Source organism: Quercus suber, unplaced genomic scaffold, assembly GCF_002906115.3.
Source record: "Quercus suber isolate HL8 unplaced genomic scaffold, Cork oak 2.0 scaffold_296, whole genome shotgun sequence".
Taxonomy (NCBI): Eukaryota; Viridiplantae; Streptophyta; class Magnoliopsida; order Fagales; family Fagaceae; genus Quercus; species Quercus suber.
The window spans coordinates 96,179-168,267 of NW_027069752.1; the positions used below are offsets into that span (position 1 = coordinate 96,179).

The 72,089-nt window shown below is 34.3% G+C and overlaps 5 protein-coding genes and 1 long non-coding RNA gene across 7 annotated transcripts in view; 3 read left to right on the forward strand and 3 right to left on the reverse strand.

Annotated features, from left to right (window-relative positions):
• Positions 1–727, reverse strand: part of LOC112007479 (cytochrome P450 98A2) — a 2,014-nt gene extending 1,287 nt beyond the window's left edge. The window contains exons 1-2 of the mRNA XM_065782295.1: positions 198–727; positions 1–119 (exon numbers count right to left, since the gene is read on the reverse strand). The exon at positions 1–119 is cut by the window's left edge and continues 279 nt beyond it. Coding sequence (XP_065638367.1) covers positions 1–119; positions 198–693 — 615 coding nt within the window. The 5' untranslated portion in view covers positions 694–727. The remainder of the gene's footprint in view (positions 120–197) is intronic.
• A 14,439-nt stretch (positions 728–15,166) lies between these two features.
• Positions 15,167–15,670, forward strand: LOC136071234 (uncharacterized). The gene has a single exon (XM_065782287.1). The coding sequence runs from the start codon at positions 15,167–15,169 to the stop codon at positions 15,668–15,670; it is 504 nt and encodes a 167-aa protein (XP_065638359.1).
• A 1,867-nt stretch (positions 15,671–17,537) lies between these two features.
• On the forward strand, positions 17,538–18,493 carry LOC112007453 (uncharacterized). Its single transcript, XM_024039797.2, has 2 exons — positions 17,538–17,894; positions 17,975–18,493. Exons 1-2 carry the CDS (start codon positions 17,538–17,540, stop codon positions 18,491–18,493), a joined length of 876 nt encoding a protein of 291 aa, XP_023895565.2.
• Positions 18,494–21,319: 2,826 nt separating this feature from the next.
• LOC136071243 (uncharacterized) lies at positions 21,320–26,823 on the forward strand. Of its 2 annotated transcripts, none has more exons than XR_010632529.1 (2): positions 21,320–21,656; positions 22,710–26,823. It is a non-coding gene; the product is annotated as an uncharacterized LOC136071243 (long non-coding RNA). The 2 variants fall into 2 exon arrangements; XR_010632530.1 differs by having other exon boundaries at positions 22,766–26,823.
• A 439-nt stretch (positions 26,824–27,262) lies between these two features.
• On the reverse strand, positions 27,263–31,622 carry LOC112007503 (cytochrome P450 98A2). Its single transcript, XM_024039862.2, has 3 exons — positions 31,071–31,622; positions 28,245–28,642; positions 27,263–28,048 (listed from the first exon to the last, which is right to left on the reverse strand). The coding sequence occupies exons 1-3, from the start codon at positions 31,555–31,557 to the stop codon at positions 27,404–27,406; spliced, it is 1,530 nt and encodes a 509-aa protein (XP_023895630.1). The 5' UTR covers positions 31,558–31,622; the 3' UTR covers positions 27,263–27,403.
• Positions 31,623–39,733: 8,111 nt separating this feature from the next.
• On the reverse strand, positions 39,734–46,654 carry LOC112007506 (70 kDa peptidyl-prolyl isomerase). Its single transcript, XM_065782299.1, is given in 13 exon segments — positions 39,734–40,000; positions 40,179–40,306; positions 40,853–41,001; positions 41,186–41,306; positions 42,375–42,532; positions 42,624–42,710; positions 42,821–43,012; positions 43,135–43,215; positions 43,399–43,476; positions 44,454–44,603; positions 44,606–44,713; positions 46,165–46,251; positions 46,460–46,654. Coding segments are annotated over 13 exon segments (1,596 nt in total). The 5' UTR covers positions 46,617–46,654; the 3' UTR covers positions 39,734–39,900.
• Between the last annotated feature and the right edge of the window lie 25,435 nt (positions 46,655–72,089).

The window sequence follows — 72,089 nt, forward strand, 5'->3', positions numbered from 1 at the left end:
TTGCTCATCCATTACACCCTCTTCATTTACAAACCGCTTTCCAAATGCCAGTCTTGTGATGTTGTTGAATGCCACAGAACCCAAATACTTCTTTACCAACAAGCCTTTACCATTATTCTCTGCATGTAAAATAAAAACAATTTTCAGGATCGAATTATAAGTTAGAAATCAAGTACAAAATAAATAAAAAAGCGTACCAAGATTGTTGCAGTCCTTGTAGATGGATTCAACCATGGCAGTAACCTCATCTTCTCTAATGGGTCTAAGACCCTCGAGCCTTTTTGGTGTGAAAAGCTCAAGGGTGCAAACTTTCCTAACCTTGACATAGTGAGGACCATAATCAGCCCATATAAGGTCCTTGCCATCTCTGCTAAACTGAGCAGCTGACCTACTTCTATGTCTATCAGCAAAATCAGCAAGTTGTTGGTCATGTTCTTTAAGAACTTGCTTAGCCAGCTCTGTGTTGGACACGACCACGTTCAAAGTTGAGCCGAACCAGACTGATATGATGGGACCATAGGCTTGTGCCCACTCTGCAAAGCATCGGAACCTCACTGGTTTTATGTCATAGAGGTTTCCAACTATTGGCCAAGGACGAGGGCCTGGTGGGAGCTTGAATCTTAGGTGTTGGTAGAGCTTGTATGCAAGGAGGATGATGATGAGAAGGGAGATGGATATTAGAGGGAGAGCCATTTGGAGTACAAGAGAGAAGAATAGGCCTTTGTTTGGTAGGCGAAATGGTTGATATATATATATATATATAGGAGAAACTTACTGCATGTCCCCTTATTTGATTAAATTCTATAATTATAAAAATAAAATAAAATAAACTTAACACCACCTCGCACCACCACCAACCTTCGACGGCGCCAGCCACCGACGTCATCAATAGCCCTGGTCACGGACAAAAACAGTTGTCTGAATTATGTTTATGCTCTTTTATTTTCATTTTAATACCGTGATCGAAACCCATTTTGGGTCACTACTTTTTCTTTCTTTCTCTTTTTTTATTTTATTTATTATTATTATTATTATTATTGTCTTTTGTTAATTCGATGAATTGGTTCCTCATCGTTGTTTGGATTTTATGATTTTTGCTTGGGTTTGAAAGATGGGCTTCAGCGTGGGTCCGGTGAGTCATTTTTTTATTATCAAGGCTAAAAGCTAGTTTTGCCAAGAAAGACACTGGCTCCCTTGTTCGTTCTTTGCAGTAGCTCCAATGGAGTGGTTGAGGTTAAGGCATGAAAATGAAAATGGTCTGGGTAGAAGCTTTATAGCACTATTTCCTGAAGTCTTATTTGCTGGCATAACTTAGATACCTCTAAGTCCTTATTCTAGATTCTAGATATGGTGGATTTGGCGTTTAAGCGGGCCGCAAGATGTGGGTTTATAATAGTAAAAACCAAACACTGATAAACTAGAAATCAGATCTAAGAATGTTAAGGAATCAATCTCTCAATTAAGAAAAATAAAATAAAAGGAGTGGCGAAAATAATAATAAAATAAAAGGAGTGGCGAATAATAAAATAAAATAATAATAATAATAATAATAATATTATTATTATTATTATTATTACGTTTTTAGAAGAAATATAACTAGTACTCTAGTAGTATGTTTAATAATTTTCTTAAACTTATTGATACCACAGGTCCACAATACTTCATTGCCTCGAAAAGGACATGCGAAGATGTTGTGTGATCAATGAAATTGCAACACATTATTCATTCTTAATGATTTGTATTGGAGCTGTCTTTAGGAGCAAATACCATACGTTGAAATTCTCTAAAAAAAACTATATGTATTGGAAAAATGTTAGGACCATAACTTCTTCTATAATTTTTGTCATAACTCGCCATGTAACAAGTTATGAGTGGTAAAGAAAAAATCGTGAGTCAATGTGCCGTCATACGATTAGGCGGGTCAATTTCTTGCACAATTTTTGTGAAAGCTTATCACATAACAAATTGTGAATAGTAAAGAAAAAGTAGTGGGTGGATGGTTATAGAGGAATCCAATTTTGTTGAGGGACAATAGTTATAGACCTTTTTCAAACTTTTTTAGGCCACATATTGGGATTTTTTTTTATTTTTCAATAAATACAGGGAAAAAAGTTAGGAGGAGGGAGAGGAGCATGTAAGAATTGTGACAGGAGAAATTATAGAGTCTTTTGGTGGACAAGTGATGTGGTCTACCATTCTATTAAAAAACTTCTACTTATTTAAAATTGTTGAGTCAGTAATTATTTTCTATTTAAAAAATTATTTTAACTAACAATTTTAAATAGGTAGAGGTTTTTTAGTGGAATGATGGAATGCATCACTTGTCCACCACGTAGATCTTATAATTTCTTGACTGACAGACCCCAAAAAGTAAAGTAATCATAGATGGAAGAGCATGTAAGAATTCCCAAACATTTATTATCTTTCCTAAATTGAAATTAAAAAAAAAAAAAAAGCATTTATTTATCTTTCCTAAATTACTATTATGCGAGGAAAAAGTGTCTAGTATTACGTATGTGCCATCATATTTACAATATACGATATGTGGATCTCCTTGTAGATGGATGTATTCACATATGATGAGTGTGATGTTGTAAGTTTTGCCCATATTGATCTAAAATGACAGGCGCTCTCTCCCTCTCTCGGGAAGAACAGGAGGAACTGGCACGCAGCAATAAGAAAGTTAAGAATGTTTGTCATGCAGACTTTAAAGAAGGATCGGAGTCAGGCCCATCGCTACCTAGCAATAGTCATGGACAGTGGAGTGGAATGTCTTCCTTTAAAGACAAACTTGTTGGTGAAATACCAGGTGCCTATAGACAGGCATTTAGTTTTGGAGATATCATGGAGGATGAAGAAGGCTCGGATGAGGAAGTTGAGACACTGCGGAAAGGGCTAGTTGCATGCAGGTTTTCCAGAGAATTTAAACAGCATATCCGAACTCCGTGGACAAAAGCTGTCATTGTGAAGGTTTTTGGTAGGTCGGTTGGTTTCACCTTTCTTCATAACAGGCTTCTTTCATTGTGGAAGCCTGCGGGTAGACTGGATTGTGTTGATCTGGGGCATGGTTTCTTTTTGATTCGGCTGTCCTTGAAGGAAGACTATGAAGCTGTCCTAAGAAAGGGGCCTTGGTTTATTGGGGAACATTTCCTTTCCATTCGACCATGGGAACCAGATTTTCGGCCAGCGGAAGCTAATGTTAACTCCATTGCAGTGTGGGTAAGGCTTAATGAACTTCCGATTGAGTACTATAATGCGGAAGCTCTCCTCCATATTGGAAAGACCATTGGAAATGTGCTTAGAGTGGACACGCATACTGCCTCCGAAGCTAGAGGGAGGTTTGCTAGGATTTGTGTTCAAATTGATGTCGATAAACCGTTGGTCACAGCGGTGTTAATTGGCAGGTTTGAACAACCGGTCTGTTACGAGGGCATTCAGAAATTATGTTTTGAGTGTGGAAGAATGGGCCACCGCAAGGAGAATTGCCCGTACACTATCCGTCAAGACATGCAGCTGAGAGAGGAGAGTACGGTGGACGCTAGTGAGAAGGAAGACAGCTCATGCAAGAAGGGAGGTAGCTCATGCGAGGAGCGTGGGACGAATTCAGATAGGACAAGTGAGGGGTCCAGTGGGATTGTGCATGAGAGTGGGCAAGAATGTGTGCAGGAAGGTACATACGGACCTTGGGNTAGTTTTGGAGATATCATGGAGGATGAAGAAGGCTCGGATGAGGAAGTTGAGACACTGCGGAAAGGGCTAGTTGCATGCAGGTTTTCCAGAGAATTTAAACAGCATATCCGAACTCCGTGGACAAAAGCTGTCATTGTGAAGGTTTTTGGTAGGTCGGTTGGTTTCACCTTTCTTCATAACAGGCTTCTTTCATTGTGGAAGCCTGCGGGTAGACTGGATTGTGTTGATCTGGGGCATGGTTTCTTTTTGATTCGGCTGTCCTTGAAGGAAGACTATGAAGCTGTCCTAAGAAAGGGGCCTTGGTTTATTGGGGAACATTTCCTTTCCATTCGACCATGGGAACCAGATTTTCGGCCAGCGGAAGCTAATGTTAACTCCATTGCAGTGTGGGTAAGGCTTAATGAACTTCCGATTGAGTACTATAATGCGGAAGCTCTCCTCCATATTGGAAAGACCATTGGAAATGTGCTTAGAGTGGACACGCATACTGCCTCCGAAGCTAGAGGGAGGTTTGCTAGGATTTGTGTTCAAATTGATGTCGATAAACCGTTGGTCACAGCGGTGTTAATTGGCAGGTTTGAACAACCGGTCTGTTACGAGGGCATTCAGAAATTATGTTTTGAGTGTGGAAGAATGGGCCACCGCAAGGAGAATTGCCCGTACACTATCCGTCAAGACATGCAGCTGAGGGAGGAGAGTACGGTGGACGCTAGTGAGAAGGAAGACAGCTCATGCAAGAAGGGAGGTAGCTCATGCGAGGAGCGTGGGACGAATTCAGATAGGACAAGTGAGGGGTCCAGTGGGATTGTGCATGAGAGTGGGCAAGAATGTGTGCAGGAAGGTACATACGGACCTTGGGTAGTGGTTGGACGTAAGAAGAGTGGGACAAAATTTCAGAGGCATGATGGGTCCACCTCTGTGCTGGAAAAGGGGCAAAAGAATGATGCGCGTAACGAACCTGGCAATGGGATAAGACCAAATAAGGGCGTAGGGAGGTTAGATTTCAGCCATGGGCCTTCAAGGGAAGCGAAAAGGAAGTTACCTCAGATAAGGCCGGTTGAAGGAGCCCAAGTGGCAAATATTATTCAGAGTATAAGGCAGGTTAAGAGCCATCAGACCCAACCTGCCGTTGACCCAAGCCCAAGGGCTTTAGATGTAGCGAGCGTTAGTTTTCGGGCCGGGCATGATCTGGTAATCAATAAGCCCAATCAGAAGGGGTCAATCAAGGAAAAAAAGGCCCTTGCCCGTGCTAAGGCATCCCAAGATGCTTGTGTAAGCGCCGTTGAAGGAGAGCTCTGTAATTCTCCTTGTGCGAATCAGGTGGACAATCGGTCTTCTCCGATGATTGAAGAACGAGTGCACCGTGGTGGAGACCGGAAGTTGAAAAAAGGTGAAGGATGGGTCCCGAGGTCTTCTTTTGAGCTTCAGATCACCAACACGCCTAAGCCTGAGCTGGGTTTCAAGTTCAGAGGAAGGGGAATGGGGATGCGAGTGGGGGTGCTAGCCGAGACTCGGGTCATGCTGTTCCGGGTCATGGGTTGGACAAGCAACGAGCTTCTAAGAAGATGGAAGTTGATTCCCTTGTTGATAATGGTGAGAGTGAGGGAGATCGGGTTGCTGGTCATGGGTGTAATGTGAACGGGGGTGACAACTCTTTGGTGGCTTTTGCTAGTGGCTGTACCGATGGTGGAAGTAATTCAGCAAATGGTGTTCAAATGTCTGCCGAAGGGTCAGATGAAGGTAATGCTGAAGCAGAGCAGATGGAAATGGAGGGAGGAGGCGTTGGTGCTACCAACCTTGGTTGAGTGTTTCACCTCTCAGTTTCTTTATCCTTATGAATATAATTGTTTGGAACTGTAGGGGCGCTCGGAAGCCCTCTTTTCAGAGTATGTCCGAGAGTTGGTTAGGATTCACAATCCGGCAATTTTAGTGGTGATGGAAACAAAAATTGGGGGTGACAGGGCAAGGGAGATTTCTGGTAGACTCCCTTTTGATGGTGCCATTCATACAGAAACCATTGGTTATGCAGGCGGCCTGTGGATGCTTTGGAATTCAAACCGAGTGGAAGTTACCTTTCTAGCTAGCACTGAGCAAGAAATCCATACTACTATTAAGGTAAAGAATTCTGATCATTGCTGGTTTTTTACTGCAATTTACGCTAGTCCTAGGAGTGCTGAGAGGCACATTTTATGGAATAATTTAAATAAAGTTGCAGATATGCATAATATGCCCTGGGTTTTAGCTGGGGATTTCAATGAACCTCTTCAAGAGGATGATAAGTTTGGAGGTAGGGCAGTTAGTGTTAAAGGTCTCTATTGTTCAAGGAATGCCTTGACAAGTGCAACATGATTGACATTGGGTTTTCTGGGCCTCGCTTCACATGGACTCACAGAAGAGAAGTTCAAGCGCTAATTCAAGAGAGAATAGACAGAGTTTTTGTTAACCCCAGCTGGTGCCTTTTATATCCGGAAGAAAGGGTGGTGCATCTAACAAGGTGTTATTCTGACCATTCTCCTGTGATGCTAGAAGTGCTCCCAAGAACTATCACAGGAAGGAATCGGCCTTTTAAATTTCAAACTTGCTGGCTGACGGATCCCACCTTTCCAAGGATTGTCACTCATGCTTGGGGACAGGCTCAATCCCTTGCGGATGCCATAGAGAATTTCACAAAGGATGCAGACACGTGGAACAAGCTTCACTTCGGTAATATCTTTGCTAGGAAAAAGAATATCATGGCAAGGTTGAACGGCATCCAGCGTGCAGTTTCTTTTCGGCCCTCTTCCTTTCTCCTCAACCTTGAGAATGAGCTTCTGAAAGAGCTCAACTTGGTTCTGACTCAGGAGGAAGATCTGTGGGCTCTAAAATCTCGTGTAAACTGGATGAATCAAGGGGATCGGAACACGTCCTTTTACCATGTTTCTACGCTGGTTAGAAGAAAGAGGAACCAGATAATGGCGATTAAAAATGCTGTGGGAGATTGGATCTTTGAGGAGCACGAAGTTAAAGAATTCATTCGGAATGGGTTTGAAGATATTTACACTAGCTCCCATACAAGTGCTAATCGGGCTGATCCCTTATGTTCTCAATGGCAATCTAGGTTATCTGAGGAGGAGAAAAATAGCATCAGTGGAGGTGCTACGGAAGATGAGATAAAGGCAGCTTTGTGGTCTCTCAAAGCCTTTAAAGCTCCGGGGCCGGACGGTCTTTATGCAGGTTTTTTCCAGAGGTTTTGGCTGAGTGTGGGGCAGTCAGTGATTAAAGAAGTGAAAAAGGCTTTTGATGATAAAAAAATTCCGGAATACTTGAATAGAACCCATATTGTTCTTATTCCAAAAATCCAAAGCCCTGAGTCGTTAGGGAACTACAGACCTATAAGTTTGTGCAATACGGGGTATAAAGTGGTAACGAAGATCATAGTTGCTAGATTGAGGCCGTATTTGGATAAGCTCATTTCTCCGATGCAAGCAGCTTTTGTCCCAGGCAGGAAAGGTATTGACAATGCAATCATAGCCCAAGAAGTGATTCATACTCTTAGCAAGAAGAAAGGTAGGGTGGGGTATATGGCCTTGAAGATAGACTTGGAGAAGGCATACGATAAGCTTGAATGGAGTTTCATTAGGGAGTCCCTCATAAGAGCAAATCTTCCTACGGATCTCATTGAGTTAATCATGAGCTGTATATCCACGGTTTCAACCTCTCTCTTGTTTAATGGGGAAGCCCTTGATCCTATATACCCTTCGAGGGAATCCCCCATGGAAGATGGTCTACCCTTTTGCTCTTTGGAACTTATGGAAATGTAGGAACAATATTATTTTCAATGGGAAGAGTCAAAACCCAAGGCTGGCTGCAGAGATAATTCATCAAACCTTGGAGTTTAAGTATTGCGTGTCTTTCCCTAGAGGTCCTACTCGAAGCGTAATTAAGAGAGTGCGGTGGGAGAGACCTCCAGAAGGTTGGTGCAAGCTAAATACTGATGGTGCTGCCTCGGGCAATCCGGGTTTAGCAGGGTGTGGGGGTATCGTGAGGGATGAGCATGGTGGCTGGCTTGCAGGTTTTTCGAGGCGGATTGGGATAACGACAAGCTTTGTGGCGGAGTTGTGGGGTCTTAGGGACGGGCTGTTGATGTGCAGCAATTTAAATATTTTGGCTCTTGTGGTTGAGGTAGATGCAAAGGCTATAGTGGATGCCTTCCAGAATGTCCACTACGAAAATAACATAGTTTCCCCTGTTTTGGATGACTGCAAGCAGCTAATTTCCAGGTTCAGCCGGATCAAATTCAATCACTGCTATCGTTAATCAAACTGCTGTGCTGATGTGCTAGCAAAAGTGGCTGCTGATCAAAACTCTAATTTTATTTACTTTGAATGTCCGCCTGTGGACATAAGGAAAGTGTTTGAGGATGACCTCAATGGTTTGTTCCGGAACAGGATGTGTACTGATGCAGTTGTTGTTCCTTAGTTTTGGTTTAATATTTCGTCTTTTAACCAAAAAAAAAAAAAGTGTGATGTTGTATATTCGGAATATTATATATATATTTTTCATATTTTTGGTCTTGGGTACATATGACGAGAGAATGATTCTATGCATGGAAAGTAAAATATGGTACACGGTTAGTAGAAAGTGTAAAAGTTAATTTTTATTTTTATTATTTATTTTTTAAACTACTGAACTAGAATTACTGTATTTTAGGCTCTTTTTCCTTTAATTATTTTAATAATTTGATAGGTATAACATGGGTGCCACTATATGAACCGTAAATGTCCACTAATAATAATGATAATTGAAAGTTCAAAATGTGTATAAAACACCTTTTAACGTTTAGACCCCAAATTATAAAAATATTAATTCAAACTTTATATCAAACAATTAATGTGCGAAATATGATAACAAGCTTATAACAGAATTGATAAACAATCTAAGCCAAATATAAATACATCCACAACAGTAAATATAAAATAAAGATAAAAAGAAGGAAGATGCAAACACACGGACAACACACGATGTGTTATCGAAGAGGAAACCGAAGTTCTCGGCGTAAAACCTCTCTGCCGCCCTCCAAGCGGTAAATAATCCACTAAAGAATGTAATTGGGATACATGAACAGTAGAAGACCCTCCAAGCCTAATATACCTAAGTACGTAAGCCCTCCAAGCTTCTTACTCCAATGAGGTTACGCTGAACCTTTTTCTTCTTTAGCTTCCCGGATTCCGCTACTATAACATAGTATCAACCAATGTATATTGGTTCCTTCCAAACTGCTTCCCTTAGCACCAAATGAACCTTCTCACAAACGTGAGTGTGGTGAGATAAGGATTTGGCTAAAGGCCTCTCAAGAATGTAACAATGGAGAGGAAGAGAGAAGAGGAATTTGTAGAGTCTCTAAGGTAAAGATTAGGGATGAGGCAATCTTGTTTTTCTCTAGAGTTTCTCTCATAAAATTCTCTCTGTAAGCTCTCTCAATTTAGTGGGTATAAGGGTCTATATATAGTGGTGTGTATTTGGAATACGAAGAGTTAGTTTTGCCAAACAGGACTGATTGGCGACTTGGCCTCGCGACTGGTCTGAGTCGCGAGTTCAAGCCGCGAGATAACGGCCTGGCCAGCCTGGGACTTTTGTCCTATAGTGCGACAGCTGGCGCGACCCTTCAGCTCCCCATGTGTGCATCTCACGTGCCTGCAGTTGGCGGCTTGCCAGTCACGAGTTAGCCGCGAATCTCTACTTTCTTGCACATACTTGAGCTTTTCTTCACATTTTCTCACACACTACCCTTAAAATAATCTCACCTAAATACATGGTTACTAAGTGCTTAAATTACAAGCAAATTGGCACGGAATAAAGTCAACAAGATGGTTGATAAATTTCAATCTTACAATAATAATAATAGATTCAAAATATATACTTTTCATCATGTCTAGTTCACTTTGGAAACAATTGAAACAAAAACATAAAAAAAGGTTAAAGAAAATTTAATGACTAGCATAGTTAAAACTTAAAATTATATATATATATATAGAGAGAGAGAGAGAGAGAGAGAGAGTAATCCAATGGTGAATTTATCAAAATTCATATTTAATTAAAAAATATTAGGTAGTGTAACATTACTTAAAGTTATATCAGGTATAACTTGAATCTAACTCAAATACATGTGCGCGCGCTCGTGTGCGCGTGTGTGTGTTTGAATTAGTCAAAATAATTAAATATTTGTGAATTCCCTAGTATAAAGAAAATATAAATAAATCAAAGGAAGAAGAAAAGTTGTGAATAACAAAGAAAAGAAAAGTTGTGATCTCTCTCCATAATTTGCTCTCCGATTTGTTATACCAATGGCATATATTCAAGCAAAGACAATGTCTCAAGGGACCAATAAGATCCATGACACCCAGTGGGTAGAGATTGTCTAAGGCCTCATTAATTACAAATTGTGCAAGCGCTTCTTTAATGATAACTTTTGTTGAGAACCCCACGACAAATATCCAGGGCTTAAAACCTGATAATTTTGTGGGGGCTTCTTGATGGGAAGGATTGGATTTTGCATTGGCATAGGTTAGGCAAATAGACTCTTTATCTATGGAGGAAGAGAAATTGCAGATATATGTAGAAAAAATTATAAGTAGGTGTTTTATTTCCAATAGGCAACAATTGAATGTTTTGAAAAACCTCTTGATCAGGAATATGAAGAATCACAAAATAATCAAAAGACACAGATTTGAAAGAAGGGCTGAAATAATGCTCAATTAACTTTAATGGAAAGGTAAAAGTAAGGAAATGTTTTGTTGGAGTAAATGAGAAACATTATTTGAGACAAAAGAGACAGAATTGGAAAAGTTTGAAGTAAATGAGAAGTTTTTTTTTTTTTTAATTGAAATGGGAAGTTGAAAGAACTCAAAGAAGAGAAAAAGTGCAAAACGTTAATAACAAAAGGAAGGGATAAAAAAAGGGGGAAAATGGAAAGAAATGTGTGGATTTGAAATAGATGTTGATGTGGCTTAACTGGAATGTATTAACAATAAATATTACGCTTCAGCATTTAGATATATATAGATTAATACTTTCTCTTTCTCTATTGTGGTTAATGGGGAACCAAAAGGACATATTGTACGTTCGAGGAGTTTGAGACAAGGGGATCCTTTATCTCCCTATCTTTTCCTGCTATGTTCTGAAGGTTTGAATGGGTTGATTCAAAATGCTATAAATGAAGGGAAGATTCAAGGCTTTTCTTTAAGTAGTTGGGGTGGCCGAAAAATATCACATTTGTTTTTTTTGCAGATGATAGCCTGCTATTTTGCCGAGCTCAATTGGGAGATGTCCAAACCATACAAGGCATTTTGGCGGACTATGAGAAAGCTTCTGGACAACAGAGAAATACTGACAAGACCACTCTATTCTTTGGAAGATCAGTTAATGAGTTGGTAAAAAATTTCATCAAAGATCTGATATTGAGATGTTGATTCAAAAATTTTGGTGGGGACAATGTGGAGAAAGAAGTAAGATACACTCAAGGCCAGCCCAACCTAATTTGGGGCCTAAGGCAAAAGATTTATGTGGGTCCTTTTATATATAAATATTAATTAAATAAAATTATTTAATATTAATCAAATTGAGGTAAATTTGATGTATTAAATACATAATTTAATGAATAATACTAACTAAAACTAAGGTTAATTTCATATAAAGAATTGAGTATCATAGTCAAAAAATAAATTTAACAAAAAGAAACAAAAATATTATTTAATAAAAAGAAAATTAATTTATCTTGGATATATGACGATACATAGTTAATTACATTTATAATCTATGATATTAATTGATGTGTGGCTTTGTAGTAGATTAGTTTACACATATTAAAGTTTCAAACTATTAGGGGAGATTAATTATCATTGATAGGGCTGTCCACGGGTCGGTCCGGGTCGGGTTTGTGCCCAACCCGGAACTGACCCACCGGAATCGGGTGGCAAAAAAATGAACCCACTGCCGACCGCCGGACTAATCGGATCAGGCGGGTTGGACCATCAACGAGCAGCGGTCGGGTTGGTCGGGGTTGAAAATCTAGAAAACGGCGAAACCGGTGTGAAAACGGCGAAAATAAACGCATGAAAATGGCGAAAATCCGGCCAAAGTCTTTGAAGTTTCTCCAGATCTAGCCTAATCTAGGCCATTTTCAGCAATATCTTGGCCAGATCTGGCGAAATCTCACCGAGATCTTGACGAAAATGGTCTAGATCTCATCAGATCTACCAAATATCGCCGAAAATGTCGTGGGTTGGTCAGATCGATTTGATTGGATTTTGGAGAAGGAAAACCGACCTCCAACCCGCCAAACTTGGGTTTTGAAGGAACAAACCCGTCGCTGACCGCCGGAGAGATTGGATCGGTCGGCGGCGGCGGGTGGGTCGGGTTGGCCAGGTCTCTGGACAGCCCTAATCATTGATGATTGATGATCGAACACATTTGCAATTTTTTTTTAAAGCCTTGTTAGAAATAAAAAAGGAAAATGCTAAAAGTACTACAAAATGTTCACAATATAATGTGACAATAACAATGATTGATAAACTTCAATAATATAATTAATGAATATTTAAAATACTTTTTTGTGATTGGTAACATGTCAGTTTGTAAATCTATAGAAAAATTTGTGATGTCCTAACATCACTAATAATAAAAAGTGCACAACCATTTGAAAAAATTCATATTTTTTTTTATAAAATTTTGGGCATTTTACAATGGGATGGGGGCCTTTTTTGTAAAGGGTAAATATTTTTTTTGTAGTGGGGCCTTAGGCCTAGGCCTTGGGTTGGCCCTGGATACACTAGAAAAGAAGGGAAACTCTATGTAAACGAAAGCGAGGTGGACTTGATTTTAAGGAGCATAACAAATTTAGTGATGCTATGTTGGCAAAGCAGGTATGAAGACTTATTCATGATACAAATTCTTTATTTTATCACGTGTTTAAGTCAAAATATTTCCCAAGTGGTACAATATTTGATGCAAAAAAATCATTGGGCTCCTATGCTTGGAAGAGCACATTAAAGGCGAGAAAGGTAATTTCAATGGAGGCGAAATGGAAAGTTGGGGATGGAAGGGACATTCGGGTTTTTAAAGATTGCTAGCTCCCTGGAAATTCTGGTGGGCGAGTTACATCTCCACCCCGAGTCTTGGACGTGGATACCTATGTAGCAAATCTGATTGATGACAGCGTGGGACAGGGGTGGAGTTAGGAATTTTTGTTTGGGGGGACCAAGTTGCAATGCTAATATATTTATCAAGACAACTTCCACACGCACACACAAATATATATACACATATGTGCGCTTTTTTATTATATATGCACACATATATATACACACTTTTTTATTTGATAAGTTATATATATACACACACCTAACAAAAAATAAAAGAGTTTAGTTTTTTCAATCAAAATTATTTTTGACGGCGATCTTTCAGAAAATAAAATTCATTTTTTTTTCCATTTTCGTAGTCAAATTCTTAAAAAGTTTCATTTTAAATACAAATTATCAAATTTTATGCTAAAGTAAGTAAAAAATCTTTCAATTAAACTAATGAAATTTTCAAAAACATGAATGATCCAAAACTTGGAAGAATAAGTTAGACTCCAAACATATTTAAAGCTACCTTGCTTTAACCCATTATATGACAATTAAAGACACATTTCATGTGTAGTTTTAGTGACAATTTTTTTTTTTAATGAGTCAATGACTTGTTAATCGTCACATATTGAGTTGAAAAAGATAGATTTAAACATGTTTGATACCAAACTTTATCAAATATTTAACAAAATATAAGAGCACATTTTACAATAAAAAATAGAATTGCCAAAAATAAAGTTATATCTCTATAACTATTAAACCAAATATTTTTTTAAGAGCATTATTGGACTAATTAAAATATTTGAGGGGGCCAACTCTTATTTTTGTAGACTAAATTTTGAAAACATTAAAATAATTATATATATTTTCAAAATTTTGGGGGGGCCATGGGCCCCCACCCTTATATGTACCTCCGCCCCTGGCATGGGATGGTGGAACACAAGGATTATATATAAGCATTTTTCTCCCTTTGAAGCCCAAAGCATAAAATCTATTCCTCTGTGTATATCCCCTCAAACAGATTATTTACATTGGCCTTTGGAAAGGAATGGAAATTACTCTGTGAAATTGGGTTATAAATTGTTATGTGAGGAATCATCAAGGGATGAGGCATCGAGTTCAAATCCAGTAGCTACCACAAGCTTTTGGTCTGGTATTTGGAAGCTAAAAGTGCTGAGTAAGGCTAAACCAACCCAAACGGAGAAGCAAAAAAACGAAGGAAAAAAAAGAACAAAAAAGAAAAGAAAGGAAAGTGAACTTGAGAGCCCATCAGATTCTGGCCAGCCCATGACCCATGTAAAAAAAAAAAAAAAAACAAACAAACAAAACAAACTCAGTAGTCCAAAACCAACCCAAACGAAGAAGCAAAAAAACGAAGGAAAAAAAAGAACAAAAAAGAAAAGAAAGGAAAGTGAACTTGAGAGCTGAGACTGAAAGCTAGAGGCGACATAGAGAGTTCAGAAATAGAGAGGCAAGACAGAGAGACCCACCCCGATCTCGTGACGCCGTCGCCACCACTGACGCCCACGCCGTGTTGCTGTGAGTCTGTGACGATTGCGAGAGCGAGACGCCGAGACCCATCTTGATCTGTTGATCTTGCTACCAGTCACGCCGGCGAGACCCACTTGCTGCCGCCCACTTCAAACCCACTTGCCGCCGTCGTCGGTTGCTCAAGACTCACTTGCCGCCGCCGCTCACAGATATTTACTCTTAGAGTTGCCTTCAAAACTTAATAAATATGAAATGTTTGTGATATGATTTGTGAATCTGAGATTCACAGAAACTGTGCTTGTTTGTGTTTTTACTGATGAACTAAACTGATGTAATGTTGGTGATTAACTGATTATGAATTCAATCTGTGCTGCGGCTGCTACCTATGGTGTTTTTTTTTTTTTTGGCTTTTTGGCTGTGACTCTGTGTAACTGTGTTTGTGACTCTCTATATAGATAAGAGAGATAGAGAGAGAGAGAGAGAGTAGAGTTTGTAGTTGTAGGGATTAATTTTTTCTTTGTTGACTGGTAGTTGGGCATAATAGGGACAACCAGACAAGTGGAGTTTGGGGTTGGGCAACGGACAAAACAAAAAGTAAAGTTAAAGACAACTTTACCTTTTTTTTTTTTCTTTTTTTTTTTGTAAGGTCAATTAGTGTCGGCAGTGGCCAGTGGGATTCATTGGGTTAGTGTTAGAAAGAGGGAGACAATCAAACAACACAAATACATAAATAAAGGCAGACAAGCACAAAGACATAAATAAAGGCAGACCAAAGACAAAAAGAAAAAAACAAATCATATATTATAGAAAATTGTCACACAAATTTAAGAAAATAATGGTGATTCTTATTTTATTTGTAGATCATGAAAAAATCAATAACAATGCTTGATTTTTTCAAAAGAAAAGGTTCAACTTCAAATTCTTCTGAAGTCAACGTGGAATTGCCAACAACTAATGTTGCTATTCCAATTCCGGAAAATGTGGATGTTCCAATTCTGAAAAATGTCGATGTTTCAATCTCTCAAACACAATTTCAAAGAATTGACCTTGATTCTTTGGATTATGATCCCGAAACACACAAACAAATATGGGAATATCATGTTAATCAACATGATGAAATTCGACGGGCTTACATTAAAAAAGGTCCGCACCAACTTCCTCTAGGGACATTCAAAAAAAGTGGAAAGCGCAATCGTAGCTTTCAAGCTTCTTGGTTTAAAAATAATTCAAAATGGCTTGAATATTCTCCTACAACAGATGCAGCTTATTGTCTACCTTGCTTTGTCTTTCATAATCCAAATGGGGTTGTGGGACAACAAAATGCATTCATTGTTGGTGGATTTAGATCTTGGAAAAAGGTTGGGGGCAAAGATTGTTATTTTTAAGGTCATATAGGAAAAGATCCTAACTCAGCTCATAGAGTTGCCGAACAAATGTGTAACGATTTGATGAACCAATCGCAGCATTTGGAAAGGGTAGTTGATCATTTCACTACTGAACAAATTGCAAATAATCGGTTGCAATTGAAGGCCTCAATTTTTATTGTTCAGTATCTTGCCTTTCAAGCTATAGCTTTTAGAGGTAATGATGAAAGCTTTAGTTCATTAAACCGTGGGAACTTTTTTGAATCATTGGGTATTGTGACTTTTTTTAATGAGAAGATTGCTGAAATAATAGAAAAAGCTCCCAAAAATGCAACCTACACATCACCTAGGATTCAAAAGGAAATTTTACATGTTTTCTCAGCCAAAGTGAAGAAGGCCATTCGGGAAGAAATTAGTGACGCAAAGTTTTGCATAATGGTTGATGAAGCTCACGATGAGTCCATGAAAGAGCAAATGGCTGTGGTCTTTAGATATGTTGATGTAGAAGGCTTTGTGAAAGAACGTTTTTTTGGGCTTATTCATGTTGTTGACACTGCGGCTTTGACTCTAAAGAAGGGGATATATTCATTGTTATCTTAACATTGTTTCGATATACAAAATATTCGAGGGCAAGGATATGATGGAGCAAGCAACATGTGAGGTATGTGGAGTGGATTACAAGCTTTGATTTTGAATGATTGCTCATATGCTTACTACATCCATTGTTTTGCACATCGTTTACAATTGGCATTAGTAAAAGCATCAAAACAAGTTGTTCCCATTAGTCATTTTTTTCTTACATTGCTTTTTCTGATCAGAATTGTTAATGCTTCATGCAAGCGCAATGAGCAATTGAAAGTTGCCAATACTAATGAAATAGCACGTTTGATTGATCTTGAAGAGCTTGAGACTGGAAGTGGACTTAATCAAATTGGCACTTTACAATGACCTGTAGAAACACGTTGAAGTTCACATTTTAGATCAGTTTCTAGCTTATTAAGGATGTTTACTTCAACTGTTGAAGTTTTGCAAAATATAATTGATGATGCAATTGATAGAAATCATCGGGTAGAAGCAGAGTCAGCTTATAATGGTTTAACTTCATTTGAATTTGTCTTCATCTTGCATCTTGAGAAGGAAACTATGGAGATCACTGATAAACTTTGTCAAGCTTTGTAAAGCCAATCTCAAGACATTTTAAATGCCATGCATTTAGTTTCATCTACTAAAGCACTTATCCAAAAATTTAGAGATGATGGATGAGATGGCTTACTCACCGCTGTGATATCATTTTGTGAGAAGCATTGCATTGATGTCCTAGATATGAATGCTCGTTATATTGCGAGGCAAGGTCGAGCTCGTAATCAACAAGATAACGTTACAAATGAGCATCATTATTGAGTAAATATTTTTTATGCTAAAATAGATTCTCAACTACAGGAACTAAATTATCGGTTTAATGAAGATGCAATGGAGTTACTTAGGCTTAGCTTAGCTTTAGAACCTCAAGAGGCATTAAAATCTTTTAGAAGTAGTGATATTTGTTTGTTGGTAAAGAATTTCTATCCACAAGATTTCACAGATTATGACAAACAAGTGTTGAAGAATGAGCTTTATCATTTTAAGCATAATGTAGTCCAGGATCCGGAGTTCAAAAATTGAAAAGTTTATCTGAGTTGTCTCAATGGTTAGTGAGAACTAGAAATTCAGAATATTACAAACTTGTTTATAGAATGGTGAGACTTGTGCTTACTCTTCCAGTTTCTACTGCTACTACAGAGTGAGTATTTTCAGCTATGGAAGTGGACTTAATCAAATTGGCACTTTACAACAACCTGTAGAAACACGTTAGAGTTCACATTTTAGATCAGTTTCTAGCTTATTAAGGATGTTTACTTCAACTGTTGAAGTTTTGCAAAATATAATTGATGATGTAATTGATGGAGAACATCGGGTAGAAGCAGAGTCAGCTTATGATGGTTTAACTTCATTTGAATTTGTCTTCATCTTGTATCTTGAGAAGGAAACTATGGAGATCACTGATGAACTTTGTCAAGCTTTACAAAGCCAATCTCAAGACATTTTAAATGCCATACATTTAGTTTCATCTACTAAAGCACTTTTCCAAAAATTTAGAGATGATGGATGGGATGGCTTACTCACCACTGTGATATCATTTGTGAGAAGCATTGCATTGATGTCCTGGATATGGATGCTCGTTATATTGGGAGGCGAGGTCGAGCTTGTAATGAACAAGATAACGTTACAAATGAGCATCATTATCGAGTAAATATTTTTTATGCTACAATAGATTCTCAACTACAGGAACTAAATTATTGGTTTAATGAAGATGCAATGGAGTTACTTAGGCTTAGCTCAGCTTTAGAACCTCGAGAGGCATTAAAATCTTTTAGAAGTAGTGATATTTGTTTGTTGGTAAAGAATTTCTATCCACAAGATTTCACAAATTTTGACAAACAAGTGTTGGAGAAGGAGCTTTATCATTTTGAGCATAATGTAGTCCAGGATTCGGAGTTCAAAAAATTGAAAAGTTTATCTGAGTTGTCTCAATGGTTAGTGAGAATTGGAAATTCAGAATATTACAAACTTGTTCATAGAATGGTGACACTTGTGCTTACTCTTCCAGTTTCTACTGCTACTATAGAGCAAGCATTTTCAGCTATAAAAGTTGTCAAAACTAACCTTCGAAACAAAATGGAAAATGATTTTTTGACGGACTCTTTGATGTTATACATTGAAAAGGATATAGCTTTGACATTTAGTTTGGATTCAATCGTAGATGATTTTGAAGATTTGAAAGAGCATCGAGTTCCCTTTTCATAGATGATTGTATAAAGAAACAATAGTGTTTCGTGTATTTTGTTTTTGTTAGTAGATGATTGTATCTTAATATATTAAGAAACAATGATTTTGGGTATTTGTCTTGGTTGTTAGTTTATTAATACTATATAGACGTGTATTTGAAATTTTTTTTTCCGCTTATCTCTGACCCCCCCAAACTTAAAATCCTGCGTCCGTCCCTGGAGTAAGGTGAAGTACTTTCTATGGAGAGCCCTTACAAACAGCCTGCCAACCAAAGCCAATCTAAAGAAGTGAAAAATCGTAGCTGATTCTACTTGTCACTGCTGCGGGAGACAAACCGAAGACATCATGCTTGCATTATGGGGGTGTGAAGCCGTGAAACATGTCTGGAGCAATGATTTTAGGTGGATAAATGATTTCGAAGCTTCGCAAGGGACATTCTTTGATCTGGTGGGCCGAATTCTGCAGAAACCACGGGTCCTTGAAATCTTTGCTACTACTGCTTGGTTCATCTGGACTCACAGAAACAAGACAAGGCTGAATGAGCAGACTTTGCCAAGCTGTAAAATCAGTGAAGCTGCAAAAAAATTTCTCTTGGACTTCATCTCTAGTCGAGTTATCCAACAGGTTCAAAAAACTGCAAAGAAGCGTACTTGGGTGACTCCAAAACCAGATGAATTCAAGACAAATTTTGCTGGCGCTATGTTCATTGAGAGATGAAGCTGGGATAGGGATTGTGGTTCGAAACTCCTTTGGTCAGGTTATGGCAACTATGGCTCAAAAAGTTCAGAAACCACGTTCTGTTGAGGTTCTGGAATTGATCGCAGCTAGACGTGCTGTCAATTTTGTCTGTGAAATTGGACATCAGTCCCATTTTGAAGGGGACTCAGAGATTGGTATCAAGGCCCTATGCAAGGGCAACATGTTACTATCATCCTTTGGTCATCTAGTTCGGGATACTCTACTTTTTGCTAGCTCCTTAAGGAATTTCTCTCTCTCTCTCACACCGTAAGGCAAGACAATGCTGTAGCATATGCATTAGCCTAGAGAGCGAAGATTTATTTTCCTCTTTTAGTTTGAATGGAATCTGTTCCATCAGATGTTAAATCTTTTATTGCTGCTGATTTCCCAGTTTCTTAATAAAATTGCCAAGTATGGTATTTTTTCTCAAAAAAAAAAAAAAAAAAAAAAGGTATTAGCACAAATAACTAGTTTTATAACCACTTTTATTTTAATTTTATAATTATTTTCTTGAACCATTCAAAGTACTTGAAAAATCCCCGATACAACCAATACAGAAGAATATTTCGTCTTCTAAGTTGCAGGGGAGTATTTGTACTGGTTTAGTGGTCGGCCTGGTATATACTGTCCAGTATGGTATATTGACAATTTTGATTTGGATTATAGTGTATTTCTGTGTTCACAGACTAATAATATTCAGGGGTTTTCTTAATGTCAAACTGGATGGGGTAAAATTTTATGTTATCTTTTTCCTAGTATTTTACATGTGCTATTTAGCATGTCAAAAAGATATCGAAAAAAGTTGTTTTGGCATGATGTGCGCTTTACCGCAGCTTCTTAACTTCGTATCCCATGCTTATTTTCCTTCCCCTGGTGGCCTAAGAAATCCCCACTCTCATCTATTGAAAACATAACCTAATGTGGTGCTTTACCTCTAAACCTTTTTGTGTCCAAGATCTTGTAGGTGGCATTGGTTTTGCCTCGAACATTTAAGCATGTGGAGTTCCATCTTTCTTTTTTATGTTTGTAAGCTAGTATTCTGAGTAGTGTTTAACTGGTACCTATACATAAATCAATCATATGGCCATGAACCAGGATAGAAAGCAGCGGCAACTAATGAACCTGAGATTCAAGATGCAGCAAATCATGATGTTAAGTCCATCCAGAAGAGATCAAACTCCTTGTCCCCCTATGAACTTCTAGAGGTCCTTCTAGCTAGGGTCAAGGTCGGCATTTTGTACTACTATCTCTCTTATCTTGATTTCTTGCTATATATACAGACGGAGCCAAGTTCTTCCCAACCCCTTCTTTTCATTCCTCACTCCATGTGGGTTCCTATTTTCAAATTATAGAAGTCTCGTTTTTAGCAGAAGGATTTTGCTTTTTTTTTTTGGTTAAAGGAATTTGCTTTTGTTAAATGCATGTCTTTTAAAATCAATGGTTCTTATTATTATTACTAAAATAATTTTCTTTTTGGTTAATTGCAGGTCATTGAAGATTATGCCAGATTTGAATTGCTTGTGAAGCTGAGGAGGGGAATAAAGGAAGAGAAGTTCAGGGTTGAAGTAAATAAGAATATTGAAGGAAAGTTCTTTTTGAATGAGTTTGAACAAGATCACTCCTGAATTTAGTAATTATTGTGTATTAAAATAATTTGTGGAGTTATGCCGCTATCTTAGACAATGCGATGACTAATGACAGTAAAATGCTTTGGCGCATAGCCTATTATGTGTAAATAGATACTGCTTACCGACCTTTTAATCTGGATAGATATGGTTTTATAGGTTGGTTTGTTTTGTATGTGTAAATATGCGTGTTGAATACACCAACTGAGATCTATTTGATTCATGTGGATAAATTTGCTTCCCTTACTGAGATTGCGCTTTGTAATTCCAAATACAGGAAATTGGTTGATTGGTGCGGAGGATACTACAAAATACTTCACTTGTTTCGTCCCTCTATTCTCGAGGGTCTACTAAAAAAGGGTCCAAACAAACGCTGAAAATAGACACAAGGGAATGAGTATGTCTAGCTTTATTTCAAGGGTCATTAAAACCCTTGAAATAAGTCAATAAAACCGTTTAAAAAAAATGTTGACCAGTTTTAGCAAGCATTCCCGCGAGAGTTTTTGGCTCCAAAATATTATATTTTTCAGCACCACTTTCACGCGACTCTCAAAATAAAAATATTCCAAAATTTTCAATCAACGAAATAAATCCCATAATTTGAAAAATAAAAGTAGAAAACCATTTCATTCAGTCAGATCTAAAACTCATGGAGTCGCTCTCCAACTCTCTCTTAGAATACTCAAAGACGCGGTGGTCGACGACTTAGCTCCGGCGACTATCTGAAGCACGGTTGTCGGCGATATCATCTCCGATGACGAGCTGAGGGCACGGTGGTCCGGAAATATCATCTCCTCCACTTCTTCGTTCGATTACAGGTCTCTCTCTTTCTAACTCTCTGTTTGTTTCCCGAGAATAAAAAATTTGAAGTTGTCCCAATCTCTCTTGTTTTCTCTCTGTCATTCTCTTCACTGTTAGAGAGGCTACAAAGTATTAGTCCAATTTTGGGTAGTCCAAGTATTTTAGGGGCTTAGAGAGAAAGCAATAGTATAAATTGGGGGCTAGGGTTTGGATACTTTGGAATTGGAATCACGCCAAACTGGCTTTGATTCAAAATAGATCCCTGGCTTAAAAGAGCAGAAGGTGTGGATTACATTGTTCTCATTTTCTTCATTTTTGCCATGCATTTCCCGGTTCATTTTTGTTTTAGGTCTAATCTGAAGCTTTAGCCTGATTCAATTTTGTATATAAAATCTTTTTTTGATTGTAAGTTTGAATTTTTTTAGTAAAATTGATGCATTCGAATTGAATGAGAATGAAATAGTTTTCATTTGGCAATGGTGGCAATTAAAAATCTATTATATTAATTTTTACTTGGGGCATAGAATGTGGAGAGGACTTAAATGGAATCTGTTAAGCTCAATTATCTTAAAGGTTTGGCCGGTTTTAGAGTTTGCTTCGCTGCACAATTTCTTGAACAGAGAGAACTATAGGAATGTTATACAGGTGTTATAGAGAGGACCTTATTTGTTCGATATGGTTAAATTTACATGGAAAGAAGTGCGCCACTTTAGAAAGGGTGTGATCTAAATCATGAATTGCTATGATTTCAGTTTGATTTGGTGAAATATATTATTGCTGGGCATGCTTTTTTTTTTTTTTTTTTCAATTGGTGTCACGAATTTGTTAAGACCTATGTTGATATCAATTTTAGATGGTTTGAGTGATGAAATGGCAAAACCATAGCTCAGTGCTTTGTTGGTAATGTGTTATGGTACTAAGGTTTCAAATTTCACTATAAATTTAAATAAATAAAAAAATATACAATATCCATTTTCTATCTATTGTATTATATAATGCCCAAGTCAGGTTTTTCACTCTATCGAATTTCACTAGCGATAGCAACTAGTATATATGTGGCTGATTTTCAGAATTTATACTGACTGGATCAATACTCATGGTTGGTGGCAATAATGCTCAACTTAAGTTGCTGGCTCAACTTAAGTTGCTGCATAACTGATGCTGGTGCTGCTTAAGTCGCTGCATAATTGCTGGGCTGTTGTTGGAGGTGTGATGGATGCTTTGATTGATTTATTGTGTCATTACCAAACACAAATATACATTATTCAAGTTTACTTTATCCTAGTTTTATTTATTTTTCCACAACATTGCCTGATGAGACTATTTTGGTAAGAGTTAGTCTATTGCTCTGCCTTTTGTTACTACTATCAAATGTTGTATGTTTGATTGCTTGAATATTAACTAATACTATGCAATAAGTAACAATCTAGTGGAAGCTGTCCTTACCATATACTTAACCTTTGTTACTCAAAGCACTAAATAATGGTATCTGCTAATATAATTGGTTCATTGACACTTTTTTTTGTTAACCATGTTTTGGACAGAAAATTTGCTATTAACCAGCTATTCATGGCAGTCTCCTTGGGTTTGCTATACAATATATATGTTTTTTGTCTTCTTATTTAATATGTTTGACATTGTAAGCTTCTTCTTAACTTTATGTTCCACCATCCATTTATGTGCTGCTAGACAGTATTTCTATAATATATTGTTTTCATGATTTCCTCTCATCCAGGGTATTAATCTTCTTTGGCAATCACTACTTAGTTACATGACACAAAATTATAAAGCAAGATGATCCATTTTTATTAATCTTCTTAACTATTGCTGCTGTTATTTTGTTTAAGCTTCTGTCATTTTTTCTTTGATTGGATTGATAGAAACATTAACATCCCCAATTCCAGATAATTGTGTCTAAATTTATAAGCTTCTTGTTTGGTAATTGTAAGCATGCTTATGGTTGGTCTGGGTTATAAGTCAGCTAAGGCTTATAGGATCACATCCTGTGTAATATCATAAGCCTAATTAAATCTCATTACATGCTAGTGCAGCCAGTTGCTTAGAATGGAACCTCATAGAAAATTGCCCTGACTTTGCATCAAATGGGTTGTATTGTATCTCATGTCCCCAACTTGAAGTTGGTAAAACTTCTATTATATGAAACAGATTATAAACTTTTAGATTGAAAGTTGGGGGATTTCATTCATTTTATTTGACATTTCGGTTAACATGTAGATATGTATTGTATGCCTAATTTTTCGAAACAAGAAAGAAAAAGGAAAGGAATGTGACATCTGTGCCATGATGCTTTCTCTTTCAGTTTCAAATGATTCATTGTTTATTGCTTTCTCTTATGTTTATTTTTGTGCTGGATCATTGTGAGTGATCATTGATCTTTCTGAAGTTCATGTAGTTGTTTAGCTTTAAATAATAGGTTGCCTCTCCATAGCAAAGCTGCTGGTGAGGGAAGTCAAAAGCCTGCCTTAGGACGATCTAGCCATTTAGGGTTGCAAAGTCTCCTGTTGGCTACCTACCTGCAAAAGCAGAATCTCCAGGAGACTGATTCTTAAACATTTCATGTTCAAAGAAAGAACAATGATTGTAAATCTACTTTCATAAGCAATTCTTCAAATCTGGGAGTTTTGAATTGGTAAAGGAATCACCATCAAATTTCCACTTGAATATAGTCAATGGAGGCTTAGCTGAATCATTTATTATTTCAGCATGACAATGGACAATTAATTTGTTTGATGTGCCAAAATAGGAAAGCTTAGAGGCTCTTTGGAAACCCACAAAACTGAGTGATATCACTCAGTTTTCATAACTCATGGTCCAAAAGTTCAAACTCAGTTTTCAATGGCATGTTGGTAAATAGAGTGGCTTCGTGGGACCCATTGACAGTGTATTGTCCCATCAAATTGAAGCCTGTTGATATTGCTGTTGCTCTTCACTTCAGCTCTTCCCCAAATATTTTCACAGAGCAAAGTTTCCCTCTTTCCCACTTCCCTCTTTCCCTCTTCAGCTCTTCCTCAAAATTTTCACATCACATATCCTCTTCTCCATTTACAACGGTGTATGTACAGAAAGTCTGAAGTATTGAATGAGGATGAGATGAACATTCCGTGATCAAAGACAAAATACTAAGGACTATCAGACTCTTCACCGGCGACTGCGAGCTCTATCACTGCCGGAATCTTCACCGTCAGCTGTCCTTATTTTTGTGATCTTCTCCCAAGTGCAAACTCTACTCTCTCTTCCTCTCGATATTCCATGTCCATTCTCAGATTTATTCATTTTAATTCCTGTTTTATGGATTTTTAATGGTATTTTACTTTGGGTGTTAAAATGGGTGTTTCCCTGTGGATTTTTTTTTGTGATGCTTTAAGTTTTTGCTAGTAATCACTTGCTCCATGTTAAAATTGAAGGAAAATAAACTCAAATCTCAAAACTTCTAGTGATCATACATTGCAAACTGCAGAGCTAGTTGAGATGAAATTGATATGCTCTCTTTCTCTCTCTATTTTATTACTGCTTAACATTATCTTATAAAAGAAGTAAAAAAATTTTTGAGATTAGGAGCTATATTTGTTTGTGAGGTAATGGGTTAAGTGATCTTAGAGACAGAGAGAAACATATATATATATATATATATATAAGTGGATATAATATTAAAGGGTCGGTTTGGTTGCTTGTTTCTGTTTAGCTTTTTGTGTTTTGAAATATGTGTGGCTTTTTGTGAAGTGGGTTTGCTCTGATTCTCTCAAAGGATCTATAATTTGGGGTGTTACTCTGTGTTTTTGCTTTTTGAAAACTTTGGCTACTGTTTTTGAGTTAAGGACAAGTTTTGATGGCTGAGAGTAATGCAGTTAACCTCAATGAGTCCATGGTAATTAGCTGAATTCATGTTTTGATTATCACTTTGATTGTTTTGATTGCATCTATGTTATTATAGTCTCTGTTTTGATGATCATGTATCTAAAAATGGGAAGCCTTTCTGTTGGGTCTGTTTCAATATCGGATTTTGGGACTTTGATTTTTGGTCTCGGGAAGTTGAATGTTGTTTTTGCTAAGTTGAGGTTGGCTTTAGAGCTGTTTTGTGTGGGTCTTTGACATAAGAAATGGTATTTGTTCTTGAAAGTTAGATTGTTCTGGATTGGGCATGCTGCACTGGGAGAAAATGTCTTGCGAGAGGTAAGAGAAATGCCCATGCGGGTACTAACCATAAGCAGAAAGTGTGGTTTCAGTGGGTGGGCTCCACCATTGTGGCAAAAAGTAGGCTTAAATTTTGAGTTATGCGACTTGGTTATGTTGCCAAACAAGAATTTTGGAGTTTTTGAGAGAGAGTGGAAACTGAGTTATGAGTTATGGGTTCTGAATTTGAGTTATGAGTTATGAGTACTAAGTCATGGCCAAACCAAACGAGCCCTTAGTTTGTTGGAATTTTGGATTATTGAGAGAATTAGCTTGTATTATGACTGCCACAAGCAAGGCTTTGTTGAAAGATATCTTTAAGGTGTGTTGGAACTTCTTGCTTTCCAAATGCACTGGAGAATGAAGGGGAAAAAAAAATCTAGTAGGAGGCGGTGGTATATGAGGCCATGGGTGCTGTGTGCTATGGTTTTTAGGTAGCTTATATGTGAAGTTTTAGATGCAGGTATGGTGTTGTCTACCATAAGCGTTTGGATGAAGTTTGTAATATCTTTTTATCTGTCCATGAAGGTGCTAACAAGATCTTTGTCCTATTTTCAGAAGGAGGGTGATGATGGGAGAGCTTTCTAAACATTAGTCTTGTATGCTCTTCTCTGATTTTCAAGTTTCATCCTTGATGCAAGACTTTGAACCTTTCTTGTCTCTGGTGAGCTAAGAATTTTGAACATGAAGTATGTGCTAGATCAGAGTTTGGTCGGCCAACAGTTGCAGATGTTTTTTTTTCCCTAGAATCTCTCGTGTTGAATCTCACTCCCTTTAAATTACTCTAATAGTACTCACAAATACACCGTCACACTTTACCTATAGTTTTGGTTTTCTAAATAATTCCAAACAGCCTTTGTGATGCCCTAGATTGATTGGATATTAGATTGAACGAGATGTATGTTGTGTAGGCATATGCTGAGTCTTTTTCAGACAGATCTTAGGTTGATGATTTAGGTTTTATAAATTACCATAAGAGTCTCAATTGCAATTTTTTTTTTTTTTCATTTTTTTTTTCTTTTGAGAAACTCTCAATTGCAATTATGGCAGTCTTTTTGGGGTATAATGTGGATGTGATTAGTAGATGTCAAAATAGTAGGCTGTAGCCTTTGGCACATTGGACACTTCTGAACAAAAGTTTGGGAAACATACTTGAGTCCTAGGTTGGCCACACCCTTTTGGTGGGGGCATAAATATCAAGTAATATCCCACACCTAATGGATCCCACCTTATCGTTTTAATCGAATAAAATGACATAGGCATTCCCCCAAGTCTTTATCCTTTTTGGTGAGACTGAGACATCGCTGTCCAATTTAATCTTTCATACAGGACCCCTCTTGCTCACCCAATATCAATATCATACAACGCATGTGTCAATTGTGACCAATACCATCCTAATCTTTCATACAAACATCTATTTTCACACTTGTAATTTTGTAAACCACAATATTTCTTTATTTGATTTGTTCTTGTTACTTTTCCCAAATAAATTTCACAATCTCATCAGAATTACAATTTCATCACAAGCTCATAATCAAAATCCTATGGAGGATAATAACAAACAAACTAAAAATTACATGTCCGCTGCCACACGTTTGTACAAGTGTGATGGCAACCTTGGAGAGGCTATGGCTTGTAATGGGGTTCGCATGTAAGTGACCAATCCAGGATTTTCGTTCAAGTCAATCTCCTCTGCCTTAATCCCTTCAGGTGGTGTCCAAACAAAATGGTGCAACAAGTGACCAAGCATAGACGTGACCAAATTGATACCAAGTTGTGCCCCAGGGCACACTCGTCGCCCTGCGCCAAATGGAAGTAGCCGGAAATCATGACCTTTCATGTCAACATCCTCTTCGAGGAACCTCTCAGGACGAAACTCAGTTGGATTCTTCCACATTGCTGGGTCGCGTGCTACGGCCCAAACATTAACGTGAACATTTGATCCCTTAGGGATGTCATAGCCACCAACTTTAACATTAGCATTGGCTCGGTGAGGAAGCATCAGTGGGGTAGGAGGGTGCAACCTTAGTGCCTCTTTGGCTACACACTGTAAGTAAGGTAGGTTAGAAAAATCGGCTTCAGTCATGACACGTTCAAAACCAATCACACGGTCTAGCTCCTCTTGGGCCTTTTGTTGCACCCTTGGGTTCTTTATTAGCTCAGCCATTCCCCATTCTACCGAGATTGCAGTAGTGTCCATGCCTGCAGTGATCATGTCCTGCACATATCACATGACACAATGTTCGTTAGCCCATAAGTTACCTCACTACTCCTAGTTCTAGCAATTAAAAAAGCAAACATAATTGTTTTAAGCATTTTCCCCTTTTCACTAAACTACCACTTATCCGTTCCAAATCTTTAAGTTGCCACAAATGTAATAGGTTCTTCAAGTGAATATGTTAGGTTTCACATACCCAAAGAAGTCCAATAATGGTGTCTTCACTAAGGTCATATTTCGCTTGCAATGTAAGCAATGCATCAACAAAATGCTGCTTGGCACCGCCACTCTTGTTGCGAGCTTGAGTGTGCTCTTCCATGATAGCTCTAGTGAGTCTGTCCCTTCTTGCCCCATGCTTAGCGAATGCCTCTTCCTCTAGTGGAAACATCCAACGAAGCCATGGAATGTGCTCTGCCATTGCAAGTGATGCACCAAGCTTCAATCCATTGGCCACAATTGCCTTGAATTCCAATCCTTGCTCATCCACTACACCCTCTGCATTTACAAATCGCTTTCCAAATGCCAGTCTTGTAATGTTGTTGAATGCCACAGTACCCAAATACTTCTTTACCAACAAACCTTTACTATTATTCTCTGCATGTAAAATGAAAACAATTTTCAGTTAAATATTTGTATTCAAACCATTGTGAGAACAAAAACTAATGAAAGAAAACAACTAATACTAAAATCGCATTTAATTAAATTGGATTAGATAAGCATAAGGCCATGCCAAACCAAAGCTTGCTTGTGCCATTATTAGTTCGCATTTTCACGAAGTCAAGTGTGTGTTGCCTAGTTCATAAATTTTATTTTGTTTACAATTTATTTGTTGGGTATAGATTGGCATAGTAATAATATTATTAGATTAACATCCTCTAGAGTTATTTAGTAGTAGAGATCTTGAAATCAAATCATTTATGAATAAATGTGAGTTATTTGAATTATTGATTAGGTGATTAAACCTAAACTATAAACATTGCCAAACGCCGACCTAGTCATGTAACGTGTCATTGTCAAAAAAATATATAATTCATGTACCATGTCTCCCAGTCTGGCCAGAAACTTCAAACTTGTACAAATTGAAAGAAAACAAACAAACAAAAAAAACGTGGGAACTCAAAAAGAAAAACACGTTACTGCTATCAGTTGAGACTTGGGAACCGAAAATGTTGGTACATAGTTAAGATCACCGTTGTAATGCTCATGACTCGTAAGAGTCCCTTGTCTAGGCCGATGGGGCATTAAATTTAAAGCAAAGTTCTGTTTAAACTTTAAAGAGTGGCATAGCTATGCTACAGGCCTAAAACTATAACTTTTTTTTTTTTTTGATGTACTGTTCCAACTACTACCTATACCAAGTACTATCAAAATAATGTGACCCCAATATTCATGTAGTGGCTTTTCGGCTATTAAGTCAAATCAACACTTACCCTGCTGTCCCAATCACATTTTGGTGAAACAATAATATGAAAATACTAATAAATTAGTTAATACTTCAACCAAAAGCTTGAATTTATGCACTCATATTATAATAATGTCTAATTGTGTGGGACAAAATCTACACACACTTAACTCTATTAAATTGAATTAAATTGAGAAACTGTATTATTGCTCAAGGGTGTGTTTGATTGAACATGATGCACAAATCACTCTCAATCAAAGCACCTGAACATGCTGAAGCTTGAAGAGAGGTTCATCCTCCATTGGGCATGTTCTGATTTTTTTTCTTTTTCATTTTTGGGTAAAAGTTTTATTAACTTGCAAAGTAATAAATACATTGTAGGCTTTGTACTCTTCTTTGAAAAGTTTCGTTAATATCATTTTCACTTTCAACCAATGCTAATAATTTTCAGGAAAAAAAAAAAAAAAAAAAAGTTAGAGCTATCTAAGAAATTCAAATGAGGAACAAGACCAAGTCATAATTATCTCAAAGAAATTTCGTTTTAAGAAATTATGATGGACAACTATTTAACTGAGTAAAAGACTAAAAGTATTGAAACATTTAAATTATTAAATGTTTTAGTGGCACTGGTTCATCTTCTTTGAAACAATTAAATTATTAAAAAAAATTCACAGGGCCGCCCCAACCAATTAAAGTTGTCAAAAAGAATCTGTACAGTGAAAAACTCTGAACAGTCTTATGAATAAGAAGTACGAAGCTTCCTTGCAGATTAAAAAACAGAACACCAAAGCCAGGAATTTGGAAAGCATTTCCGACCTACCGACCTACCATTTTCTTCTATTTTAATCACAAGAAAATTTTACCCTTTTTCTTAAATAAGTCGCCCTGTCTATTTTTTGTTGGCCATACTGTGTCAACGATTAAGTTTTCCTAACCCATATTATGTAATAAAAAAATTGATAAAACAAAATAATTATATACAAAATTTGTAATATTTCATTTAAATTATACAATAAAATCATTTTGAGATGGAGATAATCCTAATACACTCTTAAACCCATTTGAAAATATAAATAATTAGTGTAGTGTGTAAGTTGTGTCATCAATATCATCTATAATGACCCGGGCCGCCCGCCTAACAATGCTGAAGAAAGTAGAAACAAATTAAGTTGTAAGGGTGTCACACCACTTCTTTGAAAAAAATAATAATAATACAAAAGAGGCACTCACCACCATTGCTTGGAACCCATTGGTTGACTTTTTCTATTATACATATAAAATTGAAAAATAAGAAAAGGGTTACCTTAAATTACCCAATAAACAGAAGAACTAGATTTGTTGAAGTTCAAAAAATAAGAAAAGATAATATTAGTTTTAGAAATATACATGTTGTTGGGATCAACTATAAACGATGGATTAAAAATGACGGGTACGTATATATAAATGATGGAGTACACAATAATTTTTCCTTATATAAATTGATTACTATTCAAAGTTCACTACTTATTGTGAAATTGAGTGTATTTCTAGGTTTATTGTTTAATCAACGAATCAATAAAAGTTAAAATATGATCAAATTATAAGTTAGAAATCAAGAACAAGAAAAATAAAAGAGCATACCAGGATTGTTGCAGTCCTTATAAATGGATTCAACCATGGCAGTAACCTCATCTTCTCTAATGGGTCTGAGACTCTCGAGCCTTTTTGGTGTGAAAAGCTCAAGGGTGCAAACTTTCCTAACCTTGACATAGTGAGGACCATAATCAGCCCATATAAGGTCCTGGCCATCTCTGCTAAACTTAGCAGCTGACCTGCTTCTATGTCTATCAGCAAGTTGTTGGTCATTTTCTTTAAGAACTTCCTTAGCCAACTCTGTGTTGGACACGATCACGTTCAAAGTTGAGCCGAACCAGACTGATATGATGGGACCATAGGCTTGTGCCCACTCTGCAAAGCATCGGAACCTCACTGGTTTTATGTCATATAGGTTTCCAACGATTGGCCATGGACGAGGGCCTGGTGGGAGCTTGAATCTTAGGTGTTGGTAGAGCTTGTATGCAAGGAAGATGACGATGAGAAGGGAGATGGGTATTAGAGGGAGAGCCATTTGGAGGAGAAGAGAGAAATATTGGCCTCTTTTTGATAGGCTTAAGCCAAGGTAATGGTTGGAATGAGGTTGATATATACGAGGGAGGGAGTTGGTGAATGGATATTCATATTTCTATTTGCACCCAAAAAAAAAAAAAATACTTGCATCATTTTCTTGTTTTGTTTTGTTTTGTGGGCCATGCCACTTAAAAAAAATCTTAATAATCATTAAAAAAAAGTAGAATTATTGTAAGTTAGAAATATGAATTAAAGGGTTAAATTGACAATATCTTAATAATTTAAGCTTTTGAAATCAGCGGTAATTTAACAAAAACTTACAAAGTGTTAGCGATATTATAAATTTTATTATATACCAACTTTTAAACATAAAAAATATAAAAATATAAAATTTTGTTATACTAATATCATATAATTACCTTTATTATAATGTCAATTTATAAATATTTTTAATAATAATAATAAGTTTTTAAAAGAAATATAACTAGTACTCGCATAGTATGTTTAATAATTTTCTTAAACTTATTGATACCACAGGTCCACAATACTTCACTGCTTCGAAAAAGATATGGGAATATGTTGTTTGACCAATGAAATTACAACACATTATCCATTCTTAATGATATATGTCAGAAAAATGTTTGGATCACAAATTTCTATAAAAAATTTTTCTTTAACTCTCCATGTAATGAGTTATGAGTAATAAACAAAAAGTGGTAAATTTATGTACTGCCAGCCTGTCATACAATATGATAGGTCAATTTCTTGCACAATTTTTACCACATCTAGTCATACAATTGGTTTGATTATTTTTGCATTCAGTAGATAATAAAGGAGTTTGTGGACGACCAAAAAGGGTGGCGCGTGTTCTGTAAGGCGTGTGAGGAGACGCGTGGGGGAGGTGAGGATTAGTTCAGGGGTGGGTGGCAAGGAGACTGAATGAATGAGAGACTTTCAACGAGCAAAGCCCAAGCGTTGTGTAGAGGAATCAAAGGTTGGTGAGAGACAATAGTTTCTCATTTTTTGTAGCACACAGATTGGGATTTTTCAATAAAGACCGACCCCAAAAACTAAAGTAATCATAAGTGGAGGCTGGCTTTCCTCCCACACTTTTATTTGTCTTTCCTAAATAAGAAAAAAAGAAAATAAAATAAAAACACATTTATTTATCTTTCGTAAATGACAATTATGCAGAGGAAAAAGTATATAGTGTTACGGATGTGATATCATATTTACAATGAACGATATGCAATTCTTCTTGTAGATGGATAAATTCACATACGATGAGTGTGATGTTGCATATATTCAGAATATTATATAAGTTTCTCATAGTTTTGGTCTTTGGTACATATGATGAGAGAATGATTCTATGCATGGTTAGTAAAATATGGTACATGAAAATTTGTTATCGAATTGTAGGAGCCTGCTGAGTTTTCTTTCGCGGGTCAGATCAAACAGTGTCTCAGGAAAGCCAACAAATGTGCTGATTTATTAGCAAGGAAAGGAATCGAAATGCAAGAGGATTTTGTTGTCTATGCCAATCCGCCTATGGACATTGGCTTAGCTTTATTCTATGATGCTTTGGGCATGTATTATGATTGGCCTCGGCCTAGCCTGTATCTGTTACTTCTCTTTAGTTTTCCGTTTTAATCTATTTCAATTTACTCAAAAAAAGAGAGTAAAATATGGTACATGTACAATACGGTAAGACAGATACAATTGAGTTATGTATCTTTTGGTAAAAAATGCAAGTCAGCAGAATAACTAGGAAACATTTGTCGCTTTTTTAGAGTGAAAATGTTTTCCAAAATGTTACATGCTCAATAAACCACCAAAAGGTAAACTGTAGATCCAAAAAAAAAAAAAACAAAAAAACTCTCACATTGTCAACTTCTCTTGCTTCTCGCCCCCTTTCTCTCCAAAGACCAACCATTGATTGTCGTTGATTGACTATTGAATTTTTTTTCCCCGAAATAACCTTTTATGCTCAAACTCAATTGCCTTTTCACTTAAATGTATGTGCAAAGTCTAAATTTAGAGTTTTTTTTTTTTTTTAAAGCTCCCAAATGACACCGAAAAATTATAAACTCTTTTCTTATTTGTGGTTTGTTCTTGGGAATGAAAGTTTTTGTTCATATAATTATTTTGAATTATTAACTTTTTGTTAACTAATTATAAGAAATATTAATGAATTTTCATATGAGTCAAATAATAGAAAAGGTGTCGTTGACTCATATCAAAGTTAAAAGTTGAAACCAAATGCAGGAAAGTGAGTTTGTTAAATGAAAAATGTTTTCTGCTTTTTTGGGCTAGTGCTATAAAACATTTTCACGCAAAGCATCAACAAACACTTTTGATAAAAGCAAATGGAGTGTTAAATTAGATTTAGATCATCTAGTAGTAACTATAATTTTTTTTTTGAACTTGAAAGGAAAAATATCTTAAATTTTATGAATATTTTTAATTTAAAATGAAATTTGTAATTTGACATTTATGACCCTATTTCTAAATGAAGCTACCTATCATTAATTATGGTATTTTTGAACCACATAAAAATCCAGTTGAAATAGAAGAATCCTCTTATATATAGTATAGATAATAAAGAGATTAAAACCATTTATAACCTATATTTGAATTCCAATTTGGAAGTGTGCCATTAAAAAAAATAAAATTAATTTCAAAAATTTCAATTAAATGACCATTTAATTAATAATTAAAATAAATAAAATTTTAATTATTTAGAATTGTGAAAAGCAACGGTTATGGTAATGTTTAAACGTAATCTTCCTAGTCAAGAAGAAATCAATACAAGTTCTTCATTATAAAAGCCAAAATAAAACATGTACCAATGCCCAATTTTTTTTTTTGGTGATAAACAAGAGTATCTAGATCTTTTCGAGTATCTGATTATTCCTTTAAACATATATAGTCCTCTTGTTCCACACACATAGGGTTATTACAGGTAGGAATCCCATTAGAGTGTCCCTAAGATATTGATAAAATGTTTTGAATCTAGGATCTCAAAAATACCATGAGAACTTAAAAACCATTAAGCCAACTATTTGAAATTACCAATGCCCAAATTTAAGCTGCCAGATGCAGGTATTAGGGAAAACCTGCCTCGTTGTCCAAATTCCCTATTTAGTTGGGCAAAACCCATGCTTATTGGGTCTGGTAGGGCTAAGTACCCATTGCCCAACGGTTGTTGTATACAGGGAACATTGTCTTCTTCTTTTTTTTTTTTTTTTTGGAGAAAAAGAACATTGTCTATTTTAGTGGATCATACATGCATACATATACAAAGAGTTAGGGGTGATTATGACAGCCAATAGTAATGCTAAGTCTGCTTAAAAAAAATATAGCAATAAATATGAAGCAATCTCAATGCATATGCTACGTAAATGGATAAATGACTTCGTAACGAACCTAAACTTAAAATGTGACAAATTCTTATAAAAAAGTGATTTTTTAAGATATTAATTTTGACGTGTTGTAGTTCAATTTTCCCTACCCTTTATTTATATAATAAATAAAAAAAAAATCTAAGTCTTTAACTTTCTTGTTAATTTTTTTTAATATTTTCATATGAATATTTAAACAAAATGCACAATTTTCGGTCTCCATATTATAATATTTATTTATTTTTTATATTTCTATGTTCATATTCTAATACTATTTGCATGTTAGGACCTTTAGGTAAAGTATTTTCCTTTATTATATTAATAAGTAAGAGTCCAGTTAACGGGTGTCCTTAAAACATTTGTTAATGGATCACTTTAAAAAAGTTTTAATACTACTTTTATGAGAAATATAAAAAACTATAAAAAAAAATAGTTATTTTTTTTTTCATAGGAAATGAATAGAATTTTTTATGACAATATTATTATTAGATCACATTTTAAAGTAACATAGAGAAATGAATAATTTTTTTTTTATAACAATATTACTATTAGATCCCTATTTTAAAATAAAAGGTTGAATATATATGGGTATTTTGAGAATTTTAGTAAAAAATTCATTTAATATAATTCTATTCTCTTCAATTCCTCATAATTTTTAAGTGAATGAAAATTTGAGAGAAGAGTGATTCTTTGGTACTCGTGGAGCACGGAGAATTGTGCTCTCCCCTCTCATGTTTATGGTGGGTCCACTCATTAAATTCTTGATAGACTCCATTATGAATGTTAAGGGGGAAGATCACTATTTTTTCATGTTCCAAGAGTACTTAAGAATTTTTTTAGAAAGAATAGAGAAGATAAAAATTCTTTATTATCTATTCTATTCCCTTCCATTTAAACTTTTAAGTGGAGGCATTAAAATTCCCAAACAAAAGAATTGAAAAATATTCAAAAATTATTCTTTCAATTAATTGCAACTTAAGATTTATTGTAAATTTTTAAAAAAACTATTGTAAATATAACATTACTCATTTGAAAATTGCGGCCAAATGAGAGGACCAGGGTTGATTTAAATGAACGTTTTGAGTAAGTAACATCTATGCACAGGCACAGGTGCATTCTTTGCCCTTGCCTCATGAATATTTTGATGGCTTACATTTTAAGCAATATATAACATCCCCTTTCTTCAAACGGTGGCTTTAAAAATTCCAACGGAAAGGGTCAAGTTAGATTTTTCTCTAAGCTGTTGAAAAAGTAAAAAACCCCCCAAGCCCACCAATTTCTCATCCAGGAATTAATTATTTTCTAGGTTGGTGAAATTGGATTTGAGTGCAGGAGTTGGCGGTGATGAGTGATGATCATGGTGAGTCAAAAGTTTGAGCAACAAGGGGTGTGGGGCCCAGAGGGAGTTGGTGGATTGGTTGGTGTGATGGAGAAAGTTACGGTTCTGGGACGTGGGCAAATTATCAACTTCGGCTTCACAAAGCAAAAGGTTCACAAAAGGATAAGAAGGAAGAACCACTTTGCTTTCACCTAACGTTACAATGACGAAAGCCTGACCAAACAATGTTTAAACAATGAAACACTGCTCGCACTTTGTCAAATCTAGCTCCACCCATTTTTAATGGTAATACACTCGCCAAAACGATGGGCATGGACTAGTGAAGGAAAGTTGGACGATTTTGACTTGGAAAAAGCTTTATTCTGAACATGTTTAAAGTTTTTATTTTTTATTTTAATTTATTTTTTATTTTTTATTTTTATTGAGCAATAAACATTTGTCCTTAAAATTGCTTTATATCGAATATCATAAAAAACTTAAGTGTGTTCGTTTAATATAGATTATTTTTACTAACTTATTTTATAATTTAGCTTATTTTTGTTATTATTTATGAGTCTTACTATACTTATTAGTACTATTTATGAATATTTCTGTATTATTTCAACTAATTTTTACTTTTATTTATAGTACTTTCAGTAAAAAGTTTTCAATTTTAGTAAAATAAGCAAATTCCAAATTGACCATAATTGGTTTTAGGGTTAAGTGACATAGCTCGCGATCCGCTGAATGATATTAGAGCCAATTGCACGTTGAAAATAATTGGAATGGTTATTATCAAAATGTAAGAACTAAATTGTCTATGACTCTAAAATTTAAAGACCAAAATAATATATATATATATATATATTCCTTTATTTATTACTTATTTTCTCAAGAGTTTCAAAATAGTGAAAATATTGAGAAATGTTAATTTAATTGAGAGATGGAGCAATATGAGTTAGTTGATAATCATTTTTTTTATAGATATATTAGGGACTAATTTGTACTGGGCCCAACAATAAAACTTAACACACACTCTCCAAAATCTTGATTCGCCTCCACTGAACAACCCAAATAACCTTACGAATCAGCCCAAGCACCACATATTGGGTCATATTTTATCCCAAAATTGACAAAAGGTTAAAGAAAAAGAAGTTTATATTAAATAAATGCTTATTTGAATTTTCATAAATTTTTAGTTTATATTTCCGCTGCTTAACTCAAAGTCTTGGCTTTATCTGGGTTGGGTTCTAAGACTTTTGACATCTGAGAGTGAATTTTGAACATATATAATACATTATATTGATGTGACTTTTGAATTAAAGCAGTAGTTTTTTTGTAGACTGCTTCTAATTAATGGTTTGTTTGGATTGAGAGGGAGGGAGGGGGAGTATAGAGTAGAGTAGAGTAAATTTAGCACAAAATTAGTTGATTTTTAGCTAACTCTACTTTACTCCCCCCTATTCCCTCCTTCCCCCTCCATCTAAAGATACTAAACAGGCCGTAAATGAATCAAAGCCGCAGGGAGTGTTAATGAATTAAAATGCAGGGAAAGTTGAAATGAATTGAGTTCCTTTACTTTTCGATGAACTTGAAGCTGTTGGGCCTGGCCTTCAGGATTGAAGCTTTAATGGGCAAGTAAACTTGATCATGTCCTGGGATGGGTCCACATGGACCAGCTTTATGCTTGCAAGACAACAAAATATTTGTGTTCTGATGTCCAATCCATGCCTTAAAAGATTACTCTCAAGCCCAGCCCATGTATAGCCGGCCCCTTAAAATCTTTAAGCACCTACTCCGACTCTTGTCCTAAAGAATAAATGAGGCTGATAGGAGGACCACCCAGAACAAAGTTTTAGTCTCAGCCTGGTTTTCTTTTGTCCATTGGGCTGAAATTAGAGGTTGGATCTTGGGACATGGCAAGTGTTTTCCATCAAAAGTGATAGGTTGTAGGATGTTTAAGTTTGGAAATTAACATTTCTAAAAAACAATTAGGTGTAAGGATGTCTACCATATCTTGACCCTTCGGGTGGTGTCCAAACAAAATGGTGCAATAAGTAAAGTTAGATATCATTCGGCTGCCAATAACTGTCTTCGGTTTTGGTAATTAGGGTTTGTTTGAGATCTATTTATTGTGTTGAAATTGAAAACTTTTTGTTGAAAGTACTGTAGATAAAGGTAAAAGTTAGCTGAAATAGTACAGTAAGACTCATGAATAGTACTAAAAAGTGTAGTAAAGCTCATGAATAGTAGTAAAAGTAAGCTGAATAGTAAAATAAGCTGGTTTTTTAATTGGCAGCCAAACACACACTTAACTCACATTTTTATTTTGACTTACCTATTTGCGTTTTTTTTTTTACTTTTTGCATGAAAGGAAATTTCACTCTTATCAATGAAATAAATTTGCATTCTTTATTCACTGTTATAATCTTATATATAGATAGTATTGTAAATAGCTTTGTAACTGGTTCTACATATGGGAGAGAAGGTGACTCATAAAAACGTAGAGTATAGGTTACTTTGTAGAATAGTTTGGTAGTTGAAAATTACAGTTGAAAGTTTGTCTATTGTTTAAGTGAGAGAGCTTAGTTTGTATATAGATTTACTTTGGGTGTGATTCATAATATTAATGGTGGATTTTGGTTGGTATTACCTATGAATAGAGTATTGGGTTATACGTGTGAGTAAAGTCCTACATTGAATAAAGATAAGAAGAATAAGTGGTTAATATAACATAATTGAGCACATACCCATTGGGCTTAGGCCTTTTGGATTAAAATGTGTCTCTATATGTTATATTAATTACTCAAGGAAGCTCCTCAAGGTGTTTATCTCTCCTGACCAGTGGTATCAGAGCCCATGGTGGTGTGCGGCAAAGGTGATGAGGTGTTCATGGTCCCTACCCAACGGGGACAGAAAAAGCCTTAATGGCGCCCACAGAGAAGTCTTGAAGCCCACAAAGTGGCAGAGACTCACACGTGAGGGGGAGATTGTTGGGTTACACGTGTGAGTGAAGTCTCACATTGAATAAAGATAAGAAGAATAAGTGGTTAATATAACATAATTGAGCACATACTCATTGGGTTTAGGCCTTTTGGGTTAAAGTGTGTCTCTAGATGTTATATTAATTACTCAAGGAAGCTCCCCAAGGTGTTTATCTCTCCTGACATAGAGTTTGTCAAACTATGTTAAAGCTTTTGTTTTTAAGTTTGTTTATCAAAATGTTGATGCTAACTCCAACCAACTCTTAAGTTTATGTCCTCTTTCTTGGTGCTGGCTCCTGGATCACTTTTTATTCTTTTTTAATTCTTCAATTTTGTTATTGCATCAGTTTTGGTTGTCTTGCTTCAAAATCAGATTGTTCACTGATATTATCCTCTACAACTGCCCAATTATCTATCTATAATACATAAGCAATAGATGTGTATTGAACTATTAATATCATTCGGCCAAAAAAAGAAAAAAAAGAAACTTTTAATATCATGAATTAAACAATACAAGGCTGGTTTCCATACAATGGGCCACCACTTGAGAACCAATTGGTGCCAAATCAAAGAAATTAATCCCATATGATTCCAGTATTAGTGAAGCTTTGCTAGTAGAGAAGAACTGGAATACTTTTCAACTATCCCATTCTTGAAAGCATTGTGCTGAAAATCTCAGTTTGATATCTAGCATATTCCCTCTGCTTATCTTTAAGCTCCTTGTACACGAGTTTCACATCTCTATTATTTCAAAATAAATGAAGGAATAATGTTTTAATGAATTGAAGAAAAATATAAGCAAAAAATTCATAGAGGAAGTATCTACTCAAATTGGTCTTCATACTATCAATGCAATGAATTCAGCAGTGGGAGGGGAGTGTAGAGAAAGAGGAAGAGATGGGATTCACAACACTCATACCTATTATTTGGATCACTAGTTAGAGCTCTCTTAATATCATCCTCGGCTTTGTCTAGCTCAGATATTTTTAGATATGCTTGCGATCGTCTATATAGAGCTTTGACATTGCATGGATCATGTTTTAGGACCTGACGCAAAGCAAAAAAGCAGTATTCATTCTTGTTATCTTACAATGAAGAAATTTCTATGATTGATTATTGAGAAATTGAAGCTTTAAAAATGTCATTTTTGTGTATAAAAATGTATACAGGTAATGTTAATGTCTGAGAAAAAGTCAAGACTGCCAGCACCATACTGCCATTAAGAGGCATGTAGTTTTCATTTGTGAGGCATCCATAGGAAAGAAGACCCTTCCATGAATCAAGTTTCCACCAGGCTTCAATCCATTCCAAGCATCACCAGCATCAATACCAGTGTTTCTATGTCTAGATTGATTCATCACTACTATATCAAGCACTCTAGAGTCTTATAAATACAATCAAGAGACAATAATCCAACTAAAATGACTTGAGCTGGAAATCAGAAAAGATCTGTATCAGTACTATATCAAACACTCTATACCCTCAAATACAGTGCTTGCTGCATCACAACCATATCAAGCACTCTATACCCTTTTGGCTCTGTATATTATTTGCCAATGAAGAGAAAGAAAAAGGGTGTGGGGAGGAACATACCTTTGTGCATAGTGTTGAAGCTTCAAGATAGTCCCCCAATTTAAGTTTACAAGCTGCACTGTTCAAATTACTTGAAAACCATAGGGCCTTTGCTATGGACTTCTCATCATCAGTGAAAGAGTGGTCAAACTCTACATATGTTGCAGCCTGAAAATAGCAGTTAAGCAGATACTTCAGTTAATGCTCAACATCCCACACCACCCCACACCCCCCCCCCCCCCAAAAAAAAACAAAAATATATGCCAGTCCATGCAGAAAATACTATTACTCCATTCACATTATAGACTATCTCCTAGTATAATAAAAGAATTTTCATATCAGAGGAACTTTCCTTCTCATATTTTCTGGAAGCACGCCAAAACTTCCCAGCCTTAAACAGCACATTTCCATCATTTTTCTTCCTCTCACATGCTTCTATTTTCTCTTTAGCGTCCATCTTCCAAAATGGTTTCTCCTGTACACGGACATATTCATCAGAACAAGAAAAAAAAAATCATAATTAGCATACACATCAGAGTTGGTCTTGCCCACCACTTCTTGTTGTTCCTAGTTTATAAAAAGAAATAATGATTTTGAAATCCATATGGAAATTGCAGAAAAAAATTAGCTCCTGAGACATGGGCAATAAGTTGAAAATGGGTACAGGTTACATAATAATGGTCATAAGAAAAGGATGCTGTTTTCTTAAGCTTGACACATTATTCTTAAGCTCTAATGTGCAACTCACATCAGCATTGATTTAAGGTTTTATTATTGTATGATTATCCTTACCATTATAATTTATAAACAAAAATATATAACAGAGGACATGAAATAAGAGGTACAGCATAGTCCAAATTGTGCTAAACATGAAACATGTGCTTGATTTCAGTGGAATAACTCATATACAAAAAGAGCTCTGATATTCGAACTCATGTCTGAAGATGATAGAAAGTTTTAATTGAGTGAATTATGCAAACTTAAATTTTCAGTTCCTGTTAGAATTTAACTATGAACTTGACAAGTGATAAAGGCAACTAGTTCTAAGGCCTTCTTCATACTATATTTTTAAATTCAAGATACAAATAAAAATTGTACAAGCAGGAAATACATAGGAAAAAAAAAGGTGCTAAGGACAGAAACTAAGAAGTGCATTGTTGAGTATATCTAGAAAGAGGAGACACTCTGGTTAGTTTAATGCAGGAGTCAATCACACTAATTATATGGGAAGACTTAAGACATCTCAAGATAATAATTGCCCATTAAGAATCTTTAACTGTACTTGCAGTATCTCAATCTTTTGTTTTATGCTTTTCATTACAAATCACACCATATTTGGTTAGCATCACAAGGCGTAACAGAAGTCTTGCAAAATAAATATCAGTAAACAGCCACCGACAGATTCAACACAACTTGTTAGAATATTGACCATAAAAAGTTTGTGCCTGAAGGAATTAAAGGAATGAATGATCAATGCTTCAAAAATGATTGCCACTTCCTTTTCCAAAATGGAAGTGGAATAGGAAATATAAGAATGGATAACCTTAATGAAGTCAATCAATTCGACTTCATAAAAGAGGTCTTCATTTGCCATCCCTGAAATGTCATTGCTATGCAAATATCCTTTGGTGACAGTGACTAGGGCTTGTTCTCCTTTTTTCATAGTCATGATTGCTCTGTCTAAACTCTCATTTATCTGTTCTGCAAAGTTATGCGACAATTATCAAGGTTACAAAAGATGCACAGATTACTGATCATTCCAAAAAGTAGTGCACACAAGAAAACAAAGTACCTTCTAGGGTTGTAAACTCAAAAGGTTCTTCATTTGACCCCTTCCTCTCAAAAACTGTTCCATCTTTCAGTTTACCATAGTATGTCACTGAGAAAAATGAATTATGAAAACTGTCAGGATTATTTTTTTATCTACATTTGAAAATTCAATAGACAAATGGGACTGACAAACTAGAATATGTTTTATCATAAGATTACCTTTCACCACGGATCCTTCATTTGGACGGTCAAAGCCTTCACCAACTTTTGTGATCCTTTTAAGGACCTTCTTATCTCCGGTGACATCAACGACACTTTTCCAGGACACAAGTTCAAGTTTGATGGTTAAATTAGAATCAGGAGGAACATCATCAGTGTCTGCAGCTCCATTTTCATTTAGTCTAATACCATCTGAAAAGGAATGACTTGAGCTTAATATATTTTCTCTTGTAAAAGGTGAAGAACAAAGGAAGTGAAGTACATTTACTCAAGACATACTGCCTCAAAGGGAACAAGTAACAGCACCAACTTACATGAAAACTTCACAGCTAGCTCTGCTTTCTCACCCCTTCTCATTGTCTTCACTGCTTTGCTTATGGCAGGGCAAAGATAACCTGTTCCCAACTTCCCATAAAGGGGAAAAAACCAAAAACTTCTGAGAATAGGCAGACTGACATTTTTCTAAGTCATTGCTAATTATTATAGATGTTTCTTCACAGTAATTATGATGAAGAAATCTGATTCTATTTGAATGGAAGTGTAATTCCATAATTAATTAACATGCAAGTTCAACTTACCATCACTTACGTTAAACTCCACACCTTCGTCAGACTTGGAGACAAGTGCTGCATTCTCAAGTCGTGCCTCATACTTCACTGAAAAGATAGAAGAACGCAAATGTAATCATGCACTCCCATAAGTCTAAAAATAATTAAATAGGAAAAAATAACACAGCTGATGATCTGGCTAGTTAACTTCAGACATTCTTAATTTTTTCCTAAAGCAGTCCAAGTGCCACCCAATCCCATCCACTAGCCAAGTCTAATGGCTACTTCAAATGAACGTTCCATGAATGCTTAGATCAGACTCCGAGGGAGGTATTAGAATCTCACACTTTGAATGATGGGGATTAGATTATACAAGCAGTGCTCTATTATTGTGTTTATGATTACTTTATCAGCTAAACAATATTCATATCAGAACAGAAAGACATGCTCACATATGTAAATATCTTAGTTCCATGCGAAACTTGTCTGTCTGAAGAAGATTAACCATTCAATTCATTGTGATAGTTATTTTTTTAATTCCATCAGATTTTTTCCATCTTGTGTCAGTGAATGTCCGTTCAAGGACTCAAAATTTTAAGCCTCTTCTTTGAGCATATAGTTTTCTTTCTGCAATAATTACCAGTATGGACCAAAAAGGATAATATACATTCTTTTCAGTTTCTATATTGCCTTTTGTATTTGCTGATGAGAATATCTCATATGAATCTAATATATGACTGAATTTCTGTGGAATTGTTAAGACACTCTTTTGTATTTTCCCTTTTTCGTATCACAAAAGTATCATTTTGAAATTACAACCTTCATAATCATCGGAATAGAATGATGATAGGAAGTATGGTCTAGCAACCTACCAAGCTAATGCAGCAACTTGATATTTGTTATCAAAGTTAATAACCACTCCATGGGGTAGTAGAATTGGCTGGGGACCACACCTCATGAAGATGAGGTCACTAGTTTGAATTTCCCTTGCCTCATCCCCTAGGGAAAAATTCACTTGCATAAAAAGAAATCACAAATTTAATGACCAAACTTTTCAATGGTTTAGTTTGTCAATTCAATATTACCTAACACTTCATCAGCTTCTCTTGGAGTCGCCCATCCCTCACCCTCCTTGGTTATCTTCTTTAGTATTCCTCCATCACCAGTAACGTCCCTGATGGAGGTCCAAGAGAGCATTTCAACATAAAAAATGAGAGTTGAATTGGGAGGAATCAAGGTGGAAAGCCGAGTTCCCCATAGGCCAAGTTTGGTGGTATTATGAATATTGCTCTCTCACCCTTCTTCATAGTGGCAACCCCTTCATCCAATCCTTTTATGACTTCACCTGAAATCCAAATTGTCATGGAAGTTAAATGAAGATGAAATCTAATGAACTCAATTGTTTCTCCATAATAAAATAAATTATAAATTATTATTTTCACTTTCAATACATATGAAAATTGGAGAATAAGAACAATTATGAAGAATTAATATGACAATTTTTGTGAAGCGATAGAGCCATCTCTTACAACTTCTACCCCATTGTAATTTGGCAATGCAAACATAGCAGACAACTTTTTGATACTTTCAGAAGTGATTGTTATAATAGTATTCTTCCTAAGGTATTAAAGTTTAGGAATTGTTATAATAGAATTGAAATTCTAAAAAAATGCTCTTCAAAAAGCATCTCAATGTTATCATTATTTTCTTTTTATTGTGATTTTTATTATTATTTTAAAATACAAATTAAAATCTTGAAAAACAAATCCAAAAACCCTGTTCTCTTAATGGGTTTATGGCTTGTATTCTCATTTAGTTGTTACAAAGGCATCTCATTTTTTTGGATTTCAGTTGGCACAATTGGTAAACACTACCATCATCTAGTAAAGGACCTAAAATTGAATCTTGCCTATACCAAAATGAAACTGGAGGTGGAAATCATGAAGGAGTATTTTGCTACAAGGATTTTCATGAGCATGAAAGTTGGATGCCCTCAAGATTATTGGTCGCTAGTCTGTAAAATGAGAATGACCCAGTAACTAAGGTATATACCAACCAGTGAGATTGGTTGGAGACATTTTGAAGGTTAAGTTAGTAAAGAAAAATCATAGAGTGGGCTTGAGAAAAAAATGACAGAGCATTGAAATAATGGAGTGGATACATTTTTCTCTGGTTGAGAGGGGTTTGTAGAGTATCTCTAGTGGTATTTGGTGGGATCTTCCCCATGCAGTAAGGAAGAGAACCTGCCATAATGCTATCCCCTATGTTCTTTGGTGGCTTCCTTATATGTTCTTGCCAATCTATTTTACTACATAACTAAATAACTATTATTCTTCTGTGCCAAACTTTATTGGAAATGCAAAGGAAATCTTTCCTATTTTTATCAATGTCTTTTAAACATATAAGAGGAAAGCAAGCATTGTGAACAAAGAAAGGAAAAAGAAAGAAGAGAAAAATGCAAAATAAAAGAATGATAAAACTTTCCTTGAAAATTTGTGTATAAAAAAATTACGCTGCATAACATGTTATATGTATGTATGTGCATTATAGACTTTAGTCCCTCTAGAGTTAAATCCAAACATCACCACTAAACCAAAGTACAGAGAGAGAAAAAAAAAGAGAAAATTCAAGTTTATTATTGTGAAAAAAAAAAAAAATCAAGTTTATTCAAACTTCTTTACTAAATAAATAAGCATAATTAAAATTAGTTAAATGAAAAGGCATGCATACAACATCGTAAGCTAGCTAAAGCATTTTAGTCCTCTACCATGAGTATTTGATTTGCACACTACTTACTTTGGCCTAGTTTGAACCGAAATGGAGTTCCTTTATCTACATTCGAATCCAGACAAGCCCCGCCCTCGACGCGTCCGCTAAAATGAACTGGAAAATATGAAACATCCTCAGACTTCATGTTCATAATCATGTGATATTAGCAAAAAAAAAAAAAAAAAAAACAGAAGTATGCTGCTCTGGAATTTGCATGTATGAAATTTAATTAGTCATGCAGTGACTGAAAATTAAATGTTTTGGCTTTCTTTGTTTTGGTTAGCTTTGTGTGAACTACAGACAGGGAAATGGAATGGAGTACCTTCCACTTCGTCCCCTGGAAATGGAGTCTGCCATGAATTGCCTTTCTTGAGAATCTGCTTTCTCAGGCCTTGACTTCCGATTTCACTTTCTGGGCATCCTGAATTTTTGGTTTTCATGTCACTTTCCAAACTGGAAATGGGAAGAGAGAGTGCCATTGAAAATTGAGAGAGAGAGAGAGAGAGAGAGAGTGTAGTGTGTGTTTCGAGTAAAAGATAAGCCGTTGTTCGTTTCCCTCCTTGTGAAGCATTCAGTTTTTTTTTTTTTTTTTTTTTTTGGGTTACGTGTTTAACTCAAAGAGTTCACTCACTTGAACTCGGGACTGGTTGGATGCGAAATTGACCGAGTTGTTACACTGCTTGCAAAAAATATTGAGTTGGATAATATATTAATATTTGTTAGAGTCACATGAACCTAACATTTATCATCAGTTTAAAACACCAAAAATTAAGTGCAGACAGAAATTGAATTTTAAATTTTTTATTTAAACTACTACAAACTTTACCATTTGAACTAATTAAAACCTATAACACAACCTATATACATCAAAGTAAGAGAAAGGAAAAAAAAAAAAAAGATATTGAGTTTTGTTAACTATGAAATTTTTCATTATCTTTTTGCCTGATTTTTAGTTTTTCAGATTCAATTTCTTTATTTTAATTTTTGAAGATTTTATTATTATTATTTTTTTAGAATCTGGATTTCTTATAAACTTCTTTTTTGTTTTTTGTTTTTGTAGAACATATCCTTTATGACTTCGGGCGGCCCAAGTCTGTTATAAAGCTTAAGTAGTCCTAAGAGGCCAAGGTTGGGCTGAATGTATGACGACTTAGCCTGGGCCAAGGTGCTTGTGTGGATTTATAAAGTACTGTGTTATATATTGCTACGTTATTTGGGCCAACAATTAGTTGATGATGATTTTTTTTAAGTAAAATACTATTTTGGTCTTTATATTTTAATAAAAGTTTGTTTTTGGTTTTTAAACTTTAAAAAGTTCTTTTTTTATCCTTTAACTTTGTAAAAAAAAATTTCAAAAGTTTCGAGATAACATTAGGGATGAAAAAAAAAAAACTTTTTTCAATAGTTTAGGGATGAAAAACAAACCTTTAGTAAAGTTTAAAGACAAATAAAATATTGTTAACAGTTTAGGAATGAAATATAAACTTTTCAATAGTCTAATGACGAAAAATGATCTTCTTAAAGTTTAGAGATGAAAAATAAACTTTTAATAAAGTTTAGAGACCAAAATAGTATTTAACCAATTTTATTTTATTTTATTTTAGAGAAATTGACGAGGATGATCTCCAAGAAATTAGGCATAGTTTTACCCAATTTGGAAATTAAAAAATATATATATATATATATATTTTCATTTTGCCCACCTAATTTTTTAATTACACTTTGCAAGAGGCCAAGGTTGGGCCGAATGTCCAACCGCCTGGGCCGAAGTGCTTATTTGGATTTATATAGTACGAATGAGGTTTGAGTGAAACATTGCCGAAGTACTGTGTTAAACATTGCTACATTGTTTTTTGTTTAGGCCGAAATCTAGTTGATGAGGGTGTTTTTGTTGCTATATATATACAGAAAGAGATTTTAACGAATCTCTCTCTCTCTCTCTCTCTCTCTCTCTCATCGTACCAATGTCAAACTATGTCAAATGAGAAGATTTTACTGAATAATGGACACTTACCTCTTCTTGTGTCCAAAAACTAATAGACCTGATGAGATTACCCCTTCTTCTTTTCTTTTTATTTATTTAGTTATTTTTAATATTTTAATATTGAAAATTTTTTAGTGTGTTTAGAATTTCCTACTTACGGCTTCTTGAACCTCTTCTCTCCCTTTCAACCTGAGGTGCCATTAGACCATTTGAGTGGTCCGCCAAATTAATAGACATTATTACTCATGATTTCCCCTCTCTCTTGCGTGTGTGTGTGTGTTTGTTTCTTTAAAAAAAAAAAAAGAATAGGTAATTGTCCCACATTACTTAAAAAGAGTGTGTTGTGTATAGTATAACTTATCTCACTATTTTTTAAAAGTTACCGTGGCTTTTGAGTAGAGTTGTGGTGTGCTTTTATTTTGGAACCCCTTTCCCTCTCTTTTGTGTGTGTGTGTGTGTGTTTGTTTCTCCCAAAAAAAAAAAAACATGAATTTAGGGGCGGGCGAATCTACTAAGAATTTTATGAAGGGGGGGGGGGGGCATGGCCCCCAAACTTTTCCAATTTTATAAAATTACCCTAAATTTTTCAAAAAATATGGTTGGCCCCCCAAACTTTTCAAATATTTGATTTTTGCCCCTTAAATTTACCTAAAACTTTGAAAGGAAATATAGTTAGCCCCCAAAACTCTTCATATTTCTTAAATGCTTCTCAAAGTTGACCTTGTCTAAGAAGAATGGACACGGGTATGGGAACAAGTATGGGTACATGTACGACACAGTGGCACAAATTTTTTTGAAAAAATAAAATACTGGTATGGCCGAACACGTCTATTAAATATATTTTTATTTTTATTTTCTATATATTATTAAAACCTTTATCTTTCATATTATGTTAAATATATATCAAATTGAGAATAATGATGGATAATAAAGCAAATCCATGACAATTAAAGGATATTTAGAAATTAAAATACAAATCAAGAATAATAATATTTATGAATGATGGCAATTTTGCCCAACCCCTCCCTACTTCACCAACACGGGTTTTCCTTGCCCCGCAAAAGTGGTGGGACGAGGATGGGGCAAAATTTTAGTCCCACACCACGGGGCGAAGTAGGGATGTGTTTAGACTTTTTAGACCCATCCCGCCCTATCCTGCCTCACATTAACAAATGTTATAATTATAAATTTCATATCTTAAAACCCTACTATTTAAACAAATATATCAATATTAACATATTTTACCTCTCTACCTTTATTTTGTTATTTGTTATACTATGAGATTTTGTTTTTGTTGTGATATTTGTCTTGTTAAACACTTTGATAATATTATTAAGTTTTTGCTAAAAATTAGTTTGATTTGATGGGATAAATTTAGTTATAATTTCAAGTATAAAAATATTAGTGAAAAATGTTTTATAAAAATAAAAAAGTAATCATTGTGGGGAAAATTAACAAAAAATAGAGTTTTACGGAGTGGGGCTTCATGGGGTTTCAAGGGGCGGGATGGAGCAAGTAAATTTTCCTCATTATGCAGGGTGGGCGGGGGCAAAAACCCCATCTTTCAGCCCTGCCTTGCCTCGTCTCATTGCCATCCCTATGCTGTCTTTGTTTTGTGGAAGTTTGTTTGATTGCTCTTGTTCTTGTATTCCGGCAGTGTCCTGTATTTTTTTTTTTTTTTAATTTTTTAAAAAGGACTTACGATTGGGACACGAAAACAAAAGTGTCCTAGGCATGTCAACCTGTCAAGTGTCCAATATGGCGACAGCATCCCAAATAAAATATCTGTTCTTCGTAGGACATCATCCCTCAGGTTCAGAAGAACTCAACACTATTGACTTTTTGCTAATTCTAATTGATATGTTAACAACTCTTGTGCATTGAAAGTAGGCAGAGTGTGGATATTTGAAGGAAGTTTAAGTCGATTTGCTTTATCGAGTGTGGATCTTTCCTCATTAAATGGTCAAAGATTTTGTTTTCTTAGATGACATGGGATAAAATCAAACATTTGAAAGTGTACAGGACCTAGATGATAGCGTTTTATTAAATAAAAGATTCAGCTAAAATTAATTTGAGCAAGCAAGCCCGAGTAAGGGAGCCATCGAAGCAAAATGCCTATATCCTGATTCGTTGGGTTTGGTTTGGTTATGGTGAATATGAATCCTAGCCGAAACTGTTCTTGTTCTATATACCTTCTAATTTAGCACTTAGGTTGAGTTAAACTGTAGTTTTTCAAATTGTTTGTGAATGCTAAGTATGCGACCAGTTATCGTGGAAAAGCACAACGCAAGCCTCAAAGAAATTAATGTACTGAAATTTGTTACCATAGTAGGCTTCTAGTTCAATCTTCTGCCGACTGCAGTCTTACATACTGTACTTCAATCCAAAATATGTTTCGACATGTATATTTTTTGATTCCCGTACTCAGTCTTAGGAAACAAGAAAAATGAACAAAATATGTCAATATGTACTTTTCCTCTGCCTATATGGTACTAGGGTTCATCATATTAGAACAAAGCTGCAAGTATCTCAGTTGATTTTACGAGTACAAGAGACAGTGTCTAGCTCAGCAATGCTGTAAAAATATGTCAATCTGTCTGTATCTAGCTTAGCAATCCTGTAAAAAATTTGTCTCACCGTTCATTTCCCACCTACACTTGTTAGCATGCATGCCCTCCTGAACAAAAGCCACATGAGTGGAACACAAGGGACCTTCTAACTCACCTAAATGCAGTAGTGAGAAACACGTGAAATGCACTAGAACATGTTTGTGGAATTTTTAGTGTCCTGCTTCACGCGGAAAACAATCATTTCAATCCACTGATCACTTCATGAACATGTCTATTGATTTGTCGGGTGCTATGTATTCTCATTCTACCTTTGATCTAGCTTAAAGATGTTGTCTTCCACTCCTTGTGGTTATGTATCTAGTCCTGCAAAGTCTGTTATTGTGTGTACTCCACTTGCCTCCCCATTTGCCTTGTATGTACCTTGGCGGCTTGGCCCTCACTTTTCATTCAAAGATGCTTGTTTTTGGGGTTCTGTGTATTCCTATAAGGTTAAAATCTTGTTATACACTCATTATGACTTATTTTGTACACAATTTATTAAAATCGTATTTTCAAAACATAATTTTAGTCAAAACTATGAAATCTTGTTTACAAACATGCAATAGTGCCCTTAACATCATTTGCATTTCATTTGTGACCTTATTTGATTTTGTTTTTGTTTTTGTTTTTGTTTGTTTGTTTGTTGTTGTTTTTTTTGTTTTGTTTTTTTTTTTTTTTGTTTTTTTTTTTTGTTTTTTTTTTGTTTTTTTTTTTTTTTTTTTTTCAGAGTTTGTAATGAATGAAATGACAACGTCAGCTTTATATGGCTTAAACTCCTAACGAGAATGTTTTGGGCCAAAAAAAAAAATCCTAAAAAAAATGGTGAAAAAGAATTGAATGGTTATGTGAAATCGGTCGGTGCATAGCATGCATTTGGCAGAGTCAGAAAATTATTCTAGAGAGCTCAAATAAATATATCGATAATTTTTAAATTTACAAAAGAATACACACACATATATAATCTCTATTTCTCTCTCTTTTTCTTTTTCTTTTCTTTTTTTTTTTTTGGTAGAAAATTTATAGTCTTTGCTTAAAACATGCCTTTAACATGATTTATTATATAACTAGTATTATATCTGTGCGATGCATAGCTTAATAAAAAATATTTTGATAATATAATTAAATTGAATAACAATAAAATGAAAAAAAAAAAAAAAGTTACATGGAAGATGTATATTATGTAAGTTCAAGTTTGGTTTTTTTTTAAAAAAAATATATATTATAAAATATTTTAAAAACTATGGCAAATTGTAAAAATAGTATAACAATTATTAATGAAATCTCTCTCTCTCTCTCTCTCTCTCTCTGTATAAAAGATAAACAAATATCTATTTTTTTAAAATCTAAAAAATAAATGAATTTTGTATATTTGTCCTTTTATATATAATATATCTAATTACAATGATCAATAAAAACTTTTATAATTTTTTTTAATAATTCCTATTTATTTATGAAGAGGGGATCATCCTAAAAGAATTAATTCAAAATTTAAGATTAAAAAATAAATTGTACTTGTACACCTAAAATAAATTTAATTTTTATTTCTTATTTTAATATTTAAATAATTTGTTTTAGTGTTAATTTTACTCAAATGGTTATAAGTTATATCACCCACTTAGCTGTAAAACCAGAATATGTATCCATATGTAACATTTTAACTTAATAATAAATAAAAATATAATACCCTAATTTAATGTAACATTCTAACTTCCTAATAATTAAATATAACACCCTAACTTAAAGTAATATTTGTAATTGTATTGTGTTTTAGCCTTTAAGAACATACATATATATTTTTTCTCATAAAAAAAAAACATAGATTTTAATATTACACATGAAAAAATATTGAATTCAATAATTGAAACAATTGAAAACAAAATTAAGAACACCAAATAAAAATAGTATCAATAATTAAGATGAATTGCATTATCTAAATTTTTTATAAAAAAATCATAACATTTAAGCAATAATTGAACTATGTTAGTATCTAGACCTTCTAGGGTACCACACTCAAAATAATTTCAGAAATAGATAAATAAAGGTACATAAAAAGAAAACAAATATTGTATTGCAATGTAAATGTAAAAGTTTAAATATGAATTACCCATGTCTAGCCATTTCGATATTGACATTTGTGTCTAGCCATTTTGATCTTGCTATTAGTGAGTAAATAATTTGCACAATTAATTTAGAACACCAAATCAAAAACATATATCAATAATTAAGATATACTGCATTATCTAAAATATTTTAAAAAAAAATCATAGAATTTAAGCAATAATTTTCGTACATTAATAGAAAAATAGAAACGCAATAAATAAAAATAAAAAGAAGATAGCTCTTCTCACATAAAGGTAAGTCTTCTCACCGAAAATCCAAATCCTTCCTTTTGTAATTCTTCACTTAATTTGTTTTTTTTTTTTTTTTATTGATTGATTTTAGCATTCTTAAATAGCAGAGTAGAGTTGTAGTAGAGTTTTTGTTCAACTCATTTTCTATAAATATGGAAAAAAATTGAAGAGAGAGATGGACTGCAGCATGTCCAAATCTCACAAAAAAAATTATTCCTATAAATAAAAGTTGTATCAATTATCTAATGATTTTTTTTTTTTAATTGTGAAACTTAACAAATAAAAAAGATGACAAAAAAAAAAATGAAGAAATTGTGTAATACGATAGAATAAAAAAAAAGTTTATATAAAAAAATATTAAAAAGAAAAAGGAAAACCGTGTAGAAAAAAAAGTTGATATTAACTAAGTTTTTGTATTTATCCAAAAGGAGGGGGGGGGGGGGGAGGGGGAAGGGAATTTAGTGTTTTATTAAAACACTAAAAGTAGTTGAATATAATTTTAAAATAGATCTTTAGAACAAAATCATATACTATGTTGCTGTTTTTCATGTTGCATTTTTTTTTTAATCAAATTAAGATTTTATCAACTTAGAAATTATTGGAGAAGAAGATAAGAACAATATATATATATATATATATATCTAAATCTAAAAAAATTTCTGCAGTTTGGCGAAACCACTTAGTGCAACTACGGCTTTTAAGCCCAACTTTTATTATATAGTATATGATATGATTTCAAAACTTACCTTCTCATCAAGCAGCATCAAATCAACACTCATAGGTTCATTATTTGTTTTAATATTAAGTACTTCCCACATTCTTGTGACTCTACCTCTAATATTCCAATAGTCTTTTTCAATGTCGATTTCATCCAAGAGATTATTATATCTTTGATTTTGTCTATCCATTTTGATAAAATAATATAAAAAATAATTAGCATTTACCTAAAAATAAAAGAAATATGAATTGAAACACTAAAAATTTGGGGAATGCTTGCAATTGGCATATCATGCATCCATGTTAGTCAAGAACAGTCCTTATCAAAAAAAGAAAAAGAAAAAAAAAACACCATTTTCGGGTTTATATTTTTGGATAAATTATATCATTATATACCATACTCCAACATATGTACATATATGGATTCAAAAATTATAATATATTCAGTTTGATGGAGAAAAAAAAAAAAAAAAAAGGTAGAGTCAACAAATATGTACTTGTAAGGTTGTAGGTAGAAGAAGAGAATAATAGCACAAAAGAACCATATGATGGGTATTAATTATGAATTATTAATTAGATTACACGATGGTACTATTGACATGATTAAGATTCGTTGAATTTGTTTTAAAATTCTAAACACTACGTTGCAACCTTAGATAAAATAAACTTAAGAAAAGAACAAATTAAGCACAATTTTTAGCACCGCGTGAAGCAATATTAATTGAATAAAATTTTATCCTGTGAAGCAATATTAATTGAATAGAATTTTATCATTCCTTCTTTTAATCAAATTAAGATTTTTATCCACTTAGAAATACAGCAAGTGTAATTCAACTTTAATCAAATTAAGATTTTTATCCACTTAGAAATTATAGTTGAAGAAAAATTATATTCACTTCACTTAGAAATTATAGTTGAAGAAAATATATATATATATATATATAATATATATATCTCTTAAAATCTAAAAATCTAAGAAAATTTCTGTAATTTGGTGCCGACACTTGGCGCAACCACCATATCTAAGCCCAACTTTTATTATATATAATATGATATATAAAAAAAAACGTTTTTACAAATAGAAAATTATACTACTCATAATTATAATCTTTACTTAAAACATATCTTTAACATGATTTATTATATAATATACAAAAAACGTTTTTACTTAAAATGTTTCATCTAGTCAATTATATAGGCAAATATTTTCTTTTATTAGGTCATTTGTATTATCGATTAAATTATACGACTCAAAATTAATATTCTTTATAGATTTTAAATTAAATTATTTTGTTAAATAAATTAAAAATTATGCTTTTGAGTGTAGTAATACTTTTAAAAAACATAAAATATATGCAAATAAATTAATTTTTGATGAAACAAATAATTATTATCAATTTTATATGTGTCAATATGTACAATACAATATAAGAGAAATAAAATAATAAAAATATTAAATGAAAAGTTTTCTTTTGTTTATCGATGACAAAGTAGAACATATCCCAAATTTTTAACTCTAAAAATAGTAGAATATTTTATTTCAATGGAAAAATAAGGAAACTGCATTTCTGCATCCCAAACTCTCAAAATATAACACGAAGATAAGTTTGATTATTGGCAAAGAAAAAAAAAAAACTTCACTAAAGAAATTTATTTATATATTTTTGGAAATATACACTTTAAATTATCATAAATAATGAGTTATATATGCATATATGATCAAAATAAATTTGAATATCAAATAAACATTAATATTTTAAATGAGAAGTGAGTGTTTATATATATATATATATTTTTTTTTTTTTATTAAAAAATTGAAGTAAGGTCGTTAAATAAAATTTTTCACTTAACTTAATTTAAAAAAAAAAAAAAAAGTAGGTGGCCCCCTCCATCCACCTTTGAGTGTTAATTTTTGGGAGATTTCTTTGAAATAACTTTCAACTTCATTAATATATAATATATTAAATTCGAAACACAATTAGAATTGAAATCAAATTCAAATTAACTACTAATTATAGTTTAATTTTGTTAAGAATTTCTAAACTCAATGATATTAGGAACAACTGAATTGACAAGTGATTATGTAATTTTTTAATTTGATTTGCAAAACTTCTGACATGACTTCTTCCCACGTTTTGTCTGCCCTCACACAAAATTTCGAATTCCATGTCATTTGACTCATTTCCATCGTCTGTCACATTTAACAAGTAGACACTCATAATTCCTTATATGCATTTGGATTGATTTCACTAACTTTATCTTTTTGAGTGTGTTTGCGTAGCGGCGGCGTGTGCGTTTTGTATTTTGCATTTTATTTTTAAGTGTTGCGCATTGTTTATAGACAAGCAAGTACGAAAAAACGCAGCAATAACTTTAAATTTGGGTCCTACGGGCACTATTCATAACTTAAAAATTATTTTGCTACAGTGTTTTCAACAATAAGTTTTTAGTTTTTAGCAATAAGTTTTTAATTTTTAGTTTTTATTAATAAGTTTTTAGTTTTCAGCAATAAGCAATATCTAAACAGACCATAAAAGGGAGATTCCTTAAACTTAAATGATTATGTGAAGTATAACTATTTTAATCGGTAAATTCTATTGTTATTGAGTAACAAATCTGAGATTTAAACTCTTGTCTACATAAAAAATTAATTAATATTTTGGTTTGATAATAAATAACAAGTATCATAAAGAGAATGTCATAAATTGATTATATGTATAAAAATAAATTTAAATCATTATAGAATTCAAAGGGAAATTATTATGTACTCCTGGAATACCATAAATGATTACTTTCTCTTCTTACATGAATGGTAGGTCCTACTAATTAAATTCATGGTGGGACTTACCATTTATGTGAGAGGAAGGAATACGCATTTATGGTACTCCAGAAGTACCTAATCTCACATAAATAGTGGGTTTCATCAATTAAATTTATGGTGGGATCTACTATTAATTTATGTGAGAGGAGAGGGTATGCGTTTATGGTACTCCGGGAGTACCTAATAATTTTCCGAATCCAAATTTCTTTGTCTTTATAGAATTCATCTTTAGCATTAAATGTATGGTTAATTATTGTTTCAAGTTTTTGGATGTGAAATATTTCGAAAAATGTCTACAATTTTATATCATATATATATATTTACATTTACACAATATATAAAAGAGTGAAAATAATTTTAAACCGCGTGGATACTGTTGAATGTAAAACAATCAAAGTTCTAATTGTAAAAACTTAAGTCTAAAACTGTGCAACTCATAACCCTTTTAGCTACTTAAAAAAAAAGGGTAAGAGTCTGAAAGAGAAAATGACATTGAATGTAGGAGGATTTAACTTTTAACCACTCACTGTAACAAACGTTTGAATCTCAAAGTTCAAAATCAAATAATGGAAGCCTAAAGAACTCAATAATGATTAATGAAACAATCAGGAATCCCATTGTCATTAGGGAACAAATTTTGACCAGGCAACTTAAGCTGTGAGTGGATGAGCATAAAAGTGAAATTCATATAAAGCTGTAACCTGTACCACAGATACGAGCACCATTTCTTTGGCTTTCAGTCCCTTTTGGAGAAAACACTAACATGATTAAGTCACTTAAAAAGGAAGTCTCATCCTCTGAATCTGATAAAGCTATAGCTAGTGACATTCACAATAGCATTTATCTTAGCCCCTTCTTGATGGAGATGGCTGTGATGTTTAATGCCAAATATTGGCGTGGTGCGAGGGCATATTATCTAGGATTTAGAAGGAAATATTTTCTACACTATGGAAAAAAGATAAAGAGGCTAATTAAAACTGTTCACTTTTTGAAATTTCTGGAAAAATATTCCACCTGTAACAAGACACATATTCATTCATGAAGATTTCTGCCTAGCTAGATACTTCACAAGTACCTGTCCAAAGAAAAAGAAAAGAAATTAGATAAAAAGAGCACATTAGGTTTATCACATTTCTAATCATGATGTAGGTCCATCCATAACCTTATCCATCGACGTCCATCCGATTCAAAATTTCAAATCCTAGGCATGAATTTTCGTGATATATAATCTGATCTTTTTCGATTCTTTTTCCCATATGATTGATAACCATGCATGTTCAAACTGGCTAAAACGTGTAGAGGATATATACCTACATACATAGGCAGAGTTAGAGGGTGCCAAGGGGGCCATGACCCCTCCTAGTTTTTGAAATTTTCCATTAATCTTCATTTGCATTTAGTAATTAATCTAAAAATTACACAAAAATATATTCACCGGCCCCCTCTAAGAAAACTTCTTAGCTCCGTGACTACCTACATATGCATTTTGTCTCAGTTTTGATTTTGATTTTATTTTATTTTTATGAACAATTCAACTTTTATTGGCTTAAAAAAAAAAAAAAAGCTTTTATCTCTCTGTAATATATTTAAACATAAAAAATACAAAAACTTATATATTTTGATAAACACTATACAAATAAGTTGCAGAAGATAAACAAGTCTCAAACAAAAAATCTCATCATAAAAGCTAGGGGAAGTCCCCTGAAAATTGACTAAAATATAATCCCACTTTTTATCAGGACAAGATATATTACAGGCCTAAACAACGCCATCCAATTTTTACAGGCCATGCCATGGACAAGATACCATTGCATCAGAATTTTAGGCTTGGAGTGCAAGCTGACACCATGTTTTTAGGGTATTGCATAGAAATTTTGGCATCCTAGAAAAATCTTTCCGACGCTTTATTCCCACAATGTTCAAGCACATGATGCAATTTCTTTACCTTCTTTCTAATTTTTCTAATTCAAAAAGTGGGAAAAGAAAACTTGGAGATGCAACATCCAAAATAATTATAATGTGACATTGCATGATTTTACAGGTGCCATATTATAGGTGACATCATACTTCAGAGTATGGATAGTATTGCATCTAGCTTATTCAAGCATATTGAAAATGGAGTTTACTTTATACTATGTTAAATAGTATATAATGATGCTAAAAATCGTCAGTGGGTCATGCGGTGCTCATGTGTTTTTGACATTACCTACGAAACAGAAACAAAGAAGTAGTACTGGCCAAATACCCTCCGAAGATTAAGTTAGAGAGAATTTCTACAACTCTAGAGTGCTAGAGTTGGGGAAAATTACTCGGATTTTGATTTGTAAGGGTTTTGAGGTTTTTATAGTAGTGTAGAGCTGACCTTTGTTTCTTGGTGGAGAAGGCATTTCCTTGTGGAGAAGATTCTCATTAATACTCGCGTTTTATAGGATCCTTTCATTGTAGTCATAGTTGGGCGTAGAACGCAAGCTATTTCCATACTAGGATTCTTGGAGACTACTCATGCATTGGAGGTGCCACAGGCTCCATCAAGCCGTCTCCTTTGGACCCGTCTACTTTAAAGAGTCCATCTGTTGCCTTGCCTCTCTGTCCAGGTCATGAGCCCGTCCACTAGTTCTTTGGTAGGCAGAGTGTGTAGGCCGTCTCTTTTGGCGACTCTGTCACTAATGTTTGCCTCCGTTATTTTTGTCTGCCTGCTTAGGGATTTTATCCCTATCAGTATACATGCTTAAAATAATTTTATTGGAATTCATATATATATATATATATCTTAATTAAAATAGTAATTAGGAGATGGTATCTTTCTTTAAAAAAAAAAGGAGATGGTATTTATTATGGATGAGTTAAATTGCGCATAGAAAGTAAAAGTTTTCTCTCTCTCTCTCTCTCTCATTATCAATATTGCTAATCAGCTACCGTGCATAGCAAACCAATGAGTACTGTCTTTTTTTCCTTTGGATAAGAATTAGTGCTTAATTAGGTCGGTATATAGATAAGTCTAAACCAAGGAGTACTGCTTTTTTCCTTTGGATAAGACTTACTACTTAATTGGGTTTATACTTTATCAATCCTTTCATTTTCCCTCGCTCTCAGAACTTCATATTTAAATTATGAATGTTGGTTTGAAATTTGGTGTTAATTAATATAACATTTTAAAGCATGAAATGAATGGCCAAGTACATAGGTGATGACAGAGCCCATTACATGATTATCATTTCACAAAAGAAAGAATTATTAATTTAGTGGGTGCTGATTCGAACATTGATTCGTGTCTTGTTAGGTGCCTCCTATTGATAGGACAAAAGATTAAACAGTGCTTTGAAAGAAAACCAAGGTGAGAATATTTGGTATATTGAACTAAAATTATGTGGAGAATCGATGTTGCAGAATCATTTTCAAAGGTTAGTGATTTCCAGGTTAACCATGTCTCAAGTGGCATCTATATGCTGTAGACAACTCATTCAAAAAGTGGCACTAATGCTGTTGTCATTTCAAAAAAAAGAAAAAAAAAGAAAAAAGAAAAACTGCTTATGTTACCAAATGGAACATGGAGTTTTTAACACTCTTAATCTTGCATTTTAAAGTAGGGTTTTAATACACATTCAAAATTTTCAAAAGGGCACAGGTTGCTTTGACTGGATCCTATCCAAGTAGTTGTATTTTCAGGTGTTCAAATGTGTAATAATTCATCCAACTTATAAATATGACTTGCACTATGTACAAGTGTAATTTTGCACCACTTACACCTTGACTCTAATTGGGGCTGCTTCTGCTCAGAATTCCAACGATTGGAAACAAAGAAATTGGAACAATGATGTGCATAATGACTTCATTTCTTTGCCATCTTTTATGGATTCAGTGATAGTGAATCGACAAGTTTAGTGGGAATTCTTTTATTAGCTCCATTTCCAAGTTGACAATTTTGATTTAGGACAGAGTTAACCATATAAGCCAATAATGAAATAAGAGGAAAGAGTTTCCTAGGTGGATGAGATATGCAATCATGTTACAATGAGTAGTGGGTGTTATACAGCCAACAAGGCCAAAACGAAAAAAGTAGTGGGTGTTGAGTAAGGTTGGTGACTAATTTGAATTTGCTATGAACTGTCCCAGCGACCCACTTTCTTTAGAAAGTTAACGCAGCTTTTGGCCTCGGAGCCGGAAACTTCGCTCATAAAGGGTAAGGTTAAATAGTTATAAATATTTTGATTTCTAGAAATATATATCAACATAAAATACTCTTACATTATTAAAATTGTACTACTATTAAAATTATTTGAAAAAATTATACTTTTCCACCTTACTTAAACTACGTATTATGATTCTTGTTAAGTTTTTTGTATAATAAATTACATCAACTCCACGGCTTGAACTCTTTTCCTCTTCTCTAAATTTCCAAATACTTTGGGTATGAGAATGTGTCAATTAATCTATAAGGCTCTTGATAACTGAACTACATTGACACTTCTAATATAAGAGTTATGACAAAATTAAACTCTTTATACTGTATTTTTAAAAATGACACTACCCAAATTCTCAAAATAGTCAACACTCTGTTTTATAACATACAAAAATATTCATTTCCAAAGAAAATTTTATTAAAAATAATTTTCACATAACTTATATATTTCAATAATCAGGCACCCAACCACTTTTTTTTTTTTTTTTGGATAGGATAGGAACCACTTTTTAAGTCATATAGAAAGTTTGTTTATTTGAAAATATATTAAGTTTATAAATTATTACACCTACTAAAAAATATCTATTACAATCCTTTTAAAGAGAAATAATTATTCCTTATTTTAAAAAATAGCTATTCATAAGGAATGATTATTCTTTATAATAAAAATATAACCAAACTAGTGAATAATTAAACTATAAGAATAACTAAACTATAGGAACAACTAATATATAACAATGTTTATTATAATTTACCAAACATGCCCTTAATGTTTAATGTTTATGCGAAGCTTAGCACAAATTTGGGATTCTAGATTTTTTATCTTCTATTTTTTATTTTTTATTAAGAAACGGGCTGGTCTAGATTAAGCCTATAAATGCTCTATATCTAATCCGTGATTGCTTTTTGTAATCTTCCATTAAGTTTTCCATATGACGATGAGCAAATTGATTTATGCTTTAGTGTCATTCTTGCCGAGAAAATGGGGAACACGAACAGAACTTTGAAATCTCACACCATTTGCTTACATCTCACCCACTCGAAACTTTAAAAAGTTTTTTTTTTTTTTTTTTCCTTCCTTAAAGAGTTTTTTTAATAGTTTAGAGAGAAAAAAAAAAAAGATGAAAAAAATAATTTTTTCAATAGTTTGGGGATAAAAAATAAACTTTTAGTAAAGTTTAGGAACATAAATAAAATATTTTCAATATTTTAGGGATGAAAGATGAGCTTTTCAATAGTTTAGAGGCGAAAAAAGAACTTCTTAAAGTTTAGGGACAAAAAATAAATTTTTAATAAAGTTTATGGACCAAAATAGAATTTTAAAATTTACATTTTATAATAACTTTTGTTACATTTTAAAATTAAAATTTAAAATAAAACCTAAGGGCATCTCACCCACTCGAATATAATAACTTCTATTACATTTGGGGTAATTACACATAACTCACCTGTGGTTTGGGCAAAAATCACTTTGCTTACCTGTGGTTTGAAAAGTATCACTTAACCCACTTGTGGTATGTTTCCGTCAATCTCCATAACCCACCTCAATCCCAGCCGTTACAAAAACGTCTCTTAACCCTAAAACACAACATAACGCAAATCAAAACACCCAAAACTCAAAAACTTTTCGAGAGAGAGACCTGTGGTGAGATCAATGTGTTCTTCGTGGTTTGGAGTGTTTGGAGGGGGAGAAAATACAAGTTTCGCAACATCAAAGCTAGGGAAGGTAGTTTTGGTAAAGAAAATCAAGGTATTTGTGTCTGTTCTCGATTTATGGTTTTAAATTTTGTTCAAGTGCCAACTTACTGTGTGAAACTCTAAATTTGGGCTTCCCAAGAATCATGTTTTGTTGATATGTCTTCATCAAATGGTAATTTCTTAGGTTCATGTGGGCATATGTGCAATGAGCAGACTTGTGTTTTAAGAACAAGTTTGAGTTTGTACAATTTTGGGAGGAGGTTCTTGGGTTGTAGCCGTTATAAGGTTGGTCCTAAGTGCCTTTTCTTTGTTTGGCTTGATAACCCAACCTGTCCTTGTGGGAATGAAACTACAACTTTGGCTCTAGAGAGAATGTCTAGGCTTCAGAGTGCTCTCCAACTTGCCAATGAGAGGGAAATGACAGCTCTGGAAATGGAAGAAGAAGCTTGGTAAATGGCAGAAATGGCTCTTGATGAGGAAGTCAAAGCCAAGGAGAGGGAGAGAAAGGCTTGAGCTTTTTGTGCAAAAGCTAAGGAAAAAGGCCATGTTTGCTGAAGAGAAGCAAAGAATGTGGAAGTTATGCATTTTGTCATGGATATTTTTTGTTATTGTTATGTTGCTGTTGTTGTGTTTTGGCTCAATTGAGTTCTTTGGAGTGAAGAAACCTAGGTTGTTACCCTGAAGTAGTTAATTGGTTAGTAGAGATAGTTGTGGAAATGGTATTAATGAATTTGCATTGTAATAGCACTAGCCTACTGATATAATGTTTTAATGTGTCAATGAACAAAGAATTGGTCAATTATTAAGTATTGTTTTGTGCATACCATAACAATCATTCAATGAAAGAAGTATTGGTCATGCCACTAGTCTCTGGGCATATAATGAAAGAAGTATTGGTCAATTATCAATGACCTGTGCATACCATAACAATCATTCCATAATAACAACTTCCATACACTTTGTATTGAAAAAATCTACTTGGACACAATCTGTAGTAGCAATAAATAAACTTCCATATAATCCAGTTTGGACAAATAATGTTCCATATAGTTACCTGCACATATCATAACAACCATTTCACAATAATAACTTCCATACACTTTGTATTGAAAAAATCTACTTGGACATAATCTGTAGCAGCAATAATAAAACTTTCATATAATCTGGCTTGGACAAATAATGTTCCATACAAACTAAATTGAATAAATACCACAACTTCCATACCATAATACCACAAAATTTCATACCATAATAACAACTTGGAGTGTATAATAACAACCTGGAGTGTATTATACCTTAACTTCTAGTAAATTATAAAAAAGCACATTTCAAGGTCAGCTATATATATATATATATGTATGTATGTATGATAATTACAAAAAGGTTATTGTTTTTTTCACTAATTGATAATTACAAAAAACCAACAGTGGCCTTCACAAAAAACACTAGCTGCAGGCCCACATGTTCCCACTAGCTTTACTCCCAATGCTGGCATGCGTACCCATTAGCTTCATTTCTTGCCTTTACTCTTTCCACCCACTGAATTCATTTTTGGTGGCCTTTGTGCAGCAAGCTATCCTTTAGTCCTCACACCACCAGTGCTCCTATTTGTAGGTGAAGGTTACAAAACAAAAAATAGATCCACTTGTTAAAAAAATATCCCAGTCTACACAATCATCTAGGAAAGAGATAACTCAACTAAGTCACCTGTGAAGAACTTGGTAGGGTATCCCAGGTCTCCCTAGGTGTGTGAAACTCTGGCTGTGAGGAGAACCATCCTACTCTCATGTGAGATGGCCTAACTTGATTTCATTGCTGTGAGGATGAAGGCTGAGTGGCAGACCTCATGTTGTAAATCTGGGTAGGTTGTTAGGATGGTGGCTGGGGTGCAGCCTGAGGTGTAGATCCAGATCTGGTACTAGGTGTAAGTACCCTTCCCTTTGCCTACAACAAAACCCAATTTTAGTACATTAATACCTTTGTAAGTTTAAAAACAATTTTTTTTTTTTTTTTTTGCCATTTAAATCTCAATTACTTACTACTTTTTCTCTTTCAAGCCTCTGTCTCTTTTGCCATGGTGTCTCCCCAGTAATGCCAGCCTTGCACCCTCTTAAGTTATGCCCTTCCTTTTTGCATTTCCCACACCTTACTGGTTTGTTCAGCCTACTTGCTTTGTAAGGGTTCTTAGGCTCATCAGGAGCCCTCTTTCTTTGCTTAGGTGGCCTACCTGGTGGTTTGTATATGTGAGGTGCAATGGGAGTAGGCTGTCTAGTCTCAGCTCATTTTGACTGGCCAAGCATGGGAGGAAGTACCTCCTTGTATATCTCCATGTAAGTTTCTTTGTGGTAGCATGGGTGAGTGTAGGTTTCTGGTGTCTCAATGTTTGTTTAAATGGCTGTTATGGCATGTTTGCATGGAATGCCATTTAAATCCTAATACATACAGCTGCATGTCTTCTTGACAAGATCATCTACATGCCTCTCATACTGACTAGCTACCTCATAAAGGAAACTGTCAGCAGGGGTAGCACTAAATGGCTTGCTTTCAACCTTCAATTTCTCTAACTTATCTTGTATGCTTGGACACAACTTCCCAACATACTTCTGTATCCCTTCCCTTTTTGTGTAAAGTCTAATCATAAGTCTAACCCTAATCCACTCGAACATTGCCAAGATTAGCTTGTCCCTAGACTTCAATATCATTAAGTTAAAAGACTCACTCAAGTTATTTACCAAACAATCTATTAAGGCCCTAGGAGTGAAGTGTGATTTTGTCTACTGTGCAGGTGCAATGTTTGTAAGATACTTATATGCCTTTTCGTCCAAATCCTTTATGTATTGCATGCATATCTCAAACTCCCTTACTGTTGTGGCAGCAGCAGTAGCACACCTCTACAGTGCATCCTTCAGCTTCAATCCCTTATGATCTACTTTGAAATTATTGTAGATGTGTTTCACACAGTATCTATGCTCCACAGTAGAGAATAGTGTCTCTATTACAGGTATAAGCCCCTACAAATAACCAAACAAACAAATAAAACATGTTAGTTTAGCAAACAAACAAAACATGTTAGTTCAAGTATAACTGAACAAAACTTGCATACCTTTTGCCTATCAAAAATGAAGACCAACTGAAGCTCCTTTGGCCTCCCTATATCATTAGCAAAAATTTCCAAAAACCATATCTTAGACTCCTTGTTTTCTTGTTCCACAATAGCCATGACTACTGGAAAAATGTTTCATTTGCATCCTTGGCGGTGGTAGATAAGATTTGCCCTCTAAATCGTGCTTTATGTGACAACCATCTAAACCTATAAATAGTCTGCATCCACCTAAAAATCCTACCTTTTAAGCGTTGAACCTAACATACATCCTCTTAAATTTTGGCTGGGAAGTCTCATCAGCCATTTCTGTCTGTAGTATAACCCTACTCCCCTTGTCTATAGTGTTTATCATTTGTGCATAGTCTCTAAGGACACCATACTGCAGTTGCTCATCTCCATTGATCAAATCCTTTGCCTTTCTCTTTGACCTATACATTTGGTTTACACTTAGGTCAATAGATAAATTTTGCATCACATTATTGTGTACACCACTCACCTCCCAATTTAGATTTTTGCTAAAATCCTCAACGAACCTCTTAGCGACATAAGCTGATGTTGCTTGACTATTTTTAAAAGACTTAGGGCAAGTACAGTCATCAGTCAAGGTCTTAATCTAAAATGTTAGCTCTCCACTTATTTGAGATGCATAACATCTATTCCCACACTTATTCTTACAGTGAACTGATATCTTGGTCCTCTCATTAAGCTTGAATTTGATGTCAATAAGTTTTTTAATTGCATACTCTCTCAAAGTAACTCTGAACACCTTTGCATTAGGAAACTTCATCTCCTTCTTCAGTACAACATTTCTCATGTCACTTTTAGCATTAAACTCTAGCTGCTCAGGTACTTGCTCATCATCAGACCCATCCATGCTTACCAAGTCATCCTTAAGAGCTGGCTCAGCCCACTTAGGGTTTGCATGGGGTGCATTGCTTGATTCTGGGGCTGTATTGGGAGCATCACTTGATTTTGGAGCAGAACCTTGTGGAGTTGAGTTTGGAGTAGCAAATATGTCATCACCAAAGTCATCTCTCTCTAGGCCTTCATATAGCCAATCATCATCATCATCATCTCCTTCAACATTCTGTTCTTCAACCCTTGCACTAACCTCAGCATCTTGTTCTTCAACTCTATCACCAACCTTAACATCCTCAACATTCTCATCATCTTCTTCTTCCTCCAATACAACTTCATCATAATTACTCTCCACATCTATTTCATCCACCCCTCCATCACCACCTACATCACCACCTACACTATCATCTACCACTCTCCCTCCACCAGGATGCTCAACTGCCAGTGGCTCCACATCTATGTCAATATAGATTATGATTTTGTTAGTTGGCCATGCCCTATGAAAGGTAGTCATGTTCACCACATCTACATTTGTTTCTATGTCCCTTAAATCATCATCTACATTACTTTCAGTAAGTAAATATCTATATCTACTATGTTCTTTAGGAGCACCAACTAGATGGCATAAATCTCGAATTTCAAAGAAACTCAACTTATTAGGGTTAATCTCTGTCAATGTATGTATAGACCCACCCACATATTCAAGGGTTGGGTCCTCCACAAAACATCCCCCAACATGAATTTTAATGTCAAATGTGAAGTCAAGCATTTGCAATTGAAATAAGTAGTTTGTTTAAAATAAGTAGTTTGTTTAAATTTAGTAGTTTGTTTAAAATAAGTAGTTTGTTTACATACTGACATACTGAAAACGACAACAAGCCAAAAGAGACAACAAGCCAAACATAGTGCTGTTTTTTTTTTTTTTCATATAAAATTTGTTTTGTTGTTGAGAGACAACACACGGCCAAAGAACCACATATAGCACATGCAAAACCAGATTCCCAACAAATTCATAAGGACCACACTACCCATAGTTCACAAACAAGTGTAATCACTGATAAATAAACTTGATTCTTTTAGGTATACACATTATATAAACAACCATAGCAGTACATTAGCTACATCCTAAGCGATTCTACATATAAATAGCAAAATGCACATTTAACATACACCAATTTCGAGAAAATTTCACAAACCCTAACTACGTGGGTGGGTCGTGGTAAAAAATGACATCAAGAACCCAAATGCAAATCAACAGCAGTCACACATACCTTCCCCTAGCTTCGACGTTGCGAAACTTGTGTTTTCTCCCCTTCCAGACACTCCAAATCACGAAGAACACGTTAATCTCACCACAGGTCTCTCTCTCGAAATGTTTCTGAGTTTTGGGTGTTTTAATTCGCGCTATGTTGTGTTTTGGGGTTAAGAGGTGTTTTTGTAATGGTTGAGACTGAGGTGGGTTACAGAGATTGACGGAAACATACCACAGGTGGGTTAAGTGATACTTTTCAAACCACGGGTAGGCAAAGTGATTTTCACTCAAACCACATATGAGTTATGTGTAATTACCCCATTACATTTTAAAATAGTATTTTAAGGTTCCATTATATGTATACCCTTTTGTTTTGTGTTAGTCACTAAAAGATAATAGAAGTTAAGAATGTTGAATTATAAAATTCTTTGGAACAACATTCTTAACTTCTGTTATCTTTTAGTGACCGACACAAAACAGAAAGGTATACGTAAAATAGAACTCGATTTAGATTTAGCTAAACAAAAACCTGCAAATCTTAATACGTACATCCTTGAGTTCATGACGAAGAAAATTAAAATTCATTAGAAAATTAGTAAAATCTAAATTTTTTAAAATGTGAGTTGTTATTTTCTTTTGTATGATGTATGGCTAGTTATACTGTTACAGGGTTCGAAACCTATTTTCCAAGTAATTAGAGTATTCCAAAAATAAATAAATAAATAAATCATTAGGAAAAAAAAATTGAATCTCAAAAATTAGGCGAAAACATGAAAAATTCATAATTAACAAAAATTCAATGCCATATTTTGTCATACTTCATAAAAGACACGCACGTGTTTATATATATATATAAAGTTAAAGTTTAGAGAAAATTCAATTAGATTTGATTTCAATTAGAGTATAATTTTGTGTCATATTTCTCACCCAAATGAATTATTAGGGGCAAAAATTGAACAATTCAAATTCAATTAGATTCTAAATAGGATTTCAAAGAGCATAAGAGCATCAGCATCAGTTGTGCTAAAAAAAAAATGCTATTTTCACATATCAAAGAGTTATTTTTATCTATTTTAACACATTACTTTATAATACATCATACACCAGATCTTCTATTTTAAGATCCCAACTATTAGTTCGTTTAGACCCCTGTATACTTTGATTGTTTAACCTAATTAATTAACCAAATTGATACTTAAGTTTACTATTTAGATCTAGGTTATATACAAAAAATCATATCACAAAGTGCAGAAAAGTAAAGGAGACAAGCGATATAATTACCCAGGAAAAACTATGAAATCAACAATTTCAAGGTAAAAAATCTGGGGATGATTTAACCTAATCTATCCTCAAGGTAAACAAATTCACTAAGATAGAATGGAAGTTTTACAATAGATTTAAACCCTAAATCTAAAGCTACATCTTATAGTATTTACTCACACGACCAGTGCAGCTTCGAATCCATGGACTCTTCTATCTGAATTTGTCAAACACAAACACCCACATTTGTGACTTTGAGAGCTCCGCTAAAAGTTTAGATACAAAACAAACTCTTCAGTTTGTGACTCCAAGACCACCCTTGAAGGTTTGAATCTCTAGCACCTTTAATGACTAGTGATGACAGCAACTTCTACAATATTGGATCTTGAGTTTCTTCAAAGAATATTGTCAGTAGAAGATTTGAGAGAGTTTTGGGCACAAAAACCTTAAATCTACAATAGGAGGCACGAGATGCACTCTTCTCTCTCTAAAAGCCATTTTAAAACTTGTTATAAGGTTTCCTTTAAATACTATAAGAATTAGATTTGAAATTATAATCTCTCAATGGGCTTAATGAGCTGCTGGACTTTAATTAAATTCTGCAGAATCCATCTTTCAATCGGTTGAACCTGGCATGTTTTGAATTCCTAAACCTACAGCTTCCTTTTTCTTGTATTCTGACTTACAGTATTTTGAGCATTGTCTAATCATGCATATAGACTTAGAAATCTATATCTAGACAAGTTTGTACTCACGGTTTGCTAATTGTTATAAAATTTTAGAACCTAACACCAACCCATTAAAATATTCTAAATAAAACTTCTACAGAATAAAAAAAAAAAAATATAAAGCCAACACCATCACAAACAGGCAAGCTCCATCACCACCACAGGTACAATCCACTACCACCAACAACAACCCACCAGCCACCACCACCCCTACCACCCAATGCTACTAAAAAAACCCAAAATCAAGCCAAGAAGAGATGAATCTGATCTCAACCAACCAAAATCAACCTAATACCACCAACAAGAATGTTGGCTCACCGAAAATCTAACAAACCACAAAATCCATGGGCACAACCAATGGACGACTCACAAACTGAAAGCAGCATTGCCACCGCTCTCCTACAACCCACAACCACCAACATTGCAACTCATCTTCGAAACCAATCGAAACCCACTAGATCAAACCACATCCGAAGATTGACATATTACCGCCAACAACCTATAAGATTGGCCATGCACCATCACCGAAAAGCCATTGCCACAGAGAGAGAGAGAGAGAGAGAGAGAGAGAGAGAGAGTAATTGGAGAGTGGAGAGAGTGAATGAAAAATAAATAAAAGTTTTGGCATTTTACTTTGTACAATCTCAATTTTTAGAACGACAATGTAGTCCCTGAGATTTGAAATATTTGATGTGGCTGAGTTTTTGGTGTGCTAAATGCTAAAAATTTAGCATTTAGCACACCTAATGCTAATGCACTTATAGGGTCCAATTTTGTCACGTGTTTATCTAATTTTTTAACTTTTGTGGTAAGCTAATTATTGACTGCAAAAATCAAAAAGTCTAAAATATATAATGGTTTCTCATTATAATGAAAAACTATTAGATATTTTAGAACTATATAGCTTAAAAAAGGTGTAAGCTGTATCTCTTACATCATATATCATTTGAATCCATATATGTTTGTGTAATTGTTATTTTTTTAAATTATATTTGTGCATATACACATGATTATATACTAGTTTTTACTAATGACAGTGTCCAAAATTGTTCAAACATTTAATTTTTTTTTTTTTCAGGTGTATAATTCTAATTACTTCCGTAAACTAATATTAGAGACTAGGCATCTCGTTGTTTTTTCACTTACTTTGTTTGTTATCTCGCCTATTTGTGCAACTGTACGTATGTTAGTTTTAAAATTAACGATTCTAAGAAATGCAAAATGGGATTTGTACGTAGAAATTATTCTTCAAGCTCATATCAATGCCAGATAGAGAATTGGGTTTGTGAATTGACCAGCTTGTGTTTATCTATCATACATTAATAGAGACAGCGCCAGATAAAGATGATGTTGTTTGGACAAGTTTGGTGGGGTGGTGGAATTATCCCTAACAACACAACAGAACAATTTAGCCACTTAATACAGGTGCTAGATAGAGATGGAAGGTATAGGAATCAGAACTATTATATATGTGTGGTTTTTGTGATGCTTAAATATACTCTGGTTATATTTCCAATCACATTTTGCATCGTTTGGTATCTTTTGAAATTTAATCGATATGATTCGAAATTTCAAAATTCCTCCTGAAATATTCGAAGGAAAGAGAAGGCTATGGGATAAGGGAATCGTAGTGTAATTAATTACAATTGAAAAGAAACAATTTAAAGAACTAATAATTAGTTCATATTAAAATCACGTGGAATACCATCATATATTTTTGGTGCGATAGTCACTCTATAAGTATAAGTGTTTGTGGGTTATGGGAGGCAATTGTCGAGGTTCAAGTCTCCAGGAGGAAGTTTTACATACATATATACTTAGATTAGGTTAGAGTAGAATTTTTATCTTGTATTAAAAAAAATCATGTAGAATTAATGATTTTAACATCTATGATATTAATTTTTTTTAGAAGAATATTAATATTAATTAAAGCCTTACACGAAGGTACATATGTTTTTCTTTCACTAGTGGTAGGTTTATGTCCGGCTGCAAGAGATTCGCATCCCTTTTATTCTCCTCTTCGTCCCCCCTCTTTTTTTTTTTTTTTTTTTTTTTTTCTTTTTCATCTTTTATTTATTTATATTTATTATAACATTAGGCAACGGCCAACTAGACTATGTGCCAAACAATGACCTACAAGTAATGCAAAATGAAAATGCAGGTGAAGTTAAGTGTTCGTTTGGGAATATTTTATATTTCATTTTAAACTCTGGATATTTTTTTATTATAAGAAAAATAAAAAGAATATGTGGCAAATTGTGATTGATAGATTATAAAGTGAGACAAATAGATTAATTATATTGCAATTGCTCTCTTTGCAAGATAGAGAGAGTTTGTGAAGCAAGATTCTCCAACTCCTCTCACTAGAAACTTCCATCTTCAAGAGATAGA

Excerpts from the sequence above, each read along its gene's own strand:
- LOC136071234 (XM_065782287.1), top strand. The coding sequence starts at position 15,167 with ATGCTTGATTTTTTCAAAAGAAAAGGTTCAACTTCAAATTCTTCTGAA.
- LOC112007503 (XM_024039862.2), bottom strand. The coding sequence starts at position 31,557 with ATGGCTCTCCCTCTAATACCCATCTCCCTTCTCATCGTCATCTTCCTT. Across the intron at positions 28,643-31,070 it reads TAAGGACTGCAACAATCCTG|AGAATAATAGTAAAGGTTTG; the intron begins GTATGCTCTTTT and ends TTTTACATGCAG. Across the intron at positions 28,049-28,244 it reads CCATTATTGGACTTCTTTGG|GACATGATCACTGCAGGCAT; the intron begins GTATGTGAAACC and ends TGATATGTGCAG.
- LOC112007453 (XM_024039797.2), top strand. The coding sequence starts at position 17,538 with ATGTTTACTTCAACTGTTGAAGTTTTGCAAAATATAATTGATGATGTA. Across the intron at positions 17,895-17,974 it reads TGGGAGGCGAGGTCGAGCTT|GAACTAAATTATTGGTTTAA; the intron begins GTAATGAACAAG and ends TCTCAACTACAG.